The 72,089-nt window shown below is 40.3% G+C and overlaps 1 long non-coding RNA gene across 1 annotated transcript; it reads right to left on the bottom strand.

Moving 5' to 3' along the window:
- Nucleotides 1-30,217: 30,217 nt before the first annotated feature.
- LOC139080859 (uncharacterized) lies at nucleotides 30,218-33,056 on the bottom strand. The gene is made up of 3 exons (XR_011535690.1): nucleotides 32,927-33,056; nucleotides 32,057-32,247; nucleotides 30,218-30,341 (listed from the first exon to the last, which is right to left on the bottom strand). It is a non-coding gene; the product is annotated as an uncharacterized lncRNA (long non-coding RNA).
- Nucleotides 33,057-72,089: the final 39,033 nt, after the last annotated feature.

The raw sequence follows: 72,089 nt of genomic DNA, 5'->3' as shown, positions 1-72,089 counted from the left end.
GTTTTCTCAGTTTCTCTTTAGCATAAAATATATCACGTGATCTCTGAAAGTTGGCAGGATCTTCAGTATGCTCTGGAATCACAAGGGCCCATTTTGCCTACATCGGTTTCTCCGTGTCTGTCCACAATAGTCAAGAATGGGCTACTGGCCACCACTTCAGCCATCACCATCCAATAACGGAGGATGAATGTTAACTGAAAAATACAAGGAAGAAAGATTGATGTGATGGTTAATTTTATGTGTTCCCTTGGAGTGTGCTTTTGGATGAGATCAACATTTAAATCAGTGAACTTTGGGTAAAGCAGATTGCCCTCCACAATGTGGCTGGGGTTCACCTAATCACTTGAAGACCTGAATAGAACAAAAATGCCAGCCTCTCTATCAATCATCTATCTACTTATCATCTATCTATCTATCTATCTATCCATCTTACTATCTATTTATCTTACTATCTATCTATCTATCTGTTTATCTTAGCTATCTATCTATCTATTATCTTACTATCTATCTATCCAATCCATTTACCAACCTGAACGGGAGGGAATTCTGAAGCAGATGTCCTTCAGATTTCATCTGCATCATTGACTTTCCTCGGTCTCCAGCCTGCTGGCCCACCCTACAGATGTTGGACTTTCTAACCTCCATCATCACACAAGCCAGTTGCTTATAATAAATCTCTTTCCATGTCCATCTGCATCCTATTGGTTCTGTTTCTCTGAAGAACCCTGACTAATCCAGTGGTAAACACACACACATGCACAATTCCATGTATTGAATGCATTCGCACATGGCTGCAAGGGCACTAATGCAAGCATTGAGAAGAACCACCTTCTGCTTTTTCATTTGAACATCTACCAAATGCAAATACCAAACAATCAATAAAACATCAATTCAGTAGCAAAATAAATGAAAGCATAGAAAAAGCTAACGAAAAAGCACACCCTTCATTACTGCTTTAAAAATAAAACAGCTTATTGCTCACTTTAATATGGTTTTCATTGACAAACACACTAGTTTCATTTGTAATCAATAATAAAAATTACCAGGGTGGTAGTGTATTATTTATTATTAGAATCAGCTGCTAAGCCTTTCCAAATACAAAGTCAATTTCCCTTCAATGATTGCTATAAATTTCATCTTTTAGAAAAGATTATTAGCCTTTTTGTAGTTGTTTGAACACTTAACATTACACAATTATATCCCAGATATAAAACACAAGTAGTTTGCTTACATTAAAATGGACTAAGGGGGTTGGTTTTGGCTGACTTGTTAAAGTATACCTTTACGGACCTGGAACACCTAAAGTTGATTGAGTTCAGAATGGGTATGTGTGGCACAGCGTCTGTACGTCTTACACAAAGGGAAATCTTCCTTCGACTTCTTAACTGGGAAGTCAGTGGTTAAAGCAGCAGATCTTCTAGGAAGGGGGAGCCCTCTAGAGAGAGAAAGAAGGCAGGAGACCTAGTCTCATCTCATTATGATCATCCTACTGGCAGACCTCATGGTATACAAACCAAGTGGTTTTTGCTGGCAAGACAATTTTTGTCTATAGAATGTTTTAGCATGATGCATCTAGTTGTTTAGGATTGCTTTACAGTAAGGGAACCCAGCATCTATGGATTTATGTCATATAGCTCCCTAGAAAATGTCATCTAAGATGAGAAACTGAGTATAAAAGGAAATATTTCATGACCTAAAATGTTCCTTCCACGGAAGTAAAGTACTATGCACCTTTGTTAGAAACCTCCCCTATTAACCTGGGTCAGAACCACCCAGTGCGAGAGGAGACGACTTGGGGAGTCATGTTGGAGGCCCTGAACCTTCTGCTTCACGTGTGCTGCTTGGTTACTCACATCTATGATATCCTCGGTAAAGCTTGGCACCAGGTAACATCTCTGATTCAAGAGGGTCTGATTTAACAATTCAATAGTTTGCATTAACCCTTTTATTAAATTGGTAGTATATTTAAATCATGTGCTGAGGGTTTTTTTTTTTTTAAGGAAATCAAAATGCCAAGCCCTGTGTAAGAGAGTAGGGGTTTTAGAAAAGGTCTCTAAGAAACTTTCAAGTTGTTTGTTATCAAAGCCCTAGAATGCTGACCGATGAGTGGTGGGGCTGCCACTGCCTGGACAAAATGACAGACACCAGTGGGCAGACTTGAGGACTCAGAAAATGAGGGGATTCAGGCGAAGGAGATTGGCCAAGATTCACTGTGGCCATCACTGTCCAAGCCAGATGTGCACTTTACTGGAAATATGGGAGAGAGAAGGGGATGCACCCAGAGTCTGGGTAAGGGAAAAACGAAAGATAACCAGGCCTGAATCTGAACAAAATAACAACAGGGACTAGGGTCTGGCTTCTAAAATTGACTTTCTTCTTGGGATTCAGGTTTCCCATAGGTAGGTAGGTAAGTATCTAGAAAGGTAAGGAGATAGGTAAGTAGATAGGCAGATGATAGAGAGATAGATAACAGATGATAGATAGATACATACATACATACATAGAGATATAGATAGATAGATAAAGAGAGTAGGTAGTTAGATGAGTAGGTAGGTAGGTAGATAAGTAGATAGGCATGTAGAAGAGTAGTTAGGTGGGTAAGGACTGTGCTATATACTTAATTTACTACCTACCAAATAATAGAGAGAGAGCCTGAGAGAGGCTGTACAATAGATGGGGACCAGTCACAAGTTCTTAATTGAAACTCTGTTCACCTGTCCAAGGCAATAGACAGCATTCAGACATCACCCATACTGTGTTTAGCTCTCTGAAAAGGGATAGACTGTGTCAAACTCTATGGTGACCAATTGTCCAGATTGCCTGGGACTGAGGGAGTTCCCTCGATGTAGGACTTTGAGAGCTAAGACTGAGCAAGTCCCAAGTAAACTGGGAGGAGTTGGTCACCCTAGAAATATCTAAACAAACTTAGACCTTCAAGAAAGCCTAGTTCATATGAGAGAAGCTGAAAACAGAGAGACAACCTGAGACACTCTCAGCCAAGCTTCGTGGGACCAGCCTGGAAAGTGCTTCACAAGAGACATGTTCTGGCTCCTTGTAATCCATCCCCGGTGCAAGAAAAGATGGTGATGGTGCCAGCCCAGAATGCCTCTTTATATCATTAGGGATGAGTTTAATGATGAAATTAAGCCCAGTGTTCCCATCTTAGTGGAAGCACTAAATCATATGCCACTATCTACTCTCTATAAAATTAAACAAGCAGGCTCATTCTTTAGGAAACTAAGATTTTCCTAGAAGTTCTGCCATCGTTCTGTTTCCTCCTTTACGATGACATGTACAATTTCTCCTTTGGGAAGTTGTACATGGTTTTAAAGTGAGTTAGAGAAAACACACAGTCTGTTGACCTCATGATGATTATCAAGGGGTCATTGGATCCTTAAATAGGATCTGAGTAAGGGTTTCCAACAACCACATTTTACATGGGCTCACTTAATACTCACAAGAAACTCTTGAAATCGGGACTGCTGGCACCACTTTGATAGATGTGGAAAGTGAGGGATGGATGAAGAACTTCCCCACAGCCAGGCAGCCATCAAGTGAAGTTTAGAATCTGGGCTTAGAATCTAAGTCTCCTCACCACTGGCTAGGTCTATGAACCACAAGACTTATTCCAATGCTGTTCAATCATATTATCTTCAAACATAAGTGCAATTATGGGAGCTTTGCTTAGACAAGCACAACAGAGTAATCTCTTTGAACACTTTTTGCGCCTGTGACCCTCTCTGAAGACCTACAACCCACATATTCAAGAGCATGAAAGAGCCATTCTAAGACATGTCTAAGGTTTTTTCCATTCATTTATGGTCTGAATTATAACGTCACATCATAGAAGGTGTTTGGGAATGAAGTGTGTCCACCTCAAAAAGTGTATGTTGAAGTCTTAACCCCAGGTACTTGTGAATGTGACCTGAATTGGAAACAGAGTCTTTGCAGATGTAGTCAAGTGAAAATGAGATCATATTGGATCGGAGTGGTCCCTCCAATAACTGGTGTCCTTATAAGAGGAGAGGAAACACCGAGATACAGAGAGACAATAAAGAGGGCTATTTGACAGTGGAGGCAGCAATTAGAGCTATTTGACTGCAAGCCGAGGAATGCCAAGGATCGCCAGCAACCACTAGAAGCTAGGAAGGCAAAACAGAAAAAGAAAAAGGCAAAAATTGGGAGAGACAACTTCTGTTATGCAATCACGCTCTCACATACAATTTATAGAATACAAATCCTTGGCCCAGAAGATGTGATCTGCTTCCAGGGTCTAGCAAGTGCCCTATCCTCAAATTCTCTTTTTTTTAAAGATTGGCACCTGGGCTAACAACTGTTGCCAATCTCTTTTTTTTCCTGCTTTATCTCCCCAAACCCCCGCTGTACACAGTTGTATATCCTAGTTGCAGGTCCTTCTAGTTGTGGGATGTGGGACCCCGCCTCAACGTGGCCTGATGAGCAGTGCCATGTCCGCGCCCAGGATCCGAACCCTGGGCCCCCACAGCAGAGCACGCGAACTTAACCACTCGGCCACGGAGCCAGCCTCCTCAAATTCTTCAAAGGAAAAAAAATCTGTGCTTTAAGTCAGGAAAAAATAAAGAATGAAAATGGTGGAAAATGTAAGTCAAAATAAAAAAAGTTTGTATTCCTTGTAAGTAAATGCCTTCAAAGTTTGCCAAAGTCATAGCTTTTTGGTTTGGAACATCCATAAGTTTGACTAATAAAAGGAACAAACTCTTAAAATATTTTGTCTCTTGGGTGTCTTATTTGCTTATGGGGATTTCCTTCTATTTTTAATATGAGTACTGTCCTATTTAATGATTGTGTTTATTCACTTGTGACTTTGAATTAGGTTTTACTCATCTTTATTTCCCTTTTTACCAGTTCCAGAAATATTAGTGCTGCCCATGTAGAAGAATACAATAAAAATGAGACTGAGGGGAAAAAGCAACCCAGGATTCACATAATCATGAGCATACGTTTCTCAGTAGTTAATAACGCTCTGACCTGCCTTGTCTTAACTCAAGAAGACACATTGTGTGGAAAGCAGTAAAATTTTATATTGTGAGGAAATGAAGGCTTACAACAAAAGTACACTTATTCTCTGCATAATCTATTATTAATATTAGAACGTATTGGATATTATCCTTAGATTATGCCATTCAACTAATTTTCAATGGGTTTTATAATCACTCCTTTCCATGTCCAGAAGTTATATTATCAGAGATAATACAGTTGAGTGATTTCTACAAGAGAGATTCTTCCCCATGGTTTTTGTATGTTTTTAGGTCTTCTTAAACTTCCATTAAAATTGATAAATTTACAAAGTGAGTTCTTTATCAACAAGTTATTTTTGAAATCAGATTTGGATAGACCTGATTTAGAAATATTGAAAGAAAGTTTAGACAGAATTTTATGATTCTTTTGTTAGTCAATCTTACTCAAATTCCAGGAGAACACTAACAACATTATATTTCAAATTTATAGTTGTTTTTCTCTTTCTTTTGCATAGCTAATGTCTAGAAAGCTTCTAAAAAAGTCAGTTATTGAGACTAAACACCAGAAGGCAAACACTTAGACAGGAAGAGTATTATATTCAAATACCTTCAACTGCTCGTTCCTACAGGATGCACAGAATTCACTAGAGATCTCTAGGATGCAGAACCAGCCATTAAAAGGAATTGCAATACTGTTTCAATAGTATTTGAAAGTTTTCCTTCGTCCTGGGTGGGATTCTCATCAAAAGAGCCCAAACACAGAACACATGTTAGAGTGAAAGAAATATTCACTGCTGGGGGAAACCACAGCTCTTGAAAGATGCGTGTACGTTTTCTTTACAAACGCACTATTCTGATTCCAACGGTAGATCGTAAGTCTAAAGTAACATAACTAAAATATTAATATTTTTTCCATCACGCCTGAATAAGGCTTGTCTGAATAGCCTTTTATCTAGAGGAGAGATGGTGCTGTGGCTCTTGGGATTTGATTTGCTCCAGAAGCCACCTTGGCAAAGTTTATACTACCCACACATGTTCCTATTGACTTACGACCATCTAGGAAGGAAAAATAAACCATCTAGGAAGGAAAAACAATCCTCTGCTTCTGAACTTGGATGCTGCACTTCATGATTTGGTAAGAAAAATATCGAAGGGGAAAAATTGCCAAGTGGATAAATTAACTCTTTTGGTCATAAAACTAGCCTCTTATCCATATGAGATTGTATCAAACAAAGTGTGAGAGGAAATATTTTGTTAGTACAGAGGCACATTGGGTAAGTCACAGGGGTGCATTGATGCTCTGAAGATGAATGAGCATACCACAGAATTCCACTTTTAGCTTTTCTGGTTGGCTAGAACCTGGATTATTAATACTAAATGATCATTCTTAAAATTCAAACATGCATTCTAGGTCTTAATCTGTAGAATTATGACATCACCATGATTGACACAGGTCTTATAGGTTCACACAACTGGGTGATAAAATTACTGAGGGATTTAAAATAAATAGTAATTTTAAGCAAGTAACTTAGGATGTTCAATGAACTGAATGTTTGTGGCCCCCTCAAATTTCTTATGTTCAATCTTAACTCCCCATGCAGTGGTATCTGTGGGTGGGGCCTTTGGGAGATGATTAGGTCAGCAGGGTGGAGCCCTCATGAATGGGATTAGTGCCCTTATGAAAGAGACCCCAAAAAGCTCCCTCACTCCTCTACCATGTGAGGACACAGGGAGAAGATGGCTGTCTATGAACCAGGAAGCAGGTTCTCACCAGACTCCAAATCTGCCAGTTCTTGGACTTCCAGCCTCCAGAACTGTGAGAGATAGATTTCTGTTGTTTATAAGCCATCTAGTCCATAGCATTTCATTATAGCAGACCAAAAGGCTAAAACAGAGCAATTGGACAATTTTGTATCTATATTAGTACCTGGTCTTTTGAGCACCCATGCCATATTTCTGAGATATTTGCATCCCATGCCTAACACTGTTGTCAGATCCCCAGAGTTCTTCGTCTTTAGTAGTATGGCATCACCATGATTGACATCTCACATAGATTCAAACAATTGGGTAATGAAGAGAGTGAGTGTTTTTGACTAATTATATTTTGAACAAGTAACTTAGGGTGATGGGACAAGTTCACATCCATATTGGTATCTGGTCTTTTGAGTACCTACGGCATACTTTTGCTTCCAGTGTGATATTTACACCTCCCCCGCCCCCCCATCTCACACTGGGTCAGGACACTGGGGTTCCACAGCAGAGAGATGGAATTTTTACGGTGATGAATCAAGCTTTAAGTTACCACCATCAATCCACTTTATTCAACCCTATATCCAGCCCACACACATCTGACAGCTGTCGTCAAGCAAAGCTCCATAATTCTTGACCTTACCCAAAGGGAAGAATGAGAATTTCTATAGAGAAACTGGTTTAACTGCTTTAAAGCCATCGTTAAGTTTGGAGAATGGGATTCTTTGTGTTGGATGAATGGAGGGTTAAGGGAGGGCATGAACAGATGATGAGGGAGCTCTGCTTACAGCAAAAACACTTCCAAGCAGTGGAGACACCACACGGAGCAAGCCACTCGTCTTTGATCATGTCTTCTTTGAACTCAATTGTTTTGATCACTGACTAGTCGTCGTCGCAGTAGCTGAGACCCTGCAGAGATGCACAGCAGATTAGTGGTTGACAGGGACTGGGGGGAGGAGGGATGGGGAGGACCACGTAATGGGTATGGCATTTTGAGGTGATGAAAATATTCTGAAATTAAACATTGGTGATGGTTCAACTCTGTGAGTATACCAAAAACCGGTAAATTATATACATTAAAAGGGGGAATTTCACGGTGTGTAAATTATACTTTTTTAAAAAAATACAAACTTTAACCATTTAAATCTGTTATTGCCAATGTATTAAATTGCTAAAAATACATGAAGATGAAAATGATTTATTTAAATTCTAGATGGCAAGAATCTTAAGTTTTTTTAATTTAAATTTAATTGATTGGTGAACATTCTCTCCTTTAAAAAATGCTGAGCTCCAAGGAAGTTTTGTGGGGTTATCTTTTAAGATAGTCACATTTGGAAGGAGCCTGGGAAATTCTCCAAAGATCTTTATTTTGGTGTTAAATCTTCCCCTAAAAAGAGAAGCCAAACAGAAATTTGAAGTTGGCAGGTCTTGAGTCAGTTTCTAAGAGCCAGAATATACTCCCATAATAGAACAAATCTATACATGTGTTTTGAAAAACGGCATCAGTTGTCATCAGGCTGACAATATTTCAGAGGCAAGCACTATAAATTTCACTGTGGGATAAACTCCATAAGTCTGAAAGAAATAAAATCCTGCAGGTTCTGTTTTTTAGAACTGCTGTATGTTGAATTACACATAATGCTCATAAAACTTTAAACTTCACTGAAATTTATTGTCTTACTAATTTCAGTATAGGCTGAATGGAAATTAAGGTAGGTCATCCATTAATCTCCCATAATATCTCAGCAAGAGTGCCGTGAGTTGGATTTTTTCAAAAATTGAAGTTTGGGGCATGTTATACCTAGTTTCATCTAATGCCTTATGCCATCCTCTTAGCTAGCTTGTTAAAATTTTGGAGAGATTAGTAGTAGACAAATAATGATAACATGCACACTCTCTCTTTCTTTATGGTATCTTACTTAGCAAACAAGTTAGCATTTTGCAGCCACAACATGCTTATTCTTCTACTGGACAGTAGAGATGATGATGAGAACTACGTAAGTGGTCACTGCTCTTTAAAATCTCATATCGCTCTAAAATGGCAAAGAGGTGTTTCACCTACATAATCTCATCTAAGACTCACTTTACAGATGGGAAAGTCAAGACTGATGGCAGTTAAATGCCTTCATCTAGGCCATTTTCAGCAACTCTTCACTCCTCTGTTCCATGAACCAGCTCTCTATAATGGTGGGTGATAAAGTTGATGAAATTAAATTTCTAAAGAGTAGGTACCACACCTTCCCCTTCCCTTCTTGTTCTCCCTCATAGCCAGAGCAGTGATTTTTTTTTCCGGGATGAGAGCTTGGCAAGTGTTGACTGCCACAGTGTCAGGACCTGGGAGCTAATGGCACAATCCTCATGGTGGGGAGTGATTGACTATTCCACGACAGAAACACAGCTCTGATGCTCTGGGTTGTCTATCAGAAGGCAGCTCTATTGGCGAGAACTACATAAACGCAGTGGAAATAAGGTAACTTCTGTTGAATAGAGGAGGCTCTCGGCTACCATATTTGTAATGCAGCAAGTGCCACTTTTGTTACTGACTAGTTATCCCAAGGAACTCAAGGGTGAGTTTGGACATTTTAACTGTTTTTCCAAATTGTTCTTCTTCCTTTTGTTATTTTAAGGAGATGCAATCACCAACCTCCCTGAACCAGACCAAGCCTCACCACAAGAGCAATGCCTATGACGTTTGCCTTATTTTTAACACCAAGATCTCTCCAAGAGGAGCTTAGGCCTTATTACCATAACCTGCAGTGTATGTGGAAGCTTGTTTTCCAAGTGAGCCTGTGCAAGAGAGTATCTACGTCTCCCTTTTGAATATTCATTCCCCATCCCAAATAAATGTCCCTGCTTCCCTTTGTTCGGGGACGCCTTGACTCTGGAAATGATTCCTATGGGCTCCTATTTGCCGCAAGTGTACTTGACTTTGTGAGACAACTACTTCTGTGGAAGGTCTGATTTAACTCGCCAGGAGGGAACCCACTTTGGTTTTGGTAACACTTTCAGCCAGTACATACTGATGAAGTGGTGCGGAAGAAGATGTGGATGCTGGGAATCCAGCCCTCGGAAGGCAGCCTGAACTTTGACAATGCCCAAACCAATAGAACTTTTCAGCCACATAAGGCCTAACAAGCCCATAACAAAAAGAGAATTATCCTCTTGATGCAGTCATTAAAGAAATGTAAATTGATGCTCCTAATGTCCAGGAGAGTCACCTCCAGTTAGGTAAGAGGTACCTGCCTGCAACCTGTTCCTCGTGCTGTTGTTCTCTCAAACTATGCAAAGAACAGCCCCAAGGCAGGGATCAACCCCAAGGATCAGAAAACAGGTTTTCATTGGTCTGAGAAGGGCAGGATGAAAAGAGTTTTCAGCAGAGAGAAGCATGAAGGAGCATGTCTGCTGGGCAGATAATGGGTTAGCAGAGGGCAGGCATAACAGTTTGGTGCCCATTGTGCTCCAACCAACTCAATTAGTTATCATCTGTCGAGTGCTTCCTGCCCCAGACTTTACCCCTCCTCTCACACAGCTCTCCTCATCAGATCTTCCTCCCCCACATGACTCCCTCAAGTGACGGGTGCTCTCAGTCATCTTGTCTCCCAGGAGGACGACTGTCCTCAGTCTGGGTTTGGAGTTTCTCTCTGGATCTGATTTCCTTCAAGCATATTGTAGTGCAGGAGGGTGCATTGTCTGAAATGTGTTCCAGTGCACTTCACTTTCAGTGAAACGGTCAGATTATGAGTCTGCCTCTCCACAGACCATAACAGTTTGAGCAGAAAGCCAGTTTTATTCTTGCACATTCCCCAGTGGGCAGTCAAATACCTGACCCAGAGCAGGCTCCAGATAACAGCCTGTGTAATGATACTGAACAAGGAGAGAATTCTTGCACAGAGCACAGGCGTGGCTATTTGTTTCCATGGGGAAAGCTCTTGCTCACTCAGACACCCACAGGTCTACAATTATCAGACACGAAAGGTTTAAAGGCTTCCATCTTATACACCAGTTGTTTTTCAGTCTAGGTGGCAAGTCTACATTTAATCTTCTGACTGTTACAACTCAAGTATCCTTTGACCCAACCCAGAGCTCATTTGCTCAGGTTTCTGGGCAAAAAAGAGAAGTTCATTAGCATCCTCCTAAAATAGTTCTAAGACCAATGGGAAAGGAAATATACCCCATGTTTAAAAAGACAAAAGTAACAAGGCAGCTGAAGTGAGACAGAGAGACAGCGTAAAGGAGAGAAAGAGTTACCTGGTCATCGGAGTGGGGTCACCTTCTTGATAGAAGATGCTATGATCAAAGCAATTGATCAAGGTCATGGACACAGTGCAGGGCTGGCAGGCGTAGTGAGGAAACTCTAGTAAGTGTTTGGGACGTTAGTGAACTCCCTGCAAGCATCATTGGAGTGGGAGGGGCTCAAAAGTATGGGGAAACTGGAGATCCTGCTGGATGGATGCTCTCAGCTACAAAAGGTAAGATATTGCTGAAGTCATGTTCATTACTGTAAATCGGTATACCCAGTATATTAAGAGTTCCAAGTCTAGCTTAAACCTAAGGGAGTTATTTTGAAAAGCACTTTTTTCTGTATAAAATGGCCTTTTTAAATGTATGGAAAGAATCACATTTAAAAAAAACCTCCCGTAGCTTGTCCTTTTGTCAATCAAATACTTTTTATGTGATGAGAAGTAAAGTCTCCAATTCAGCTTTTAAAATCACAATTTTCACAGGCTAAAGTTTTGTTAGGCCGCTAATTTTTTTAGAAAAGTCAGTAACAAGGCATTAGGGAGGATGCGGAAAAGTTAGAGCCACCGAACGTTGCTGGTGGACATAAAATGTTTAAGCCATTTTGGAAAATAGTCTGGGAGTTTCTCCACAGTTCAACATAGAGTTACCACATGACCCGGCCATTTCACTCCTGGGTACAGACCCAAGGAAAACGAAGGGCCACACAAAACGTGCACACGAACACGTGGAGCAGCCTTGTTCGAAAGAGGCGAGAGAACACAACGGTTCATCAGCGAGGGGATCAGTAAACAAACGTGGCGTATCCGTACAATGAGACATTATTCAACTATGAAAATGAAGTACTGATACGTGCTACAATATGACTTAACTTTGAAAACACCATGCTAAGTAAAAGAATCCAGACAGAAAAGACCACATAGTCCACAATCCAATTTAATGAAATGTCCACAAGAAGCAAATACATCAAGAAAGTAGATTAGTGGTTGCCATTGGTTGAGAGGAGGAGGAATGGAGAGTGACTGCAAATGGCAGAGTGTTTCTCTGAGGGGTGTTAAAAATATTCTGAATTTAGATAGTGGTGATAGATGCAAAATTCTGAATATACCGAAGGCCAGCGAATTGCACACTTTAAAAGTGCAAGTTTCATGGTAGTGAGTTACATCTCAATAAAGTTGTTATTAAAATAAATTATGAGCCACGGCATAGTTCTCTGAGAAAAAAATTAACTGAACTTAAAATGGCTTCAAATGTGGTAACTAAAATATACTACTTAAGCCATTAATTTCTAATGAAATAATGTAAAACTACACTTTTTTTTCCTAAATCTGAAGCATAATCTCTAAAGTTGCAATTCAGTTTTTCCTCATTGTTGTGGCACACACAGACCTTGGTGGAGGATAAAGCTGCCTGGAATGATCAATTAATCAAACTGACAGGGATTTTGAAGAAAACTTTATATTTATATTTGTATGTCCCTTAGTGGACTGCTAATGTGGTTTGGACATCATCCTATTTACCCTTCAAGGTTCCTTATAATTATAGAAGCCAAAAAAAGGAAAAATGATTGATAAATGAATATCAGTAATTAATGAAAGGAGAAACTACAAGGTCAAAGACAGGTAGCATTGGTCTTCATTACGTGGGTAGCCAATAAGCCTTCATATAATCAGAGGGCCATAAAGAGACCTTGAATAGTCAAATGGTACAATCAAGAAAAATCCTCAGACAGGTTTCAAAAGGTGAGTCCGCGGCCTGTCCCACTTCGTCACATGTTATGCAAAATGCACGAATGTCTGTTCTTTTTGAAACGAGACCCTTTAGAGTTGAACTGTTGCCACGTCTAAAGCAGTGGGTAGAAATTTAAAAGTGGGCAGCCAAAGTAAACAGCAGCACAAGGAAATTACCCAGTTCACCTGGGATATTCTGTAGAAAAACTGACCTGGAGGTTTCATTGGGACTCTGATGAAAAGAAATGGGGGAAATGCGCCCATTATGCAATTTTATGCACATAATGATCAGATGTCATTTTCGGTTCTGTTTTGGATTCTGAGAAACCAACTGTAAAGGGCTTTTGGGGGGCCGCTTGGGGGAATTTGAATATGTTCCAGATAATAGAAGGGGTAAATGGAATTTACTGAAATGGATACATGGGCAATGGGATCCCCTTTTGGTAAAAAGATATTTATACATAATGAAATGATCTGGAAAGATACATATTAAGGTGTTACTAGTGGTAATCACCGGGAGATAGGAATATGTTTTATTTCTATATTTTCACTTTCTGTAGTTTTCAATTTTCCATAATGCACATATATTACTTCTGTAACATTAAAAGATTACTTAATTTAAAAAAAAAAAAACTGACCAGCATTAGATCAGAGAATCCCACACTGACATCAGGTGCCACGGGCTTCTCATAGGCAACAGTTGGGGAGCAGGATATATTTGTGGGTCCGCTTCACATTCTCCAAAAAAATGCACTTTCCCCTAAAAAATGTGCTTTCCTGGTCTAGGAACTCAGATTCTATTTCAACAATTCCCCCTGAATTTAATTCTAGCATCTCTTTTAAAATACTGTATTTCCACTTGCTGTATATTACCACTGTGTTAAGACATTTTAGAATGAGTGAAAAGCAATTCTCTGCAGTTCAGTTATTCAATGGCTAAGTCACAGCTTGATTGAAGGGTCATAAGAAGACCCTTCCTGGGTTAAAAATGTCCTAGATATCAAGGCTAGCCTGGTGGCGCAGCAGTTAAGTTTGCATGTTCCACTTCGGCGGCCCGGGGTTCCCCGGTTCGGATCCCAGGTGTGAACATGGCACCACTTGGCAAGCCATGCTGTGGCAGTTGTCCTACATATAAAGTAGAGGAAGGTGGGCATGGATGATAGCTCAGGGCCAGTCTTCCTCAGCAAAAAGAGGAGGGTTGGTGGCAGATGTTAGCTCAGAGCTAATCTTCCTCAAAAAAAACAAATGTCCTAGATATCATGCTTGGTACTTAGTTCTAGCCATAGAAGCAGAATGATGCTATAAAATTCCAGCCCCATTGGGTCTGTCAGGGGAGGTAGTGAGTCTTTATAATTATTCTTATAATTATTATATAATTTATAATTATTATTATAACACCAGTTATTGTAACCACCAACAAAATGTTTAAGGGCCAATCGTTCTAACAAAAACATTACAACATCTAATCCTAACAACCAGATAATGTAGGTATTATAATTATTTCCATTTCATGCACAAGGAAAAGTAGGTGCAAAGAGTTTAAGTAATTCACTCACAGACTCATATTCAGTAATTTATGGTACTAGTATTCGAACCCAGGGAGTCTGATCTCTATGTGCATATTATCTTTATTTATTTTTATATTTTTGTCATGTGTTTTTGGTTGTTTGTTTGTTTTGAAAATTTGGAAGCCTAAACTTTTCTTTCTGTTTCAACACCACCACCTTATTTCTGATAGTCTCAGCAGGAATATCCGCCTCCTTGAACAACCCACCCACATCCTACCCACAACAAAAACAACTAACGTGGGTGAAGTTGAGCTTTATCTTCAAAACCTGGTACAAGGACAATGCTAAACTCACATCCAGGTGGGTTGCTTGAAAATGGCATTGGCTCTCCAGAGCTGTTGAGAAAGGCAGGAACAGAACATTCAGTGACAGACAGATAGCAGGGGTGCCTGAGCAGGGAAACAGGACATAGAGTGATGGGTAGAAAAGTGTGAAGGATTCCTGAGATCTCAGGGTGCCACTGCAGCAATCTTTGATACTTTCTCCAAACCTTAGCCTTGGTCGTGGAGAGAGCTGTAAGGATACTTCGCTGTCTTCATTGAAATCCACAAAGTCCACATCCGTCTATCAGATCAGAGCCCCACCCAATCCTCCCTCCTTGTGTCCTCCATCTTTTTCTTAACTTTTTCTCTTGCTCCGAAGGCAATGCACAGTCTCCAGCTCCTTCTTCCTTGTAGCCTTGTTCTGCATCCCAGGAGCATCTTCAACAATCATAAAGTGGCAATAGTATAGATGTTCTAGTGGGTCTGTGTGCCATGGTCACTCAACTGCTTAGTTCTTCAACCAGGCATTTCCACCTTTTTTAAACATTAAATTATCTTTCAATAACTCACATATTCAACAACTATTTAGGCCCTAAGCTTAGCTCTTAGAATACAAATGTGGTCAGAATACAAATGATACAAATATCATACAATATTTATGAAATATTAACCTGTCTTTTAGATTCTCATATTATTCCTACTCACCATGTTCTTCCACAACCCATTAATCAGACATTCCATCTTCATTCCTTCAAGGAAAGGATGTATAGTTTAACTCATACATCACCACTACCTGCTAGAGAGTGAGGAGAGCTGATACTGTGGACCCTGCAAACAAGTCAAGGGTATCTACCTGTGCCCTTCTATGGTTCAATCTTGGCCAAGGGTATGGGAGTGGCCGAAACTCCAAATGGATTTATGGCATCAGAAAAAAATCAAATAGAGCCAATGAGGTCAAAATCACTGTTGCTATATGTGAAAAGTTTCAAGAAGTGTGTCCGTAGAACAGCTTGACTCCAGAACAGCCAAATAATCCCTGTGTCCCTGTGTCCCTGTAGATGGCATAAAATCCACTATGAGCAAAACATAAAGAAGTATTATGGTTGAGGATGAAGGTCAAATGAGATGGACCTCTATGGACCAATCCTTGGAACCAGATGGAAATAAGAAAAGCCCAGTGGATGTCAGCACTAAATAGATTATAACAAAAAGACCAGACACTTCTATGCCCTACCACTGCTCCTGATATTCTGATACAAACAGAGACAGCACCTGGGAAAAAGGAGAAGTTCCGATTTGTATGTGCATTCATAAAATTAAGACAGTTTCTGTTTTCCGTGAAATCAGGATCTTCTACACGAGAACAAGACTCACAATCCACTGTAAAAATCTCTATAATTTACTCCTGCCCAATCCACAAGGACATCTGGGAGACTCACTTTGTTTGAATGCATCCAAGAAGACCCCTCAATGGAAGCTGCCGTGATGTACAAAGGACCAGCATGGGCTGCATGACATGAGCTGCTCCCCAGTGAAGAGTAAATGCCTCAGAGCATTGAAAATAGGACAGGGATCCAGGAATGAAGATGGAAAGGAAGGCTGTGGGAACTGGCATCTCCTGCTAAGAGGTATGAATATAACTTTGTACAATGGAGATACATTGAAGTTTTTTGTGAAGATATGATCAAATCTTTATGACAAATCTGAAAATTAAGACCTTGTTTCCCTATTCCATCTCCTCTGCCCTACTAGCCTCTACCATACCAAAAGAACCCTCTTCAGACCCAGTCCTGATAGCACCACACATCTCTTCCCAACCTCTAGTTACCATATGCGCCATCCATCTCTCAATACCTGCCGTTGTATCAATTTGCATTGCATCAATCCCATTGCCATGTCCTCTTCTAAGAATTGCACACACACATCTCAGGGTTGCCACCTCAGATTTACCTTGGTCCACAGGCACTTCAAAAGCACAATAATACACAGATTCTCTCATTTTCGTATAAACTCACGCTTTTGAAGCCAATAGTTGAAGCTTGGATATCTTACAAGCCCCTTTGAATGGATTCCACCATTTTGTCCATTGTCCATTAATTATTGTTACCTTCACCTCTACAGCATGTCTGTGGAGTGGTGAACAACCACTTCCCTAGGAACAAAATAGTTTTCTGTCCTCAGAGAGGTAGCCAGGAAACTATCTCAGACATAGAACACCACCTCTCTTTGAGTTCCAGCTTATGCCATATATTCTCCAACTCTCAAGGGTGTGTTTGTTTGTGAACATATTTAGACATTCATAGTCTATGTGTTTGTAATGCCCACTTGGTTGCCTTTTGCTTTACTTATTAAATTTTTCTTTCTTTTGTGAACTCCACAGTATCCTCCATGAAAATGGGTATTTGTTGACTGAGCATCGTTTATGAGATGTGACCCATGTGCTTAGTTAATTCTACAAGAAAGGCATTATATCCTATGGATTAAAAAATAATAAATCAGGGCTGGCCCATTTGGTTGAGTGGTTAAATTTCCCCACGCTCTGCTTCAGTGGCCCAGGTTTGTGGGTTCGGATCCCAGGCATGGACCTATTCCACTCACCAGCCATGTTGTGGAGGCGTCCCACATACAAAGTAGAGGAGGATTGGCACAGATGTTAGCTCAGAGCTAATCCTCCTCAAGCAAAAAAACAAAAAGAGAGAGGAAGGTTGACAACGGATGTTAGCTCAGGGCAAATCATCTTTCTCACCAAAAACAATAATAAATCAATTTCCATTGGCCTTTATTTTCCTACCTCATTATCACCAATCATTGACTTGATTGCACAGTTACAATAGAGATAAAAATCATTCTTTTTTTATTTTAAATATGACATGGGTGGCACAAACGTGATAGCAAAACATGAGTCTTTGAAGTTTCTATGTATTTTACTGCTTTCCTTAAATATTCTTCCCTTCCCCCAATAAAATGTGAAAGTTAGAACTATTTCATCAACGAGTGTGCCATATAGGAAAATGTTACTATTTTAATAATTACATTGCTTTTCTCGGGCATATCTCTGAGGCAGGAATTCTCAATCAGGGGTAATTTTGCCCCCGAGGAGACATTCATCAGTGTCTAGAGACATTTTTGGTTGCTCTAACTGGGGATGTGCTACTGACATCTAGTGAGTGGAATCCAGAGACACTACTAAACATACTACAATGCACAGGACAGCCCTCACCACAAAGGGTTACCCAGCCCCAAATGACAATCGTGCTGAACTGAGAAACCCTGCTCCAAAGATGAAATCTATTAAATAAGATAGAACTTCATTTGCATAGAGAGTAAAAATAGCATCAAGAACCTCATGTAATGTCCATATGCTACTATTTAATCTAGAATGAATGAGCTCAGACTTTATTAAAACATAGACTTACACATCTGGAAAAGACCCTTGGGGACTGGCCAAAGTATCAAGAAAAGAATCTGTCTTTTCTAAAACTAAGGCAAATAGGTGTCATAATATAATTGATCATTTCTTCCATGATTTGTAGTCATAGAAGGGGAAAAAAACACTCTATAAGAAGGCTAAATTCTCAGAATCTGTGATAATCTAAAAATCTGGAAACAATGAGATTTTAAGACCTATTACTGACGTCAGTAAAGGGAAATTGAGGAAGAACAAGCTGAGGAAAATTACATAGAAATACCCAGAATCAGGCCAATGCCCCTAAAGATAATGCTTGCCTGAGGTTCTTGGTAAGAATAAAAAGTAGGGGTGCCCATCTCCAGAACACTGCTTTGAAATCTCCAAGGCAGGGAACTGGAGCGGTGGATAGCTAGTAAGCACCAGGTGCTTTCCATTTTCAGAGGCAGCTGGTAAACCTTCCCTAATGGAAGGAAGGCAGATTCCCTGATCCAAGTGTGACCCTCCAAACGGGAGTGAATGGGAATCCTTAGCAATGACATCAGGCAACTTGCTAAGCCCATCCTGAAATCCTTAAATATTCACCGTTAATCAGCCCCTGCTGGACATTTTCCACAGCCTGTCATCCTAGGAATCACGCCAGTTTAGAAGTGCTAATTGACAAGGATGCATATAATAGAGAAATGCATCAAATAAGCCTCAACACCTGACAAATGGTACCACATGACAGATTCAGAGATCCTATGTATTCTTTTAAGGGTATATTCATTCATTCTTTAACAAGTACTTCTCAGTATAATCTTGTTAATCCTCCCCAAAACTTGATGTCTCCCTAATTGAATTCTAATGAATCCCCACAATAGAGTATATAAACATATGTTGACCTTTAAAATAAGAAAGAGTAATTAGAGTAATCACCATAATTAAATGACTGCATATGGTTATGGTGTACTTTTTTCTTCTAGACTACCTAATCTCCATCTATTTTTTTAAGTATTCATTATTTTTTTAAGGTCCAAGGATATTTTGTCCCACCTGTACTTGGATATAACAGTGATTTCCCACCTGTATTTTATAATAATATGTGCTTTAGGGAAAATTCATAAATATCAAATGTCAACTAAACCCACAGCCTGTTAATACTTTGAAACATATGTCAAAAAAATAAAATTCAAACTAGATTTGAGGTGACAATGAGGCAGGAAATGCAAGTGAAAAGAACCTCATGTGTTTATGGAATCATATGATACCAAGATGAAAGGGCTTCAGTGGACCTTAATTCCATCTCCCCCTTGTCTGACTGAGCCCCAATACTGTGGAATCAAGGCTTGCAGAGTCCCTTAGCCTCTTGTACAAAACGCATCCCTCTCACGAGAGCAGGCTTAACCATCTGGAATCTGACAAATCACCCTGCTGCTCTATCAACACAACTCCTCTACAGGGTCACACCTCCCAGTCTGAAGTGTTTGTGATCGGACACACAGTCGTCTCCAGCTAATCTGCAAAAATTCCAAGGCATTCAGTGTCTGTGCAGATGCTCCATCTGACAAATGAACTTCATATATTCCTTTTCCTCCTTGACTCCAATACCTGAATCCCACTCTGTCTCAGCACCACCATGATTGCATGAAACAGCATCACCTTCGAGATCTTAAATGTCCCTCTCTTAGGCTCTGGTCAATACTCCAGACTCCTCTCATCTCCTACTATCTCCCTTCCAGTACACTTAGTATAAGAGCGTGATCTTTCTCTTAGAGTTTCTCATTTACTTCATCTAGGGCTGGGCCAGGAACACCTCTTATTGTCCTCAGCCTATCAGCCTTTTGAAGGGTTTTCTTCCAAACCCTTGGCTGAGCATCTGAACAACTCTCTTACCAGCAGACTGAATTCACAATTCTCCTCTCTCTTTCACCTGTGCAAAACCCCAGCCCTGCATCACATTGGATTGAGCATTCTCTGTACCCACATCAGGGTGGCTGAAGAAGAAAATCTGACATCACACAGACTGGGATACAACAAGAAAAGAAAGTCTGCCTACTTTAGCTGCCCTTCAGCATGACTGTCATTCTCTGTCTGGGCTGCCTCCTCTCTCATGCTCTTCAATTACCCTTCCACCCGCTAAATAAGTCCTTCAAACCCCATATAATAGCCCTACTAGCCTCTCCCTAGGATGGTTTTCATTTCAGGGCTTCTCACACTGTAAAGCATATTTGAATCACAATGGGCATTTGTTAAAATGTAGATTACCTGTCACAGTCCAAGGGTAAAGCCAAAGAGTCAACATTTCTAACAAACTCTCCAAAACGATGACAGGATGCTCATCTATTTTCCTTGAATTTCTGCCCTCTGCCTTCTTCAGGAATTTCTCATCCATTTATCTAACTACCTGTGGTGTTTCCTACACTCAGATCAATTGATTTTTTCACTTTGTACTCTCTTCTGGAGTATAATATGATTCACAGTCTTTGTTTCATTATCAGCTATGTGCCAAAAACTGGTTCATCTGTATCTAGAGCTTAGAAATCCTTCCTCTAGTTTCACGCTCATTCCTTCACCTACATGCTTGATATATCTTCCTGGATGGCCACAGACACAAGGTCAGCATGTCTGAAATTAACTCAGCATCTCTCTCTCTAAATTGACATTCTACCTTTATTCCTTCTTTCTATGTATTACACCAAACACTCAAGCTGGAAACCCGAGCATCATCTATACCTTCCATTTTCCTTAACCCTCTCCCCTCACATCAACATCCTCCCCCAATCAATTACCATATTCTGAGGATTATAATTTCTAAAATTTCCTAAAACTCTCACCACTCCTCACTATGTTCACTTCTCTAGTCTAAGTCCTTACCTTCCCTTGACTATCCCATTACACAGTCGTCTATGGGGGTCTCTGCCCACAAGATAGTGACATCAAACCTATGTTCCATTCAGTCGCCATGCCCAAATATGAGTATGATTATTTAACTCCGTTAAGCTCTTCGGTATTTTCCCCTCACTTGGATGATACAATCAAAATAATTAACCCACTAGTTGAAGCTGTGCTGGCCTTATTCCTCCATATTCTGTGCTTCTTACTTTGTGCTCTGGCATCTTTCTACTTCAAGTGTGGTCCATGGAAAAGGAAGACCAGCATCAGCTGGGAGCTTGTTAGAACTGCAGAATCAAAAAGAGCCCACCCAGACCTAGAGAATCAGGATCCGCATTGAAGGGAATCCCCAGGAGATGAAAGCACGGAGATGTTTCAGAAGTTGTGTTCTAATACTGTATTTCCAAACCTAGATTCCATGGCAGCCTCTTCCAGGAGATACTAATTAATTAATTGAGCAGTCAATCCACTTTATTTATTTTTAGGAAAAAAAAATCTGTTTCTACCTTAGCTCTTAAGTTTAGCAGTCAATAATAGTATTTACATCTGCTTCCATTTTGCCTTTCATGAATTTTTGTGTTGACACTTTGTTCTCTGAGAGAGGGAGTTCGCTATTTAACTTTGCTTTGTTTCCCAAAAAAAACAGCCCCTTAATTGATCAGTACTTGTACTTTATCTTTAAAAGTTCTCTCCTCTCTCTCTCTAATTATATTTTCTTTTCTTTTAAAAAAGTTGAGCATAATCTTTAACCTATTTATTTTTATTAATACTGAAGTTATGAAATTCCTTGAGTTTTTTGGTTTATCCCATAGTTTTAAATGCATGATATTTCACATACTTTTTTTGCTGAGTAAGATTTGTCCCAAGCTGACATCTGTTGTCAATATTTCTCCTTTTTCCTTTTTTTTTTTTAGTGTGAGCCACCTCCACAGAATGGCCACTGACACACAAGTGGTGTAGGTCTGCACCTGGGAACCGAACCTGGGCTGTCAAAGCAGAGCACACTGAACATAACCACTAGGGGACTGGAGCAGGCCTTATTTTATATTTTTATCCAGATAGTTTAGAATTAAATTTCCCAGCATAAGCCTCATCTAGAAGTTTGACAATAAATTCATAAGGCCCACATTTCTTCTATATTTATAGATCTCTTATGCTTTGTTAAAGAAATAAGTTCAAATATTTATAACTATCTTTGTTAATGTAGGGACCTGAAATTGGCCACCCCAAGATATGTCTCTTTGGCATCAGGATTATTTGAGGCTGATTGCTTTTGATAAACTGGGAGGGGAAGGAGGCTCTGAGGACTGGAACTTGCCCTTTCTTAGGACACATTTACATTTGTAAGGTAAATCTATCTGTAAAGGTACCTCCCTCTCTGCACCAGGAAGAAGAAAGGGGATGACCTTCTCTCTAGAAACTCTTAATCAATACCAAAGGCAAGGACTTAAATCTGCATTTTACTGTGCTTGTCTGGTAACCTCCTGTGACTGACTTCCCTCCCCCTCCCAACGTTGGCATTTCTTTAAGGATTAAGCATCTTTCCTTAGGCTAGGAACTGATTGCTGCACTCACCTGTGACCGCCCAGCTCCAGACAATCGACTTGCCTCCTGCTACGCCCTCCAAGATAGCAGACCACTACCTGTGTGTCCATCAAGCACTGTGTGACAGGGCAATCTTGTGACTATTGTGGGAGGGACATTTCAATCACATGTGAAACACCCTGTTTGGGGGTATATAACCACTCTATGCACCCCACTTCTTCGGTGCCCTTTCTTCCTTCGGGAAGAAAGGCCCCGGGCCATGGTTCCTCATAAAGCTTTGTTTAATTTTCTCTTGCTATTCTGTCTCATGTGAATTTAATTCGTTCTCCGGCCAGATGAACCCACATTTGGAAAGTGGAAATGTCTTCCTCCCCTACATTAACTAATATATGCCCAAATTTTACAGTGACTTTTGGTATCTGTATTAATGAGAAATATTGTCTAGTATTTTTGGCGAGGTGAGTAATGTTCCACTGAGGTTTGTGTTTTAGGGTTATACTAGCCACATAAAAGAAGTTGGATATGTTCTCTATTCTGTGACAAAAGTTTGTATAAGATTAGTATCTCCATGTTAAGTATTTGGTAGAATTTACCACACAGTAGGATTATGGATTTGTCAATTTGTTCTTGTAATTATGCTTTTTTTTTTTACCTATCTTGAACCTATGTCATTAGGTGCTTATAGATCTGTTACGTGTCACTGACTGTCTATGCTTAATATGCATTTTTGCATGATTTTAACTGTTATTAAAATTCTTATGGCAGTTTTATCTGGTTAGAAAAAAGAAAAGTATGATAAAAAAAAAAACAAACAAAATGGAAACCAAAAAAATAAGAATTACGGAAAATTTAAAAATAATAAAAGATTTGCTCAGAGTCAAAAATAAAATAATGGACTCTTGTTCTGTTAATCTTATTCCACTTCCTCTATTCTGTCCACAACTGTTTTCCTGTTCATTTTCCTGGGACATTGCAGGAGAAATTTCAGCCACGCTCATATAAACTAAGAGTCTGTGAATGTCTTCTGCAACCCGAGACCCCAAACCCAAATTTAGGTGTGTCCACGTTGCACCTTTTGCCTGCCTCCCTGGCCCGCCCCACCTGCTCCTCTCCGGAGCTCTGCTCTCCTCCCTCCCTTCATTTCTCCAATCACTCCTCCCTCCTCTCCTTCCTCCCTTCCATCTCAGAGGGAAACACACACTTCCAGACCTTGTCTCCTCCACCTGCACTTTCTGTCTCATAAATGCTTTTATTACATCTCCTAATTTCATCACTCACACACTCGTTAGTAATTTCACCTTTTTCCTCTGCTTCCTTTTCCCAGTACAATAATATACATAAGTTCTTTCCAACTTGAAAAAGAAAAAGAAAAGCTTTGCCTAGCTCATCTAATTTCAATATTATCCCTTTTCTTAAAAAGACTGTATCAAATATGTATTACACATGGCTTTGAGAGGAGATAAAAGAAGAAAACTGAAACTCTCCAACAAACTGCATAGGTTTCTCAAGGAAATCTCCTAAATTCTATTATTCTTTTATTACTATTAGTCTTTATAAACAATTGCACTTCTATATCTATATTGTCAATGAGAATAATCCATAACCAATCATCTATAAATGAAAATTGGGCTGAGCTTCTTCTGAGCCAAGTGTGAGGACCATATAGCCCAGGGCCTTCCTTCCCCAAGGAAGCAAGGGCACTAAAGGAGTGGGGTGTACAGAGTGGTTATATACCTTCAAAGAGCATGTTTTACATATGATTGAAATGTCCCTTTTACAATAGTCATGAGACTGCTCTGTCGGCACAGTGATTGATGGACACAGCAGGTAGATCTGCTGTCTCAGTGGACACAGCAGGTGGCAGGTCTGTTGTCTCGAGCTATGTGGTCACAGGTGAGCACAGCAATCAGTTCCTAACCTAGAGAGAGATGCTTATCCTTAAGGAAATGCCAGTGTAGGGGAAGTTGCACCTTTATCTTAAGGCCATTTGTTCTTGTCTTTGGGACATAGCAAATGCTTAAAGCAGATATACAGTGCATGCTCAATAGCCACGTCAGGCCCTTTTGGAAAAGCAAGGTCAGGCCGAATTAGGTTTACACCAAATGGCTTCTTCATAGTCCCCAATATATCCTATTGCTTGCCATTTATTTGTCATTATCTATATCATATCTATAACCATAACTATATCTACATCTATCTATTGCTTTCTATTCTGGGAAGTCAAATCATTCTTATTAAATGTAATTCACCTTCAAATACAAAGAAGTAAGTATTAATAACGCCATCTGGCTTCCGTTTTGTCCTGAGCATATTTCTGCATTATATTAAATGTATCCGTTTCCACGTGTGCATCCACAAATATATACTGTAAGCTCCGTGAGGGTGGGCTCCACATCATATCCATCTTTGAATCCCCACTACTCGCAGACAATGTTTTCCCATCAACACTCATAGAGCTGCACTGAAGTACGACTGCAGCCTGGTTTTATTTTCTCTTTAGTATTTAACATCGTGGGAAGGTAATGCAACTATATTGCATCAGAATGTGTACTTGATCACAGTTGGTCCTGATGGTAGACCGGGAACCCAAATAGTACAATTCCACCGTGACTATAACTCTAACGCATGGTTTCTCATCACAGCACTATTGACATTTGGGGCCAGATAATTCTCTGTGGTGGGGACTGTCCTGTGCACTGCAGCATGTTCAGCAGCATCCCCTGTCCCCACGAAGTAATGGTCAGTAGCACTCCCATCCCAGTATGATAACCAAAAATGTCCCCAGATATTGCAGGGTGTCCCCTCGTGGGCAGAATAGTCCCCAGCTCAGAAACACTGATCTAGGTATTACAGTCAGAAAATGTCTTTATTTGTGATATCATATCATGGTGAGAAAATGTGATTTAGACATGGGGAAATGAACCATAAGCTGCATTGTGTGATTATACCAGACTTTCTGGTGAATGAAACCAAAACAAGAATTTAAAGACCCTACTCTGCGGGAGACCTCCAGAGAGCGTGGTCTGGTGCTTTGCAGCTTTATTTGAATGGATATGGTAGCTCTTAAAGAGCAATAAATACCCACCAGATTTCCTTCACTGCCGCGTTTTTTTACTGGGAGAATAGGAATACATAATATACCTTGATTTAAGAGTACATGTCAGCATTTTAGTAGGGCATTAAATCCTTCAAAGCTAGTATTTTTAAAGGCTTGCTGTTTCTCACATTAGCTTGGATGCAAGCCTACCTCCAGCATGAAGTGACTTGAACAATATGGTCCAATTAGAGTGACTTCAAATTTGTGCTTTTCCACCTACAGATAAATTGTGACCAGGAACAAATTTACCACCGACCCACCTAAGACATCGCTTTCTTTTTGACCAGGAAGAAAAAAAAAAGCCAATGAAGTTAAAACAAGTAGAAACACAATGGTTTTAGGTGACCGATCTGAAATATCTTCCATGACCTAAATTCGACCGTGGACAGCTGCTGTATACATAAAGCAGTACACGCACTTCATTAACACCTGCAAGCCAACATTTTTTTTACACCGAAATAAGCTAGTTGTCTCTACTGTCTGTTAGAGCGCCATCAAGGAACACATTTGTTTCCAATTTAATCACGAATCTTTACTTTTGATAAACAGCTGCCCTCCTTTGGGAAGAAAATAACCAAAACTTCCCGATATACAATGTGTGCATGTGTGTGTGTGTTCTTGTCTTCCAATGAGCTGATGATCTGATTCTCTTGGACTCTTCCCCAAATATCATGGGTCTCTTAAGCTGTTCAATGCTCTCTCTGAACTTTCCCTGGTTTCTTCTCTGATGACCTTGTGCTCCATCCTAATGTTGCACTAAGAGCATCACAATTTCCATTACAGTTTCTGCTCTTGTCTTCTCTCCATCTGTCCATTAAGTATCTATGATTTTGTAGTGCTGCCTTTAGATGGACAGTAACCTCCCACCATGTGATACGCGACAGATGCTAAAATAGCAAATACCCTGGCATGTTTTCCACGCCCTTCCAAGTCTTGAGTTTGCCAGCCTTGCTCCACTATTTCCTGATGCTTGTTAGGTGAACTGGTAATAGCATAGACACAGAGGTAGTGGTTGAAACCAGATGGTCTGTATTTAATCACTCTTCTCCCCACAATGATGGAACTAACATCCTCCAAGGCCACATGTCTGACCCCTAGTAATTTTGGTTGGCTCTAAGACCAAGTTAGGTACACTCATGGGGTAAATATGGCCAAGTTGTATCTTCTGCCAGGGATCTCAGATGAGTTGACCTGGCAATGGATTCCTCTGGGACTGAAAGGGAATCTCTCATCCAAAGGTTTCTGGGACCCTAACAGAGAGAGAAAGCCAAATGGAAAGCTACAACCATTGGCAGCCTTGGCAGGGACATGAATTCAAGAAACAGAGTCAGAAAAGTGAGGAAGGAATCCAGCATTGACAAGTCCATGGGGCTAGCTTCGATGAGGGTTGGCCGCTGAAATGCAGGATGCCCAGTTACACTGAAATTTCAGATACACCACAGTTGATTTTTTTTTTTTAGTATTTTTTTAGTTCCATGCAATATTGGAACATGTCTATACTTAAAATAATTTTTTCATTGTTCATCTGAAATTCATATTTTAACTGGGCATCCCATTTTGCTGTTTTGTTTTCTTTTTAAATATTCAGGCAAGATACTGATAATGGAGTTTGTTGCCTGTGCCTGGCTCTGAAGAACCTGGAGGTCAGAGGTTTGTGTCCAGCTGGTGGTCTCAGGGATGAGTAAACAGGTACGTCATCAGGGCTCCCATGAAGGAATAGGAGATGCAGTTATTGACAAAACAGGAAGGCAAGGGAAGTCTCTGAGGACCCGCCACAAATCGTCCACACAAGCGGCTGCCCACATGTGGGGCTGGCTGGTCCTTCATTCTCAAAGACAGAAGCAACATAGAGCCAACTTATGAGCCATTAACTCATATCCGTTTTAGGAGGAACATTTTAGTGATCCCATTAACTGCACTTGGCTTCATAAAGTTACATCACACCTGATAGAAGAATCTGGCAAATTCTGGAAAAGGCTCCGACACAAAAGGATCAGCCACAGCAGCCATATGTGCTGGCCAGAAGTTCTGTGATTAATCTCCCTGTTGAATCAAGGTGTCCCCTTTCCACTGACTTAACCTGAAACCAATACTGTGGTTTCAACGTATTAACCTTGACTCATATTAAGCAAACCTGGAGATCTCTGCCTATGGGGTTCTGCTTCACATACACTTCTCTTCAATACAAACAAAAAATATTTATGATGTAGTCACAGTGCGGCATCAGACACACAGAGTTTTGAATTATATGACATTTGCCAAACGTGATCTATTTTTAAAATAAAGCCCCCATTTAGGTTAAAAAAAAAAGCACTAGATACTCATTGTTCAACAGAATTGCCCGGTTATCTATCAAGACAAGCAAATCTAATTCCCTCTTCTTACGTTAAACTACATATTGCTGGCATGAGAAATATATGCATACCAATTTTAGGAGCAAGACATTTCTCTTTGAGTATCTGTTAACACAATTTACATTCAAGATTAATTTTTAAAATATGCATCTTTACATACTTAAAACAACATATTTTAATTTGGAATGAAAACTACGTAGGGAAAGAGCTTTAGAAATATGTCTTTTTTATGGCTTTCAACATGCGTCATAATTTGGACTAATGTAGGTTAAAAGATTATATTTTACTTTGCAGCTTGTAAACATTCATGGAGAATCTTGGGAATGTCCCTTATAATAAATATTAAAACTGTATTCTCTCTTACTTTACAAAAGCACAGCGTGGCCAACACCATTTGATCTGGATATCCCTTAAGAATGCATTCATAGTAGGAAAAATATCTCTTTTTAGATTTCAGAGAACAAAAATCAGTGGTAAAACTTATCTTCACACTGTAGCCTTTTGTTTTTAGCACATTTTCATATTTTTCCCAATGGTTTTACTCCCAGCATGAACTGCTCGTCTTCCTTGTATCATTATGAAATTCAATACAATGCAAGTGTTCTAGTCTAAAATACTCCTACTTTTATTTCATTCATTAAATTATTTTCATTACCTTCCAATAAAATCCTCTCTACCATTACATCATTCAGGTATCATTGGATTCAAAAATGATAGCGTTCCAAATGGAAGTGGCAGCATCAGAAAAAAGTAAATGTTCTACGTTGCAGAGCACGTGTAGACCATTTGAAGCCACCAGGGATGCAGGCATCTCCAGGAACGTTCCCTGACCTGGTTTTCTCTAACCGTCAGCCCCACCTTCTCAGACTCCATTTTTTCATGTGGTGCAGGATCAGACCACTAGAACCAGCCCTGGTTTACAACCTCTTAACCGGCATCTTAAAACAAACCAGTACACAACACTCACCAAAGCTTTCATGGGAGCATTTTTTCTTTTTTGAGGAAGATCGGCCCTGAGCTAACATCCATGCCCATCCTACTCTACTTTTTATACGTGGGACGCCTGCCACAGCATGACTTGATAAGCAGTGCATAGGTTCGTGCCTGGGATCTGAAACTTCGAACCCTGGGCTGCCAAAGTGGACCACGCCAACCTAACCCCTGTGTCCCCAGGCAGGCCCCACGAGTGCATTTTTTAACGGCCAGCTGTGGGGTCAGCATCAGGGTGGGACACTCCTAAGATTACATCTTAAACTTTTCCACACTTAAAGAGGTAAAGTTTGATGCCTTGGTAGTGTTAGCTGCTCCTTTCTTTATTTTCCTTTTTTTCACATTTATTTAGAACCCTAATTTAATATTTAAAAATATCAATGCTTGACTTTTGGAAGTGTTATTAGAATTTTTGCTTAATTAGAATTTCTTTAAAGACTTGAAAGAATCTTATCTTTTCAATATAATAAAATAAAAGAAACACTAAGATGGGCAAATTTGATCGTGTAGGTTGCTAAAGCAAAATATTGAAATTAATTAAGTTGTTTAATCAATGTGGAGATTTTTTCAGGGGTGTTTCTTCTATTGTCGGTTTTCATTCATCTCTACTGCATTATACGACAAATTTTTTCTGAGGCTGAAAAATTTTTAAAAATTTGTTTAGGTCCATTGATTAAAAGTTACAAATACAAATGCATAGCTCTTCCTTTGATTTTATGGTCAACCATACCAATCACCCATTTGTGCAAGTGACATTAGATGGTTAAAATAATGCATATACTCTTGGAATTCCTAAGAAGCAATGCAAGTTAGTTTGTGACTTGATCACAAACTAGACTCTAATCACAGTGTGTCCTAGGGGGAGGGAGATCCATGTGGGTTGGAGAAATCAGAGGAGGCAGATGCTGAGGGGGCATTTTGAAAGACAGACAGGATTTAAATAAGGGTGAGGAAGGGGCAAAGTCGTTACAGTTGGAGAGAGGAGAGTTGTTTCCAATCAAGAACAGGCCACGTGTAAGAATGGACTAGAGCGAAGGGATGATGCTGAGGCTGGAGGATAATGTGGTAAGTACAGATACATACCGTGGGGCCAGATTACAGAAAACTTATGATGCTTTACTCACAATGGCCACAAGAGTACTCCTCAATTATTTATGTTTAAAACAATTTATATTTATAATATAATGAATATTTTATGAATTATTGTTATGTATTATAATACTTATATATTAATATGAATATTTATAATAATTTATATTCTTAGTGATGCTTGCCTTTTTGTGTATGTCTTATCCCCTTAAGGAAATTTTAGACTTGTGTATAGGAAAGCTTTAGGTCACTCACAAAATTAGTGCAGAATACTTACTAAAAGCTTCTTAAGGTTTTTAATAGATCAGTGGGGACAGAGACGAAATCATCGTCACTATCATCATCGTCATCATCATTACCCTCATCAGCACCTCACCATCACCACTGTCGTCATCATCACCACCATGACCACCATCACCATCTTCACAGATGAGGCTGATCTGCTGTGTAGAAGGGAAACAGGAGAGAATGTGTAGTTGAGGCTAAGAATGAAATGATTCAGTAGGTAAGTTAAATTCAGTAGAATTTAACCTAGTTTCTGGTTAAAGGTAAAAGCATTCTACTTCATCTTCCCTTTAGCAATGAGCATTTATTGAATATTTTCCAAGTACAAAGTCTGGCAGAATGGAAGTTGATTCCAAAAAAAAAAAAGATGACACAGGTCCTTGTCCTTAAAGAGTTTACAGAATCCAGTGCACATGTTTCTGTATATATTTTATGCATTATTCTCTAAGTACAGAATACTCAAACTTTTCATCTGCTTTAAAACTTCCAAGAAATAGTCTGTCAAATGCTGCCTTTTAATTTTGTGGCTGTTCTGGCTGATGTATCAGGAGAAGCTCCCCATTGCCAGCACAGTCTCATGTCGCTGCCAACAAATGACTCTTCACGCTGAGTAATTAGATTAGGACCAACAGGCTGGAAGATCAAGGCCACCAGATTCCTGGGGCAGAAGAGTACATTTTATTTTTACCAACTGAAGATTTTCTGGCAGAAATAACCTGGGAGAAACTGCTACAGACGAGAGCTACATCAAACCCATAAAATACAATTAGAACTTTCCATCCTTTCCCCCAGGGGGCATTCTAAAGGAGCACTGAGAACTTCAAGTAAGCATTCTCTCCAAGTAATGGATTAATTCAGCGAATATCAGTATTTAACACTGTCTGCCTTTTGTAGATGAAATGAGATGGAAAGTATTTAATTAACAATAAATGAGGACAATGTGGACATCACAACCAGATTGTTCTGGATTTTGCAGTTTCCCCTAAAGATATACAGGCAAGACAATGTTGAATAATCTTCTAGTGCAAAATCCCATGTTGCTCCAAACACCTGAGATCTTCCTGGAGATATTTGTAAATTCAGAAGGAATTAAGTGAGAAGAGCAAGAAGTGTTCCTCAAACAAGAGCAATCTTTGTTGCCCAGCTAGGGTTGCCAGATAAGATATCGTATGGGGCATACTTATGCTAAAGAATTATTCATTCTTTATCTGAAATTCAAATTTAACTGGGTGCCCTGTATTTTTATTCGATAAACCTGGCACTCCTGTCTCCATTGGGACACTTAGCCATGTCTGGAGACATTTTTGGTTGTCAAGACTCAAGGTGGGAGGTGCTACTGGCATCAAATGAGAAGAGGTAAAGGATGCTGTTAATGATCTCACAACACACAGGGCAGCCCCTACCCCAGGAGAGAATGATACAGTCCCAAATTGTCAGGAGTGCCTGTGTTGCAACACCATAATCTTTCGCATTCTCCATGCCATAGGAGGGGTTGAAATGAATAATTCAAAGTCCAAACTCCCTTTTCCTATTTTAGGTGCTAAAACTAACCCAGCAGCATATCAAGATGACTTGTTATTTTCCTCCTAAAGCACTCAAAATACTTTCCAGTAGCAAATAAAAAAAATAATAATTTGTAGCCAAAATGTATATAGTGCCCACTTTTTGGAAAATTGGCCTACTCAAATAGAAAGTTCACACACTTGTCTCAAGAAACCAAAGCTTGTCTGGAGAGGATATTTGCATAACACACATTTACATAAGAACACCCACTGCAATCAATACAGGCCAGATAGAAAACATAATTGCTGAGTGGTCAGGGCCAATCAAATGACACACAAATGCCTTACACATCAGAAATATAGCTCACCTTATCAAATATGATCATGGAGTTATCTTGTCTGATCCTAACACTTCCAAGCATCCAGGAGAATGAGCAAAGAATGGAGAGATTCTGCTTCAAGTCTGTTTTCATGATAAGAAATAACAGCTAATATTTTCCAGCCATCTTCCTCAAGTTCAAATACTTTCACATTATTGGCGAACACAGACCTCTTCTTTCTAGGGAAAATAGAGAATGATTTGCATGAAGAAGGAGAATTCTGGTGATCATCTCAAACCTCCATCTGCAATTTCAGAGCTGTATTTCTTTTTTTTTTTTTTTTTGAGGAAGATTAGCCCTGAGCTAACTACTGCCAGTCCTCCTCGTTTTGCCGAGGAAGCCTGGCCCTGAGCTAACATCCGTGCCCATCTTCCTCTACTTCATCCGTGGGACGCCTACCACAGCATGGCGTGCCAAGCAGTGCCATGTCCGTACCCAGGATCAGAACCGGCGTACCCCGGGCCGCCAGAAGCGGAACGTGCGCACTTAACAGCTGCACCACTGGGCCGGCCCAGGGCTATATTTCTAATCTCCTCACTTTTCTTTCACCACCTAGAGGGCATCCTAATTTGGGTGCATCCATCATCTTTAACTCATCATGTCCAAAATGCATCATCTACCCCTCTTTGCCAGCACTCCACTGGGGATAGCTGCTATCCCGGTGTTCCTTGCCTCAACTTGTGTCACCACCATTCGCTTTCCAAGCCAAAAGTATCTAAGAATCATACCTGATTCTGCTCTCTTCCCTCCGCCAAGATCCTATGAGTCAGCATATCTTGTCAATTCTAGTTGGTAAATCCCTCTTGAACTTGTCTGTTTCTAACTGTCCCTCTCTCTTACACCACACCAGTACCCTACCTCCATTAGCATAACAGTAATGTTGTAAAGTTCAGAGGAAACAAGGTGGTTCCAAAAAAGAGCACTCAGTATCTTCTCATTGCCGCCATCTTGCTTCCCTTCCAAACCAGTCGACGCAATGTTTCCAGAGTTATCCTTCTAAAAGAGAAAATTGATCACATCATTTCCAGGTTAAAAATCTCCACATCACTTTATGTATGAATTCTAAACACTTTTCCATGTCTCCTGGGTCCTTTAATGCCTTTCCACCTGCTGCCCTCATGTCATCATTCTCCTGCTCCCTCTCTCCCATCTTCTCCCACGTTAAGCATCAGCTGGGTAGGACCCAATTTTGCTCTTAAAATATGCTGTGCTTTCTCTCATAGAGGAACGTTTCTGATTGTTTAATAATAGGTTGACCTCTCCTTCTCCACTCAACCTATACTCAAGGCTATCCTCAACCTTCCTCAGACTGCTCAGCCATCCCTCGGTTTGGGAAATCTTCTGTGACTCACCAGACTAGCTCAGATGCCCTGTCCCATCAGTGCACTGGGTATAATACAAGGATTGAACCCTCGTTATTTCTCTGGACTGTAGGATATCCAACAACAAAGACTGTCCCTCTCATAGACACTCAGCTCACTTGCCGAAGTTCAACTCTGTCAGAAGGCTAGATGTAGACTTCTCTCAGTAATGAGCATGTGCTTCAAGTCCTCTCAGTAATGACGGAATAAATAAAAGCAAAATTACTTCTACCCGTACGGCTACATGGGGAATATTGAATGATATCATCATAAATGGCAGATCTGTCCCATTCTAAACACAGTCCTGGGATTGTTTCATCTGAAATACTGTCTGTATTGACCCTTGTGACATTCTTCACATTGACAAAAATGATCTAGAATCTACAAGGGTAAAAAAAAATCAGATGAAACTTTCTGTACTATTATTCTCACCCATAATTTGAAGTGAGTAAGGATATGGTAAATGGAGAAAATACCCTAGGATTCATTTGTAGTATGACAAAAACATGAGGGAAAGATTAACTACATCAGACAGATTTCATGTGACTTCATTCTGACAATAAAGGTGCCCACTTACGCCTTCAAAAATCTCACATAAAATGGAAAATGTTTAACTCTTCTGTTCAATTAATCAATCAACAAGCATCAACTCATTTAATACAATTGACTTTGCCATATTGCCTGGTAACTCCTCTGGGTATATACTTTGCTAGGTACTTTGAGAAATATCGAATTATATGACAAAACTTCTTATCAGGGAGCATACAATGTAATCAGGGTTTCTCAGGCTCAGCACGAGTGACATTTTGAACCCTATGATTCTTTGCCGTGGGTACTGTCTTGCGCATTGTAGGATATTTAGCTGTACCCCAGGCCTCTACCAACTAGATGACAGTAGCACCACCTTCCCAGTTGTGAAAACCAAAAATGTCTCCCGACATTGCCAAATGTCCCCAAGGAGACAAAAATTTCTCCCAGGTGTTGAAACAGGGCAATAAAATCTAGTTAAATTCAACTAATTTTTTTTCTGCCATGTTTCAGGCCATTTGCCAAACACTGAAAATTAGAATGAATAAGTTAATGAATAAACAAACAAACAAATAAACAAATAATTTCTACTGGAAACTAAGTCTAAGAGGAAGGTGATCATGTATACACACAATGAGAATGTGATAGGCGTATTCATAGAAATACTTCAAGTACAGAGACAAGAAATATTCGCACAGAAATTGATGAAGAGATGTAAAAAAGAACTTTCCAGAGGTGGTGACACATATTCAAGGTTTTGTTGGATGAATAGGAGTTTATCTGGCAACATGGTAGGGCATAGGTGTTGCTCCAAGCAGTGTAAACAAGTTATCTATGAACAAGTGATCAGACAGACAAAATACACTGAGAGCATAGTGAGAATAAAACATTTGAAAATTTTCAATGACAGCATTTGACATATTATCATTTAATACAAAAGGCATGAGAACCTAACCCATTTAAATTCACATTTAAATTCAAAATCAGAGTCTTCAGTTGCATGCGTATTTTGGATGGTTTCACAAGAATGTGGGAACCACTGACCACTAGTGGTCAGTTTACAGTTAAGAATATTTCTGAGCACCCATTTGATGCAAAATATTGGCTGAGGGGCATAAAAACATTAGCCGAAGTTCTGCTTCTCTGGGGCCAGTCACCTTTAGCAATTCTCAGGCTCTGGACCATGGACCACCTGCTTCACAATCCCTGGGGGCTGTCTGTTGAGCACGCACATCCCTGGGCTGTACTCAAACTGATGGAACCAGTGTACCTGGAAATTAGCCCACGAAATTGCATGTTAAAGGCTTCACTGAGTTAATTCTTACATCGGGCAAAGTCTGTGAACTACTAGTCTGCTCTAATATTCATAGTAACCTGCAATTTAAATACACACAATTGCAACTCAAATAAGTTACTCTACAGTGGAAATAAGTATAAAGACAAAATAAGGGACATATCTCATCATGGGTTTCGAAAGCATGAGGGTAGAGCAGATTTTATATGAGAAGAATGAGAAGACATTATTTAAGTAGAAAAAAAAAACAAGAGAAGGTGAGTAAATTAATAAAAATCTTGAAATCAAGGTTCTATCAATTGTGAAATCTTCTCTTACCTCTCATATATTCTCTTAGTGAATAAATGAGATGAGAATCAAGTGGAGAATGAAGGTTTTAGACATGGAATATGTATATAATTAAAAATGCAAGAAAACACACAGGCAATATATATTTCTGTAACTTTTCTTTCCTTGAGACTGTTGGAAATATCGTGAACGGTTGTTGGAGCTTTCAGGAACATCTTTTCTTCTTGAGAGGAAGCATATTATGAAACGACTAAAACTCTGTGCATTAATTATGAGGCTCGAATGCTGCTGAGAGCCATGAGTCCTTGGTGAATTCAACAGGGTTGCTTTCAGAGACAGAAATTAATTGCTTGTGACAAACTCGAAGTAACAGGCGAAGGTGTAGGAGAGAGACAATGGAATGGCCTCATGGAAAAGAAACTGCAGGAAATAAATGGCATTCTATTAAAGAGTCAAGAGAGTGTGTGCACGTAGAGTTTTCTAGATGGTTTCCATGCTAGCAGATGCTGTTGTTCCCCACACAGATGGTCTTTGCAGGGATGCTGTGTTGGCCGCTGTGGTTCAGACCTGCCCTCTTTTGCACAGAGTCATCCTTTGTTTCCACATCACCTGGAGTGCCTGGCAGTTCATCGTTCCTCACACACCCAGAGGCAACTCCTAGCCAATGCCTAACTGATGCTGGGGTGTCCCAGCTCGGTTCCATTTCCTCTGGGTGACAAATAACCTCCGTGGCAACTTCTACTCCAGAGCACTCGGGATGGGTCTGAGAGGATCCCTGGCTTCCCCACCTCTCCTTTCCTGCTTCCCTTGATCTCTTATGGGTTCCTCCTGAGAGCGCCTCTTCAATCCATCCCTGCACAAGGATACCAAACCCGGATTCTACACCAGAGAACCAAATTTTAGATGTGTGCAATTTGCACACTTTTTCCAAACAATAGATGTGTGCTATTTGCACAATATTTAGGATCAAGATATTTTAAATTTTAGTTGTGTAGAATGTTTAAAGAAATGCCAAGTACTTTAAAACAAAGGTATTTTCTTACAAATTAACAGATCATGAGTAACACATATTGTAGCACTATTATTTGCTAATACGTTGAAACCAAAGTCTTTTCTTGAAGCTTTTTAACATTGCTGTGTTCCACACAGAACTGCTCTACTGACTAAAGAGAAGTTCCCTAATCTGAATGGAAATCCTGAATCAAGCCTGAGTTCAAGGTACAGGTTGACTGTGTCTAAAACCAGAGTAGGGAACTGCCAAGTAGAGGTGATAATAGAATCGTCAGAACAAAATTTCAATGACCTGCCACAGTGGCAGAAATTTTAGGCAGCAATTGATATTTACCAACTTAAGTACTGACATTTGCTGTTACTAGAATGTGTATCCAAGACTCCCTTCCAGTAGGGAGTGTGTCTGAGAAGGAATGGGACCCAGCACAGGTGTGTTTGATGGTTTGGAGGATGGAGAGAAAGCTCTGTACTCACAGTTCTCCATCCCGGCTTCGCTTTGCAATTACATGGGGAGTTGTGAAAGAGAAAGCAATGCCCAGGATTATTGCAGACTGACAGAATCAATCCTTAGGGAAAACTACCCCCAAAGAAGTAGTTTGGGGGTAGATCCTAAGGTACTTCATAGCTAACATTTCCATCGGTTTGCTAGATGATGTTGGTACTTTTATCTGTGAACGGCACATGGATATCAAGTTTCTGGCTGGGAGGAGCAGAAAGTCTGGACTTAAGCAACGTATTGTGAAGGGGTTCTGGACTGTTTCAGAGCCGTAGAAAGGAGCTCACCAGGACAGAAAAGCTGAGTAGCTACTGTGGTGGTCATACACAGGACTCGGAGACTAGAGGGTCATGTGGCCAGAAGTTAGATGTCAGAAGAGCGAGGATTTTAGAAGAGGCTAAAAGAGTAATGATGAGGGAAAAGCAAATTCAAGGAGAATGTAGAGCTGAGTTCCTGAGCCAGGGATTGTGTTTGTGAAAGAATAAATGGAATCTGTCTGAGGAAGAGCAAGAACAATACTTCTTCTGAGATGAAGAAGTTCCAATAGAGAATCACATGGATGGAGATGTTTACAGCATGTTTAAGAGAAAGGAGGATTTTGTTGATTTGCAGGGGTGTTTAATGAAAAGGATGGGTCACATCGGTGAAAGAAGTTTCCCTCTTTAACTCTGCTAACAGTTCTTGGCCTGAAGTCTATTTTGTCTGATGTTAATATAACTTCTCCACTTTCCTACGATTAATATTTGCATCATAGATTCTTTCTTATGGTTTTCTTTGAACCTCTTCAGAGATTATACTTAAGTTGCACTTCTTATAGAAAGAACATTGGCTCTTCATGTTTTGTGTGTCTTATCTGACAATCTCGGTATTTGAATGGAAGCTTAGCTAATTTACAGTAATGCCATCACGAGTGCTTCCACCTTACTATATGCTTTCTATTCATTCTATCTTTTCTCCCACCCCCGGCGCCTGCCTTCTTTTGGATGAATTGAGTATTCTAGTTTTCCATTTTATCTGCCTATTTGCTTACCAGTTATACTTTTTGTTGTATTCATTTCAGTGATTTCTCTAGGCTCCACTCTCATGATCTCATCTAACTCTAACCCCCTCCCAGAGGCTGCGCCTCCCGACACAAACATTCAGTCGATAGCAGTGTAGCATTGGCATAAAGAGAGACATATAGGGACCGGCCCCATGGCCGAGTGGTTAAGTTGTCACGCTCCATTTCGGGAGCCCGGGGTTTCGCTGGTTCGGATCCTGGGCATGGACATGGCACTGCTCATCAGGCCATGCTGAAGCGGCATCCCACATAGCACAACTGAAGGACCCACAACTAAAAAGAATATACAACTATGTACCAGAGGGCTTTGGGGAGAAAAAGGAAAAATAAAATCTTTTTTTAAAAAAGAAGAGAGAGACATATAGATCCTCTGAAAAAAATAGAGTCCAGAAATATACCCACATATACACAGCCAATTAATTTTCTATAGTTACCAAGGTTATCCAATGGAGGAAAAAAATAGACTTTTCAGTAAACCTTATCTAGGTGTGCTAAAACATCTAGATATACACATAAATCTAGACTCTCAACTCATACCACACATTCTAAAGGAAATGTTTCAAAGAATACCTGTGAAAGCTGATGTGGAAAATGTGGTTCAACCAGAGGTAAATCAGCAGGCTGCCGAGCAGCACTGAGTATCCAGGTGGGATTAGAGAGCGTGAAATCACAGGCGAAAAGTTTTACCCACTGTTATCATTAACATTTTGCTTCCATTTTCTCCAAAATGATAAACGGAAAAGTAATGGTGGGGTTTAGTGAAGGCTCAGGGTCAGGCAGGAGTTCCCCGTAGAATGACATGGCTCTAAAGTGCTTGGTGAAGCAGCTGAGGACAGTCTGTAGAAGACCTGCGTCAGAAAAGCCAACACTGCAGAGACATGGGCTGGCATCTCAAGGAGGGCTTGATGGAGATGGGGTGGCTTGATCATGGCTTTGGAAGGTTAATCAGCTAGGTATAGAATGGACGGGGCCTTGGATACCAACCACTGGTGGTGACATGAGCAGCAGGTGTTCAACTTTGCTACTATACATGAGAATATTCATTTTTTTATGGCTGTATAACAAATTGCCACAAAGGTAGAGGTTTGAAACAACACAAATTTATTATCCCACAGTTTCTCTTGGTCGGGAGTCCAGCTACAGCTTATCTGGGTGCTCGGCAAGGCTGCAATCAAGAAGTCAGTCAAGGATGATTTCTCATCTGGCAGCTCAACTAGGGAAGGGGCCACTTCCAAACTTGATAGAATTCATTTCTGTGAGAACGTAGGACACATAGCAGTTCACCTTCAAAGCCAGCGAGGAGAACAAGACTCTAGAGAGTTTGCTGGTAAGATGGAGTCTTAAATAATATAATATAATCATGAGAGTGACATCTCATCACCTTTGCCACATTCCCATGGCAAAGAAATGGCTACAAGAAAGGAATGCATTCTACTCTCATTTAAAGGGAGAGGATTCTACAAAGGCACAAACACCAGGAGGTGGAGAACATAGCGCCACCGTAAAGTCTGTTCACCATAATGATCAGAGAGTTTAACAGTTAATGCTTTAGAAAGCTACCACGTGTCCACCAAAGTTCGCTCCAGTGGAGCAAGTCATTGTGATTCCATAGACTTCTCCTGAGAATCTTCTCCCACCCTTGAGGTGCAGCTTTTGAAAGATTGAAGACTGCCTTGGTTTACAATCCTGAAGGCTGGCCCCGTGGCCGAGTAGTTAAAGTTCCGCACACTCCACTTTGGCGGCCCGGGTTTTGCGGGTTTGGATCCCAGGTGAGGATCTACTCCACTTATCAGCCAAGCTGTGGATGCATCCCACGTACAAAGTAGAGGAAGACTGACACAGATGTTAGCTCAGAGCTAATCATCCTCAAGCAAAAAAAGAGGAAGATTGGCAACTGATGTTAGCTCAGGGCGAATCTTCCTCACAATAAGTAAATAAATAGATAAAATCCTAGTAGGGCTTTTCATCCCAGGCTACAGTTTTAGAAGGCATCTGTGTGGCTAAGACTTGTCCAAATGAGATTTTTGGCAATCTGAGCTTACATAATTATTTTCACATCCTATCGCCCTACTGGGTTCTTTGTGCTCCGAGAATATTCATGAAATCAACAGACTCCAAGACTCTTGTTTTTAGACTCTGAGGCTGCTGAATTCGTTCCCTTTGTACATAGGAAAGCTCCAGAAAGTACGACTTTAACGCTTGGTGAAAAGCTTGCTTTTGGTAGTACTGCTTGCTGTTTAATCACTATTGAGCTATGTGGCTTTGTTTTATCATGTAAATTTCCTCAAGATGTGAATAGAGGAAAGCTGTGCTAAAGTATCATTATTGGATCTATCATTATTGGAGCAGATGGTAATAAATAACAACAAAACACAAATATTTGTTCTTGTGTCTAGTCCAACTGAGCCCAAGGAGACCAGGGCCTGTGAAACAGAAGGAAAACAGTCTCCTAAGTCAGTCCTCTGTTATCCAATTCTGTTTGGTAGAGGAGCTACAAAGGCAGAGATGGTAGGTTCAATTCCACTCGATTCCATTCCATATTGTTCCTGACAGTCTGCTTCCCCTTTTGTTCTGTAAGCAAATGCTCAGCAAACTGCCATCTTACTTGTATACATGTAATTTACTTGCTTTCCTTTCTTAAAGAAAAAAAGAAGAAGAGAATCCTGACTTGTCCTTGAAGGTAAACTCCCTCCTCGTTCCTCCTCTCCAGTGAGCCACCCGTCCGCTGATGTCCTCATTAATGTGTCATCCTGCAGAGGAAGAAAACAACATCTCCATTTTTGAGGCAAGGTAAACCCATCATGTTGTCATCCTAGGTAATCTTCCCATAATTTGATATCCCAATCAGCTCCAATCTTGGTATTTTATGGCCCATATGTGCCCGTTCTGCCGCAGCGACTCTGATTTAATACTGCAGCAACTGCTCCACAACTCAAGAAAAACGACTTCACCCTAAAGAAAAATAGAATGCAGTCAAAACCGATCTGCCATGACCCGTTAAGGGAATGCACAGTGAAAACACTCATTTGTTGAATGTGTAGAGTCAAAGGTTGCTTTTCAGGCCCCTGTTAGGTCTGACTCTAACCCAACTCCAGTCTTCCTTCTCTCTAGCTGTCTTTCAAAAATAGGAAGAATGTAATATTCTGACTTTGAAGCATGCTTCTAAAAACTAATGAGGATGAGAAAAACCAAGTTAGCAACAGCATTTTGGTTTTACCATCTTCTGACATCTTAACCCAATTGACTAACCGAGGCCAAGGAGATAATTAGTTGAGCACGAGGTCAGTCACTTCTGTGGAAGGAAAAAACAGAACCCTGTGGGACCTGAATGCAGATATAATTCCTATAATTTATTCACTCCAATTAACCATTACCCATATGTCTTTTGCATGGTAAATGAGACCTTGAATTCACTATAGGAGAAATAAGGAAAGAGGGAAGGTCAGTAATAGATTATCTTATCACTCACACAGCCACTGGCATTTCCTGGGAACACAGGTAGCATCTTTTCATTTGTTATTAGTGTCTGATTGAAACATAGCCTTAGGAAATAGTCTTCTGTTCATTTGGTAAATGGAACAGAGCATGGATTCTATTAGATATTTTTTTCTTCAAGTTTCTACCCCATGATCCACCAGGAATTATACTTTTATGTCATTACTATTGACCCACAATGAAATGATTGTTGTCCAAAATGTTCACTTGGGCAAGATGGAAGACCCTTAGACATGTAGACCAGCAAGAGCCCTTAGAGAAAATCTAGTAACGTTGTCAAGCTTCAGTGTCATTAAGGTGTGCCCTCAGCTCTGAGTGTGTTTGTAGCTGACACAAAAAAGGAACACGTGGAACTAACCAGTAAAGGGCAGTTGGAAAAAAATTGACTTACCAGCAAAGGGCAGTTGGAAAAAAATTGACTTAATGAGAAAAGTATGGTCAGGTCTAATGTTTCAGCCATTGAAGGTAGCTTTCACTAGGCTGTGATGTCCATGTGTTGTCCATGGGTCTTCCATCCAGGGACTCATGAATGAGTCTCAGGGAACCCAAGGTTGCAGCAGGGCACAGTTAAGAGGACCTCCATGCAAAATACCAAAGGGGTCATCTTCATTAACAATTTATAAATCTCACATGTTTCTACTGAGCCACTACAGTGCTCATACTGGTAAAGCGTAGCTCAGAAGAGATAGTGACTCACATAAGTTCTGCATGGACAACAGTATTGTTTTGGCAAATGAGGCTTTTGAAAAACTCAGTAAAATTTGGTCTCATTCAAAGACGCATGTGCTAAGGTAGTCCCTAGCTGTGACAGGGACCAGAGACAGCCAGCTTGCATGCAATTTCTGAAAGCAATGGCACCCACACACAACTTTGCATGTAGAGTAGTCATGGGCTGCTCACAAAGGACTGGTGCATGAGCAACCTTGAAACATCTCCTTTGATCTTCAGTGGAAGTGTAAGAAATTTTGGACATCTGTAGAATTGCTTCAAACCAACTATGGAACATAACTAAAGAAATGTAGTTTATCCTTGATAGTGGGAATCCATTTTAACATCATATTGGTGGAGCCTGGGAAACCCAAGAGCTATGATTTGGAAGAACTCTTTCCTCCAGCAACACAGTTTCCCTGGTGGTAGACAGGGAACAAGGAATCAGGCCCTTGATTTACAGACACACCTTGTTACCTTGTCTTAGTGCACTAATGAGGGTTTTGGATACGTATTGGGTTATCTTGCATCTGTAGGATTGCAAATGCTCTGCTCTATCTAAGTGATCTGGCTCTGTAATGAGACAGGTTAGAATTCAAGCTTCCACTTGAAGCCCATCACCACTATCAGGCACTAGACACTAACATTTACATAGTTTAGGTAGTGTTCGTAACTCATGCTCCACCCATTGGCATCAAGAAAATCCTCAGGAACAAATTCTGGGAACAACTGACAGTAGGAGAGACTCTGAAACCAAGGACATTGCAACTTTAGTTACAACCTGGCCAACATATGCGATGCTCCTATAATTGCATAAATTGTGTCTGCAGATTCCACTACCTCTATATAACAAAATAATATGGTTTGTCCTCCATTATAATCCAGTTGGGTTTCAGCTACAGAATAAATCTGATAACTTAATTCATCAAGTGAAAGCAAGGCCACAGTTGGTGCAGATTTAAAAGACCTTTTTTATTATTCATAACACAAAATGCACTATTTAGAGGGGAAAAAACCTATATACTGAGTAGAAGATTCATTTGAGGCAAACTAAATAAGGCTGGCATTGCAGAATTGCAGTAAGTTAACATATCGATGCCGATCTCTCGCATTCCGCACTAACTCTTTGGTGCAATAAACAGTGACAATCACACTTGATAAACTCTACATATCCTTTATCAGGCACATCAAAAATAGGATTTGTTCATGGTGCTGGGATGCTGCATAAAATCAAATAAATAAGATCCTAACACACCAGAGATAAGGACCTGCGATTTGATAGATAGTTCACATGAAGAAATGGAATCGCATTTCATTACCTGGGAATACATGCTAAATGAAACAGAAAGGTGTTGCCACTTGGATTTTTTTTTCACTGCAATCGAGGTTTTCCTGAGGGAACTTGTTCCGAGTCCCGTCAAGTGTGGGGAAAGGAATGTGAGAGGTTACTTCAGTTTGCTATTTCCTAGTAATATTTTGTATAGTCTCCCTAACTGGTTGATAGGATCCTGAGAAGAAACTCACATGGAAATCGAGAGGAACACATTACTCATCATCTATGATGTGCTTGTGGTTTTGCATATTTCATATAATTTAGACTTTTTAACGACCCTATTGTGGTTAAGCATCACCATTTGACCAGAAATCCATTGAGAAAAGCCATGCAGAGGACATTTGTGGCAGACACCCCCTATGGTGACCCCCAAGGACTCAAGTCTTTGTACTTTCTTCTCCTCTTTAGTGCAGGTAGAACCTGTGGCTTGCTTCTAGCCAAAGAATATGGCAAAAGTGATAAGATATTACCTATATGATTAAGTTGTGTTATATGGGACTCTGTCTTCAGTCTGAGTGAGAGATTCTCCTACTGGTTTTGAAGAAGTGAGCTACCATATTGTCATGACTTAACTGAGTGAGAGAGTCTTCTACCACATCTGAAGAAGTGATAACTGCATATGGAGAGACCTATATGACCCAGAACTGAAGGGGGCCTCCAGGAGCCAAGAGCAGACCCAAGGAAAGCCAGCAAGAAAATGTGGATCTCAGTCCTACAACCTCAGTAAACTGAATTTTGCCAACAACCACATGAGCTTGGAAGGGAACTCTGAAATCCAGAAAAAACACATAGCCTAGCTGACACCTCTATTGTAGCTTGGTAAAACCCTGAATGGAGTATTCAGTAAGCCCAGATATGTCCACTCATCTCACCTACGTATAATAAATGCATCATCACTGTATGCTATTTTAAGTTGCTACATCTGTGGTAATCTGTTATGCAGCATAGCTAACCAATACAGAACCATTAAGAGGGAGATTACTACCAGGAGATGACTGAAGAGCCCCAAATATCTCCTCTGGATGAATGCAATCATGGTGCAAGATCTAGTCTTTAGTATTAAAGCTCAAAAATTAAGACTGAGTGCAGTGTTCAGCAATAGAGTGACATTAACTAAACTCATACGATCAATGTACAACATAAAATGCTAACTTGTGTTTTGTTTCTTCTCTCTTTTTCTAGTCATTTTTTCTCCCAAAGGGGAATTTAACAATTATGCAGACCTGAAAATGCATATAAGGAAATCTATGTGGGAAATCAAAGAATAATTAGAAGGTCACTTTACGAACACAGAATCAGAACAAGTTAGGATCCCCCCCACCGTAGCCACTGAGATCAGGATGTCTGCATCTCAGGCCGTCACGTCCAGGGGAGTATCATCAGGCTTGGTATCCATCACTCTTGGGATGATTCTCTCTCCTAGGCAATGTGCTGGGTGATGCCGATGAGCTTTGCCCTGGAAAGCTCCATTTCTATGGTTCCGTCATTGACAACCTTAATGGTAGACTGTTTTCCTGTAGTTTTGGTAACGTAATACAGTGTAAGTTGAATTTTTATTTACCCCAAAACTAATCTCTCTCAGGAGAATTTGCACATGGTTTCTCTGACCCAATAGGTCTTGGCATTATATTTTATGTCAGAGACCACTTTCTTCTTTTCTTTTTCTTTATTTTCAAGAGCACCTCTCAACTTTTTACCCATACTGCTGACACAGAACACGTGAGTGGGGAGCCTGGGGCTTCAAGAGGGTGCAGTCTGCTTAGGGTAATAGAGATAGTGAGCAAGAGACCTGAAAAAAGAAAAATTCTTGGATCTGTTTTATTACAAAGCCCATGCCCAGTTGTCCACATCATCTGCTGTCCCAAAACCCTTGACAATCCAAGAACGTTTTTGTGCCCATATAGAGGCTGGATGCCCAGAAACCATCTTCTCCCTCACCCTGGATCTGAGCTCTTCTAGATATGCAACAGCTAGAACAGCAATACTGGTTCTTCCAGAGCCTACATCACTCCATGTAGGGCAAACATGACTCACTCACTAAATAGCAGTGACTCAAGAGCCTGGAGCTCCCAGAGAGGTCCCTTTCAGCTGGAGCAAACCCTTCTTTTCCTCCCTCAGCCAGGTGCCCTTGGGGAGGGACAGTACAGGTTAACAAAAGAGTTCTCAGTAATATACTGGCTTGCCAAAACAATCGTAATCATTTTCTAGCATACAGCTTGTTATAGAGAATATACCCAGTGTGTTTCATACACTATCATATTTACTTTTCATAACAACACTAGGAGGTAGGTACGTTTATGCTTATCTTAAAGATGTGTCAATTGAGGTTCACAAAACTTATAAAACTTCAATAACTCTAAAACCACTTAGCTGGTGTATCAGTCAGGGTTCTCCAGAGGAACATAAGCAATAGGAGATAGATATAGATATAGATATAGATATATACCACGCATCTTTGCCATGCTCCTTGGTATTTATCCAAAAGAGCTGAAAACTTATGTCCACACAAAAACCTGTACATTAATGTTTATAGCAGCTTTATTCATAATTGCCAAACTTGGAAGCAACCAAGATGTCCTTCAGTAGGTGAAGGGATAAATAAACTGTACTACTCTACTAGATCCAGAAAATGGAATATTACTCAGCACTAAAAAGAAATGAGCTATCAAGCCAAGAAAAGACATGGAAAAACCTGAAATGCATATGACTAAGCAAAAGAAACCAATCTGAGAAGGCTATGTACTGTATGATTCCAACTATAGAACATTCTGGAAAAGGCAAACCTATGGAGACAGTAGAAAGATCAGTGGTTGCCAGGGGTTGGGGGGAAGGACAGATGAATAGGTGGAGCACAGAGGACTTTTAGGGCAGTGAAACTACTCTATATATGCCGTAATGATGGATACATGTCATTATACATTTGTCCACACGCATAGAATGTGCACCACCAAGAGTGAACCCTGATGTAAACTATGGACTCTGGGTGAGGATGACATGACAGTGTAGGCTCATTAATTGCAACAAATGTACCATCTGGTGGGGGATGTTGATAATGGGGAGGCTGTGCATGTGGTGGGGCCAGAGATGTATGGGAAATCTCTGTACCTCCCTCTCAGTTTGCTGTGAAACTTAAACTGCTCTAAAAGAATAAAGTCTTAATAAAAAAAAAAAATGAAGGAGATCATAAAACAGTGGGAACTAATCTGAGGTAAGCCATACTCACCCATTTTGCTTTATTCACATTCCCAACCTCCCTCACCCTTGTTCTCATCTATTGCGTGGCCCCTCACTGCCCCCCAGCCTTGGACCACACCAGCATTTAGCATAAAGCCTTCCAAAAAGCATTATTGACTCCACTCCCCAAAAGAGCATCTGGGATTCAGGAGCCCACATCTCAGGTTAATTCTCAGTTATCAGAAGAGCAGCTTCTTGGAATAGCAAGTAGGTCCCTGGCGACGAAGTCGAGTCAGGTGTCAAAAGTTTCAGAATTAAGAAACCCGTGACCTTCACTGATGTGCAATTTGAGAGAAAATTGCATCTGTGAAATACATAATAATGCTAAGAAAGAAGCAAGGGCATGATACTGGAGGTCAGACGACAAAGAGGCAATGGATTAATGATTGAGAGATTGCTGTTTAGAGAAGAGCAGCCTCAGAATCACCCTGGGAGTTTCATTTTCATCTGGATACAGGTCTCAGCCACGCATGTCCCGATTGGAAGAAAACGAAAGCATCCAATCTTAGAGGCACCTCCCGCTTCGTGGGGTTTTGTTTAAGTCTGTAACTGTGCTCTGATGTGCCCAGTCACCCAATAGCATTAGAGCAGTTCTGGATGCAGAAAGATGTAACCCATCCTGCTTTATTTTTTGATTCCAAATTTTTCTGACCATTATAACTGAATAGGCATGAAAGAAGCTTCCAAGGTGGATTTTAAATGAGTTTTGAGGGAATAGTTGCATCCTTCACAATGACATGGAAATTTTTTTATACAAACAGTGCATTATATTATTCATATAGAAACAGCACAATTTCCTTTGTTATCTGAAGGACTTAGATGCAAAGGAGTGTCAACCAACTGCCTATCAAGAATCACTCAAGAAAATAAGAGGTAGCCTGCTTGCAAAGGCATTTTAGCATTTAGCTAGGATTTGCATATTGCAAGTTTTAAGCTCCGTCATGGTTTTCAATCTTCCATTTTTTCTTCAAGAGAAATCACTCCAACTATGTCTCAAAATGCACTTCAGAATCAGAGTCCTTGACAGAGTATATACATATGTTTGAAGTGAAGAATTAACCTGACCTGAAGAGAGGTATGGTCTTTGCTCTTAGCTCCTGGAAGGTGATCTCTTGGCCCCTAGAAAGTCCTGCCAGATAAGAATGCCTTGGTTCACCTGCAGACTTGGGCCACATGGAACAGTCTACAATGTGATTTATGATGGGGGCTTTCAACAGTGCAATATCAGTTCTGACTTCCAGAGGAACTGAGAACTACAGGTATTAACCCCAACTCCAGGAAAGATGGGAAGCTTGTGGTCAACCGTAGGGGCAATATGTGATGGAGCCCCAGTAAAGACCCTGGACACCAAGACTCAAGTGAGCTTCTCTAGTTGGCAATACTCTGTGTGTCCTCAGACATCATATCCAGGAGGAGGTAATGCTGTCCATGACTCCATGGGGAGAGGACAATGGGAACTCTTTGTGGGGATCCCTCCTAGACCCTGTCCCATGCACCACTTTCCTTGGCTAATTATGTTTATTTATTTATTTGGCTTAAAAAAAAATGAAGTTTATCCTCTTATAATTCTGGAGGCTAGAAGTCTGAAATCAAGGTGTGAGCAGTGTTGCTCCTTTCTGGAGATTCTCAGGAAGAATCTGTACCATGTCTCTCTCCTAGGTTCTGATGACAACTGGCAATCTTTGGCGTTCCTTGGCTTATAGATGTATTCTTTTGGCTGATTTTAATCTGTGTCCTTTCTCTGTAATAAACTATAGCCCTCAAGTATAACAGCTTTTAGGAAGTTCTATGAGTCCTTCTAGCAAAGCATCATAACTGAGGGTGGTCTTAAGGAACCCCTTGAAGTTGCAATTGGCATCAGACACGAGGACAATTTTGTGGGGTGTGTGTCCTCTCACTTCACAATTGGCATACCTCTCTTAATTTCTAAATAAATTTCCAAAGAAAACTGTAGAGTGAGATGGGATTATGTTGATCTTCAGTGGAGGTATCCATTCCACAAGGATGCATATTGAATACCAAATATATTCCATAAATAACAATTAACAGTTGTATGAGCTATGTTGGTCTTATAGGAATGCATTATCTATATTCACACATCTAGACCATATAGTTTCAAGTATTATTCTTTCCAACCCATGGAAGAAGATTCTGAAGCTCTGATGACTGTTCTGACTCTTGTAAAATAGCACAGGTCAAATATGAAAGCCAGGTTTTCTAATTCCATTCACTAATTCACCTGTCTGATAGTTTTGCTAATATAAGTAAAAATGTATATGTATGTAAGTAAATGGGGTATGCATGTAGTCCTCTTTCTTCTAAAAATTTAGCATAAATATTCACTTATTCTGTTGTGTACCTTTTTCTTTCTCTGTTCATTTTTTTCACTGATTAATATAATCTGTAGGGAGAGGTGTCAAGATGGCAGCATAGGAGACTCTGAACTCACCTCCTCCCATGAACACAACAAATTTATAACTAGTCTGGGAACAATTTCCCCTGAGAAAGAACTGAAAACTAAATGAAAAGAACCCCAGCAACAAGAAGCAGTCCTGCCTGAGGTGGAAAAGGCAGAAATTCATTTCTGGAGAGAAAAAAAGCCACCCTCACAAGCCACAGCACTTCACAGCTGGGTGGGAGCAATCTTAAGGAATACAACCTTCCCTGGAGGAGTGGGGGACCTGAGCAGGGGAGCGTTACTGCTATAAGCATCCTTTGGACTCACCACAATGGAGACAAGTGTCATAATATCTGGCTTTGCTGGCCACTAACAACAACAGGGAATACCCCCAGAAAACCTTTCAGACATAAGGGGAGAAAAGCTGCCACTTAAAGGGCCTATACACAAATTCACCCATTTTGGAAAGCAACCTAAAATCACCAGAAAGAAAAGTGCACAGTCCTTTGGTGAAAAGAGACTCACCTGATAGGCTCTGGGTGCATCTTGGTGAGAGAAGAGACCTCTCCAGGGACTGACACATTGGCAGCAGCCATTATTGTGACCTACTACAGGTGTGCTGACACAGATACTGGCAGATGCCATTGGAGTTCTTCCCCTGGCCTGTTAGCCCAGGGTGTGCCCTGCCCACTAGAGTACTGATTTAATCCAGCTCAGCCAGGGCAGACAACCTGCCTAGAGACTGGCCCAACTCACCAGCAAGCCATCAGGCAACTTGTGGGCCTGCATAAGCTGGGTGCCTGGATCCTCTGCAGCCTGGCGAGTGGGTCCACCTCTGTGGGGCAGGGCATGTGCGAGGAGTGAGCATAGTGTGTGGGATGTTGGTTGAATGTGTGGGGCCTCTGCAGCATGGCAACTGGGTCTACTTCAGGGGACTGAGGTATGTGCATAGGACAGGACTGTGTTGATGTTATGTGTGGTCTTGTGGGCTGTGGGGCTTGTCAGCTGCAGAAGACTTGTGCTTCTCAAACAGCCACATAGGAAGTCCAAAGCCTGCACAAATTAGGCGCTCCCATGCCTGGGGTCAGCCCCACTCAGCTGCAATACCTGGTGAATTCTACCAAACATTCAAAGAAGACTTAACTCATATCCTTCTCAAACTCTTCCAAAAATTGAAGGGGAGAGAAAGCTTCCTAGTTCATTCTATGAAGCCAACATTACCCTGATACCAAAACCAGACAAGGACAACACAAAAAAGAAAATACAAGCCAATATCACTGATGCAAAAATCCTCAACAAAATACTAGCAAATCAAATACAACAACACATTAAAAAGATCATACATCATCATCAAGTGGGATATATTCCAGGGATGCAGGGACGGTTCAACATCTATAAATCAATCAACATGATACACCACATTAACAAAATGAAGAATAAAAATCACATGATCACCTTAATAGATGCAGAGAAAGCATTTGACAAGATGCAGCATTCATTTATGATAAAAACTCTGAACAAAATGCATATAGAAGGAAAGTACCCCAACATAATAAAGGCCATATATGATAAACCCACAGCTAATATCATTCTCAGTGGAGAAAAACTGAAAGCTATCCCTCTAAGAACAAGGAACCAGACAGGATGGCCACTTTCACCACTCTTATTTAACATAGTATTGGAAGTGTTAACCAGAGTAATCAGGCAAGAAAAAGAAATAAAATGGATCCAAATTAGAAAGGAAGAAATGAAACCATCACTATTTGCAGATGACATGATTTTATATACAGAAAACTCTAAAGAATCCACCAAAAAAACTTTTAGAAATAATAAATGAATACAGTAAAGTCACAGGATATAAAATCAACATACAAAAATCAATTGTGTTTCTATACAATAACAACAAAATAGCAGAAAGAGAAATTAAGAATATAATCCCATTTACAATAGCAACAAGAAGAATAAAATACTTAGGAGTAAACTTAACCAAAGAGGTGAAAGATCTGTACACTGAAAACTTGAAAACTGTAAAACATTGTTGAAAGAAGACACAAAGAAATGGAAAGATATTCTGTGTTCTTGGGTTGGAAGAAGTAACATAGTTAAAATGTTCATACTTCCTTAAGCAATCTACAGATTCAATGCAATCCCTATTGCAAGTTCCAACAACAATTTTCACAGAAATAGAACAAAGAATCCTAAAATTTGTATGGAACAACAAAAGACCCTGAATAGACAAAGGAACCCTGAGAAAAAAGAACAAAGCTTGAGGTATCACACTCCCTGATTTCAAAATATACTACAAAGCCATAGTAATCAAAACAGCATGGTACTGGCACAAAAACAGACACACAGATCAATGGAACAGAATCGAGAGCCCAGAAATAAAAACACATGCCTATGGACAGCTAATTTTTCAACAAGGAAGCCAAGAACATGCAATGAAGAAAAGAAAGTCTTCACTAAATGGTATTGGGAAAATTCGACAGCCACATGCAAAAGAATGAAAGTAGACCATTATCTTACACCATACACAAAAATTAACTCAAAATGGATTAAAGATTTGAATGTAAGACCTGAAACCATGAAACTTCTGGAAGAAAACATATGCAGTACGCTCTTTGACATCGGTCTTAGCAGCATATTTTCAAGTACTATGTCTGACCAGGCAAGGGAAACAATAGAAAAAATAAGCAAATGGGACTAGATCAAACTAAAAAGCTTCTGCACAGCTAAGGAAACCATCAACAAAATGAAAAGACAACCTAACAATTGGGAGAAGATATTTGCAAACCATATATCTGATAAGGGGTTAATATCCAAAATGTACAAAGAACTCATACATCTCAACATCAAAAAAAAATAACAATCCAATCAAAAAATGGGCAAAAGATGTGAACAGGCATTTCTCCAAAGAAAACATACAGATGACCAACAGGCACATGAAAGGATGTTCAACATCATTAATTATCAGGGAAATGCAAATCAAAACTACAATGAGATATCATCTAACTCCTGCCAGAATGGCTGTAATTAGCAAGACAGGAAACAACAAGTGTTGGAGAAGATGTGGAGAGAAGAAACTCATACACTGCTGATGGGAGTGCAAACTGGTGCAGCCATTATGGAAAACAGTATGGAGATTCCTCAAACAATTAAGAATAGAACTACCGTACAATCCAGCTAGTCCACTACTGGCTATTTTTCCAAAGAAAATGAAAACACCAATGTGTAAAGATACATGCACCCCTATGTTCATTGCAGCATTATTCACAATAGCCAAGACTTGAAGGCAACCTAGGTGCCTATGAAGGGACGAATGGAAAAAGAAGATGTGGCATATATACACGATGGAATACTACTCAGCCATAGGAAATGATGAAATCTGTCCATTTGTGACAACATGGATGGACCCTGAGGGTATTAAGCTAAGTGAAATAAGTCAGAGGGAGAAAGTCAAGTACCATATGATCTCACTCATAAGTAGAAGATAAAAACAATGAGAAACAAACACATAGAAACAGAGATTGGATAGGCAGTTACCAGAGGGGAAGCGAGGTGGTGGGATGGTGAAAGGGGTGATTAGGCCCATGTGTGTAGTAACGGATTGTAATTAGTCTTTGTATGGTAAACATGATGTAATCTACACAGAAATCAAAATAATGATGTACACCTGAAATTTATATAATGTTATAAACCAACGATACTGCAATTATATATATATATATATATATACCTGTAGCTTACCCCATACCAATGTCCTATTTCCTATTTTGGCTCCATAGTATTTCATCTGTCCATGTACCATAGTCTGTTAAACCAGTCTCCTATTTAGGGACATTTGGAATGCTTCTAATCTTTGAGATTACTTATAATGCCACAATGAGTGATGCTTTCCAAATTTATGTGCTATTTTTACCTATTTTTCTTTGGGCTGGATTTCTAGATGTAGGATTGCTGGGTCAAGGGTTAACTGGATACCAATATTGCCAAAGTTCCCCTCTGTACATGTGGTCCCATTTTGCATTTCCACCAGCAACATATGGAACCTATTTTTCCACAGTGTGGCCAGCCAGGTTTGTTGCCAAACCTTTGCAATTTTCCAATCAGATTGGTGAGAGGTGGTATCTATGTACAGCATCAATTTGTAACTCTCTTATTGAAAGTGAGGTATATTTTCATATATTTAGAACCTTTTCCATTTCTTCTTTTGAGGGCCATCTGTTCTTCTCCCCTGCACATTTCTGAATTGGGTTTTGAGTTTTTTATCTTAATTGTAAACGAGATAATCCTTTGCGATATACAGGGCAGATATATATTTGTGACTTGCCATTTATCTTCAAACTCTGCTTATGGTAGGTTGAATGAGGCAAGAGTTTTATGCTTTTATGCAGTGAATTCATCAGTGTTTAACTTTATTGATTCAGGAATTTGAGCAATGGGAGTTTTCTTTACTTTCAGCACATAACTGGTTGGGTGTTTTTATATATATATCTGAAGTATTTTTATTTACTGTGGTGAATGGTTTGTTATACATCAGATTTTATCGTTTCTTTTAGTTCTCAGATATCCACCCAGTTGTCCCATCAACATCCAGTAAAATGTCCCTTTGTCTCTGCTGACGGGGATGCCACACTTTTGGTAGTGCCATGGAGTGGATTCCGACTCCTGGCAACCCTGAGTCCAGCAGAGCAGAACCCCGCCCGGTCTTTCTGTGCCATCCTCTCCCCTTCTGGCTCTATCAGACGAGGCTCTGCTGCTATTCTTAGGATTTTCGTGGTCAACTTTTTGGAAGTGGGTGGCCAGGTCCTTCTTCCTCGTCTGTCTTAGTCTGGGAGCTCCACTGTAACCTGTCCACCGTGGGTGACCCTTGTTGTATTTGAAATCCTGGTGGCAGAGTTTTCAGCATCACAGCAACACGCAGCCACCACAGTATGACAACTGACACACAGGCGGTATGTTACCCCGACAGGGCAGGAACCTGGACTTCGGTGGTGAGAGAGGTCACATTTAGCAAATTGTCATATGCATTTGGGTCTTATTTTGGAATTTCTATTGTGTTCTATTGGTGTTTCATGAACCAATACCACAATTTTAATTATAGATGCAATGCATTGTTCTGATATTTAATAAGTCTAACTTCCCTTTGACATCAGTCATTTTAATTGTAATGTCCTAAACTTACCCATACATTTTTCAATATTAACTTCAAAATCATTTTGTCTAGTCCCTGGAAACTCTGTGTTGGTATTTTTACTGAGATGGCATTGAATTCCTATGTGAACTTGCTCCTTCTGGTTGTTGGCAGAATTCAGTTCCTCATGGTTGTACTGATAACCGCTTTCCTTGCTGGCTGTCAGTAGGGGAAAGCCCTGAGTTCTTAGAGACCTCCCTCTGGTGCAGGAGGCCTCTGCATCCTGGAGCCAGCAAGGGCAGGATGGATCCTTCCCACACTCAGAAGCCCTCTGACTTCTCTTTCTGTCACATCTCTCTCGCACCAGCCGGAGAAAGTTCTTTGTTATTAAAGGCTCATGGAATTAGATGGCATCCACCTAGTTAACTGGGATAATTTCCCTCTTTTAAAGTCCATGACATCGGCAAAGTCCATTGTGCCATGTGATAGACCGTATTCACAAGTCCTGAGGTTTAGGGTGTGGACGTCTTTGGTGGACATTATTCTACCTCCTACACAAAGCATCTTTGCTTTATTAACACTTCTCTGAACATATCTTTAAATATGTGTACATACTGAAGCACCTTTCTCTTCAGATCTCTCCGCAGGCTCCATTTGAGGTCTATCAGCATTTAAATACTGACACAGCCTCATGCCAGTTCCAAGTATTCTGCATGGGGCAAGGAGCAGAGAAAAATAGCAAAAATTTTGTTAATGATTTACTTTTCACTGATTAACCTATAAATGTTTGCACCAAATGCGGCCAGTGATTATGTTATGCTGAGAAACTTTCACAATAAGAAAAGCACTTAAAGAGGGCCAGCCCCATGGCTGAGTGGTTGAGTTCACATGCTCCGATTCAGCAGCCCAGGGTGTCACCAGTTCGGGTCCTGGGCACGGACATGGCACTGCTTATCAAGCCATGCTGAGGCGGTGTCCCACATGGTACAACTAGAAGGACCCACAACTAAAATATGCAACTATGTACTGGGGGGTTTTGAGGAGAAGAAGGAAAAATAAAAAATAAAAACAAAAGTACTTAAAGTATTTGTTACGCTACACTTTGAAAACATTTTCCTGAAAATAAATAAATATAAACAGAAACAATTCTCTCGACCCTTAGAAGCAAAAATATCCATCTCTTATGAGCAATCTTAGACACTGATACTTCAACATTGCACGGACAAATTCTAAAGTCAATTGAGATTCCTTATTTCCAATTTTGGTCATGGATTTTCTTGGGAATCAGCGGCAGCCTTAAGAAACTTCTTTAAAATGTGCAAAAGCTCATTATACACACAATTTTCCATGCAATTTCTCCTGGACTCTCTGAATTTCCTCCTCGACCCTCCATTGGACTCCAGCTGGACACTTAGGGGGCAAGATATTCAGAGAGAACAGAAGTCTACAGAAGACAAAACAGGTGGAATGGAGATGCAGCCGCCTGTGCTGTCCCTGAAGTTTGCAGAGCATGGGTGCCCGCAGCCCATGAAATCCAGAGGGTCTGCATCCATCGCTGCCCAGGCACATCACCTGACAGAGAAGAGCAGAGCATCTCCTGTCCAGCACGTAGCCAGGAGATATACTGTTTATCTGACAATTTATGTCACTCTGGATAGGACATGGTTTCCAAGAGGAACTTTCTGTCAGCACACGGAGGCAATTTCTCTAAAGCTATTTGTTGGTGTCAAGTTGTAATTTTCAAGGTCTCCAGGACAGGACTGAGATTTCTGAATGCGAGAGCTGAAATGAGCAGAAGGTGCCATCTTCCCATAAGAATATGCAAAACTGGAAATTGGTGTGATGTATCCCAACTTCAGATCAATTTGTGTGTTTAAGATTAAAATCAATATGAACATGTTAAATAGGATCTAAATTAAATGAATTAACTATGTATACTGATGATCACTGAAAATCTTTTACAAACGTGTGGAATATTCACAAAGAGGAATTAAGAATGCCTCCTTTCTCCTGTACAAAGAAAACAGCATTTCCTTGAAAAACACTTGGAACTGTAGGGGAAGAAGAAATATTCCTCTACCCTTCTAGGTCCTTCTGGCTGGTCTAAGAACTAAATTGACATGAGACAGAATAACAGGAGAAAATCAATCAAGTTTAATAACATGTATATAGGGGAGAAACCCAGGAAATTTGAGTAACTCGCCAACATGGTGAAGCCACCACCTTAAATATCATCTTCAGCTAAAGACCAAGGAGGATGTTGGGGGTTGTGGTTTGGAACGTCAAAGGGGGCGCAGGGAATTCACATGGAGACAGAAAGGCAAATGTTTGGTGAACAAGTGTTTGCTATGTCTTGCAAAATGGAGAGGACTTTGATCAAATGGCCCTTGCTAGATTCCTCCCTGCCTACCACACTTAGTTCATACTATACTGTAGTTATCTATGGTGATAGCTCCTTCTTGGAACAGGCCTTCTATTTTAAATTATCTTAGGCAGTTAGGGAGAAGGTCAAAGTTTCTTCCTGAGTCTTTTACTCTTAAAAATAATCAAGCCAAAGAGATACATTTTGGCGTAGCAAATTCTGCTCCGCTAGAGAATCAAATGATTACTAGAATATTGTAAAACCATCAATAAAATGCAAACCGAATTGCTGATCTGACCATCTTTTGTCTCTAATGTGTGATAATATGAGGCTTAGAGTCTGAATAGGATTCAAAGTAAAAATATCATGGTAATGTATCTAGATAGCAGAGAAAAAAATATTAATGCCACCAAAAGAAAAAAGAATCAAGTCTGAAATAATCAGTGATATTCATGGGTGAAGTAGTCATCAGCAGCATCTTCTTTCATTTACAGAGAGCAGAATTAAGTAGTATTGATTTGCCCACTACCTATCTATGTGAGCACTTCGATTCATAAGGATAAAGAGTATAAATGATTGCAAGTTAGAATATCTTTCCATCGTCACCTGTACACTGTGAATAAAATGAAGCAAATGACACACATGCAACCAAGATGTATATTATTATCTCTTTGTTTTTCTGTTCTGCTGCATTTCGCAACAAATCAGATCCTTTGAAACAATATCAAGCTGCATCTTGAGCTATACCTGGATATTTAACATCTTTATTTGAAAGCATGTTACTAGACCAATTATAGTAACAACTACCACCGTGAGGGCTGCAAATCTTGACTATAATCTCTTGTAACAAAAAAGAAAATAAATCCAATGCAAAGCTTAGTGAGAACAACATTTCACTGTCTTTAAAACTCCCTGTCTAGCTGTCTAGTTAGAGACATTGGTGATTCATTTTTACAAAATAGGTATCTATGTTTTTTTTCTGCAGCCTATTGAGATATAATTGACACATAACATTGTGTAAGTTTGAGGCATACAGTATAATACTTCAATACAGTATATATAGCAAAATGATTACAATAAGGTTAGTTAACACATCCCTCACCTCACACAACTATTTTTGTGCCTGTGTGAGAACATTTAAGAGCTACTTTCTTGGCAACTTTCAAGAATAGAATGCACTATTGTTAACTATAGTCACACTCTGTACACTAGATCCCTAGAACTTACTCATCTTCTAGCTGAAAGTTTGAATTGGTCTTGGTGACTCTACGGTGTCCCGAATTGCACTCTTGATCCCTCTCCTGTCTCCAGAACACCGTGCCTAGGTCAGCTCCCACAGCCCATCAGGACTTCTCATTCCAACTCGGAGCTGGGCAGCACCTGCCAGCCTGTTCATCAGCCTGATTCCCTTCCAGGGGAACACCAAGTTTCCCTTCTCTGTGGGCCCGACAGCCTACAGAATGCCCCATGGTCAATTAGTTCAAGTTAAGAAGTGAATAGATTGTGATACCTTGTTTCAGCCAGAAAACGCTAGTGAACCCTCAACATGCAATGCAAATGAAGAGCAGGGAGCAAGGAAGAGAGGAGAAGAGAGAGAAGGGCAAGAGACAGAAGAGAGGAGAAGGGAAGGATTTCTTGTCATAGCAAACCAGTAAAAATAACAATTTGGGGGAAGAGGCATTTTCTTGAACCCTTTGCATCTTACCAAAAAAAGTTTGATTTTTCCATAGACAGCATAAAGTTTTACTTACCCATCATTTTTAAATATATATAGTTGTTTTATTTAATTTTCTTTTGCCTTCTCTACATGATTTCATTTTTTTTATTAATTAGAGAGGGCAATTTTCCTTTATATGTAGCATGTATTTGTCCCCTACCTGCTTGGTTGTTTTTTCCGGATTTTTTTAAGGTACTCTGCCATCTATAATTAGACACAATTATTAGTCAGTTCTTGTTGATTAACATATGCAATTGTGTCATAGGACAAGGCAATCTCTTAATAAATTGTTGCCTCTCAGATGACAGAACAAGAAGAGCCTGGCATTTTTCCGAGATCTATAAATATCGCATTTCCTATTTCCAAGGGCTGTACCAATTTTCAACATTTTCTCTCTAATTAAGAAAGCATGTATAAACTTATTTTAACAAAAATGCATTGCTCTATTAAATGCTCATCAAGCTTAATTAATTTTTCATTAAAAATCTTTAAAAAATTTAAAGATAGAAGAAACATTAGAAATTTAAAAATTGTTTAATAATTATCCATATTTTTCATTCAATATTTGCATTTGAGGAATACCAACCATGAACTTAACCAGAAATACCCATTGGTTACAAGTCAGAGGCTTTTGCACAGCTCCTGTCCAGGTATGGCGTTGCACACAGCAGGCAGGAACACACAGGGATGGAGACCGTGGGCCCAGGTTTGATTCCCAGGTCCATCTCTTCCCAGCTTTAGGACCCAGATGAGTTCCTCACCACTATCAAGTCCGTAGAGGCTATATTAAAGAAAATTCCCCTGGTGTGAATTTAAAGGAGAGGAATAATTTTTAAGACAAGATCCCAACTATGTGACCAATGTGCCCTAGGTAACTGGTACACACGGCCTCTGGCAAAATTTGAAAACTTGGAACTATTTGTGGTCACTATTTACGACTTCTTAGATGTAAATAGGATCTTTATAGTCACTCTTATGACTATTTGTGACTTATTGGGGGTAAATAAGATTGTTTTTTGTTTACTAAAAAGCTCTTATAGAATAGACCTTTACATTTTAAATGTGAAGCTGCCAGTTCTTGTGGAGAAATTGAAAGCCTTGTGCATTGCTGTTGGGGTGTAAAATGGTGCAGCTGCTATGGAAAACAGAATGGCAGCTCTTCAAAAAATTAAAAATAGAATTATCATATGATCCAGGAACCCTATTTCTGGATATATACCTAAAGAGAATCAAAAGTGGAGTATCAAAGTAATATTTGCACGCCCATGTTCATAGCAGCATTATTCACAATAGCCAAAAAGGGGAAACAAAGTAAATGCCCATTGATGGATGAATGGATAAACAAAACATAATCTATACTATATAATGGAATATTATTTGGCTTTGAAAAGGAGGATATTCTAACACATGGTGTCACATGGATAAACACTGAAGATGAGCTAAGTGAAATCAGCCAGTCACAAAAGGACAAATACTATGATTCCACTTGTATGAGGTACCTAGAGGAGTGAAATTCATGGAGACAGAAAGTAGAATGGTGGCTGCCAGGGGTGGGGGAGGAGAGAATGGGGATTTATTTAATGGAGACAGAGTTTCAGTTTGGACAGATAAAAAAGTTCTGGTGAGAGGCCGGCCCCATGGCTTAGCGGTTAAATTCAGCGTGCTCCACTTCAGTGACCTGGGTTCAGTTCCCAGATACAGACCTACAACACTCATTGGTGGCCATATTGTGGCAGCAATCCACATACGAAATAGAGGAAGATTGGCACAGATGTTAGCTCAGGGTGAATCTTCCTCAGCAAAAAAAAAAAAACACTTCTGGTGAGAGGTTGCACAATAACTTGAATATACTTAACGCCACTGAACTAGACACTTAAAAATGGTTGTGATGGTAAATTTTGTGAGTTTTTTTAAACCACAATTAAAAATAAAAAGATTAAAAATCCCAAAAGTAATAAACAAATAATAAAATGTAAATATAATATAGAAAAATGAATAACTAAATAAAAATGTGTAATACAATATTTAAAGAAATTGAAGCAAATTTTAAAAAAGATAAAATAAAGAAATCCATAATGAAAACAGTACCAAAATGCTGAATAAAGACAGCACCCGTATTATGGATTTTGGCAGCCATGTTAGGCTCCAATATGACTTAGTACGACCTTCAATCACAGCTCCTCTGGCCTCCAAGAGCCGGTTGCCTTAATTCTAGCTCAGTAGTTCCCAAGAGGGGGCAATTTTGTCCCCCAGGAGATACTTGGCAATGTCTGGGGACATGTTTGGTTGAGGGAGGGGTGCTCCTGGCATCTGGTGGGTGGAGATCAGGGATGCTGCTCAGCATCCTGCAGGGCACAGAGTCATTGATGCCAAATGTCCACAGTGCTGGAGGTAAGAATCCCGTCAGGCTGAGCATGTTTTAGTCAAGATTTCATTGCCACGTCAGCCTCCCTGACCAGACTGGAATTTGTGACATGATAAATCTCTGTCTCATTTTTTGTAGACCCCATGTTTCCATCTGCATTGCCCAGAGGACAGGAGGTGGTTGTGGGGTCCTGAATGCTCACTGCCAAATTTAAGGCAATCCCCATAAAACAGAGCGTGCCAGCCACCACTGAGCAAAACCTCCAGCCCACACTGTCTCTACAAAGACAAGCCCAACCTACAAAGTTGATATTTACGTTTGTTATTCCTATTTTCAAAATATATATCTTGCCATCTAATGCCTATTCGTGATCAACATTCACTAGACTCCAGGCGGGGAAGGAAACCTGCTCCATCCTCTTCCAACGTTCCATGCAGTGACTTAGAGAAGTGAAACTTTAGAGGATTGGGTGATCTTGATGTAAACATCCCTGGACCGTGGACCGTACAAACTTCATCGTGCCTTCCTGCTTCCGTTGCCATTTTTCAGTAGTTTCTAAAAAAGCGTAGCTTAAATGTGAACACTATTTACGGTAAAGTTCAGTTTACATATTGTAAAAATATTTCACCTTAAATCTGACTTCCCCTCATGGGGAGAAACACGCACACAGAGCAGAGTGTACACGTGAATTCTCTGCCTTAGAAAGCACCACACGGTGAAAGTAGAGAAAAGCATTCATCCTGAGATCCCAAGTTTATCTCACTCCCAGGTCAGTGATGGCCGATGCTGTTACATCAATGTCTGTTCCACAGGCCAAAAAAGGGAAAGACTGAGCTTCCAAAATAACGTGCACGCATCAGTACCCACGGTAAGCCTGCTGTCATTCACAGAGTGGCAAAACACTATGTTTATGAGTTATCAACATAACCCATAAAGTTATTATCCCAAATTAAATTCTTGCTTCTTCTACCTGAGTAATTTGCAGTAAAAATCTATTACAGTGAACAATAAAAAATCGTTATATCTAATATAAGAAAATTACATTGCAAAATGTTGATTGGAAATTTTAATTGTGTTTATATTTGGCTATAATTTTAAACCAAGATGATCTAGACAGGCAATACTTACTGCCTTTAGGAGTCCTTAATAGTGGACATAAGGAAGCTTATTTAGTATGGCTAATTTCTCAGAGGCAACAAATGGCGAGATAGATAAGAGCCTCAAAGGATGCCATAAGCAACTTGTCTTAAATCATGTATAAAATCGTTGCCTGCCTTGACATAATCATCAATTCCAGGCTCCCAAGCAAAACTTGGCAATTGCATCTGGAGCTCCCTAACGTGAGCTTGGAGTGGAGCCGCCGTTTGACTCAGGCTCATCCGAAGTCAGGGACCAGCCTTGATTCCAGAAGCTCAGCATTGAAAACCTGACTGACACAACGTCTTGCTGAGCATTGGGCATCGACTACACAACAACTAATGGTGTCATAGTCTACAGACAGAGGATAAAGGTAAAGAAAGATGACAACAGCATGCTGACCCACTCAAGAAACTCTTTTGGGGGTCTGGCCCCATGGCCGAGTGGTTAAGTTCGCGCGCTCCGCTGCAGGCGGCCCAGTGTTTCGTTGGTTCAAATCCTGGGCGCGGACATGGCACTGCTCATCAAACCACGCTGAGGCAGCATCCCACATGCCACAACTAGAAGGACCCACAATGAAGAATATACAACTATGTACTGGGGGGCTTTGGGGAGAAAAAGGAAACAAAATTAAATCTTTAAAAAAAAAAAGAAAAGAAAGAAAGAAACTTTCGGTTTAAATATAATAAGTATTAGGGTTCTCCAGAGAAACAAAACCAAGAGCTATATATTTGTAGAGACAGACTTATTATAGGAATTGGCTCACGTAGTTATGGAGGCTGAGAAGTCGCACCATCTGCTGTCTGCAAAGCGGAGACCTAGGAAAGCTAGTGATGTCACTTCTAGCCTGAGTTCAAAGGGCTGAGATCCAAGAGAGCTGATGGTCTAAGCTCCAGCCTGAGGGCAGAAGATTGATGTCCCAGCTCATGCAGGCAGCCAGAGAACACATTCCCCCTTCCTCCACCTTTTTATTCCACTCAGGCCCTCAAAGGTTGGATGATGCCCACTCGCATTGCGGAGGACCATCTGCTTTACCCATCTACTGAGTCAAGTGCTAATTTCATCCAGAAACGCCCTCACAGACACACACGGAAATAATATTTAACCAAATAGCTGGGTACCCTATGACCCACACACTTAGAATTAACCATCACAGCAATTTATCAAAACAGCCACAGTCAACTGGTATGGACTGAAATAGATACCCAGCTCTGTGAAATACACGTGCATCGATCAGAGGTTCTCAGCCTCAGCACTATTGACACTTGGAGCCAGTAACTCTTTTCTGGTGGAGACTGTCCGGTGCCCTGTAGGGTATTGAGCAGCATTCCTGGGGTCCACAACTAGATGCCAGAAGTACCCCGTCCTTCCAAATGAGGCATTCAAAACTGTCTCCAGACATTTCAAAGTGCTCGCTGAGGAGGAAAATCACTCCCAGTTGAGAACTCCTGGCATATCGAAGAATAGAAGAACATTAACAAAGGACATTGAACAAAGTTATTTCTGTATGCTAGGCTTTGGGATGGTTTTTATTTTATTGTATATTTCTTTGAGAAACTCACAAACCAGTACTTTTAAAATGAATGAATAAATGCACCTTTAATCTTAAAATCACCTGAAAACAATTAAATTATATAATCATATAATCACTTAGTTTGTGAACCATTTCTGAATGAGTATAAAACAATTGCTTACTTGTTTTACAACGAATCTGAGTACAAAACATTGATTCTTTTCACTTCTTACAGAATGCTCTCAGGTTCAGGAAATTGGGGCTTTGGATGACTTTGATTCCAAAAACTCTTTTGCCATATTTTATCAACTCAAACATGTTCACATGCCTGCTCACAATTAATCAATAGCGTGATAATAATGGTAATAACCATAATCATTTTCCCATGGACGGCACTTTGCAATCTCTATATCATTTTCACTTTCTTTATCCACATTCGAGCTTCACAGGAAATGCTGAAGAAAGATGTTTGCACACCTGATTTGGCAATGGGGAAACTAAGACAGAGAGAAAGACCTTGACATAGCACACTCACATAGCAATTCAGGGGAAATACAGAATGGAAACACAAACCTTTCTAATCTAAATTTAGTACCCATATCCATTTTTGCCTTACCATTCTCTCTATCTTCCAGAATATTCCTTTCATTGCAATAAACAGAAAAAGAAACAAGTTCAATTACACAGTCTGCATGTACACCAATTACATTTTTCTTTCTAAACAGCATCAGTTTTCCCCATGGCTTCATTAACTCACCCAGGCCTCCTTCCCTCACTTGTAATCAATATTTTGACTGGGTCAGTGTGAAATGAAATTCACTTTGAATCATTTCTGGAGCAGCCACTTGAAGCATGGTACTGCCTGTTAAAAGGCTTCAAAGTTTAAAAAAAGAAGAAGAAGAAAAAAAAAAAGAATGATGTCATCTTGTAATGAAGTTCTCTGTTCTTATTCTGGTGTCCATTGGTTCTCCCAAAGCAATTAATATTTGGAAGTCAGGAGACCCATGGATTCCTCAAAATACTCTGCAATGCTTTGTGCTAGATATGTATAAGTGCATTTTACTTGGAAGAGGGTCTATGTCTTTCATCAGATTCTCAAAGGTATCAGATACTCTAAAATGTTAAGCTTCATTCATTCATCCATTCATTCATTTGTTAAGAAATCACTGTGCACTTATCCTGTGCTAGGCATAAAACCGAACATATCAAATTCTGGAAGTCCAGGTGACCTGAAATGTTTTAGGAAATTATAGTTAACCACGGCTAGTGCCTCCACTTCTGGGTGGGGGTACCAGAAGATAAGGAAGGGAGAAAGCTAAGGCCAGTGCATGAAGACCCTTGAGTATCTCATTAAAGTATCTTGAACGTTGCTTGAATGGTATTAAACACATTAAGAGTTGTGATGAATGAAGCAGACAGTGTCTTCACAAAGGTGGTCAGTCAAGGGCAGACAACTCCACAGGCAACTCAACTGTTGCAATCTTTCTGTCACCAGGTGCAAGTGTTGATTACTGCCTTATTTTCCTTAGGTTTTCCTTCATTTTATAAAAATAGCCAGACATATCCTGCAACACGAGGATTCATATACAGCTAATTCTATCATTCACTCTTTATAAGAGATTCCACTACTCCGCTACGACAATGTCGACTGTATATCTATTTCCCCTTCATCATTTAGGAAAGGATGAGGGTAGGCATGAACCTCGTGCATGGAGAGGTTGAAGATTCACTGGACATATTAGAGGGGCGTAATTGATGGAACCAGTGGATTGAAGATGAAGGTCATTGAAATGAAGTGTGTCAAGGAACTGTGAGGCCAATCTTGGTAGGCATGGGTCATTCACATCCACATACACTGAGTGAGATCTCAGGATGAGGGTCAAGAAAAGGAGAGCCGAGGATCTAATGTTTCCATTACAACATGGACACACTCATGAGACTAATGTGACCAAAATGCTCTAAAGAACTGAGACACAAAGATGTAGACAGGATTCATCACCCCTATCCTCTTACTCACTGGTATGGAAGATGGGAGGGGGAGACCAGCAGTGCTCAGAATGGCTTCTGGCAAAAGCTGCACTTGCGTTTTAGGAATGCTTTTAAGGAGCTCTGAACTTCAAAACTTGAAAGTCAGCATTTTCATACTGACCTTTGGACAAGGTGTGAAAATGTATATGTTTCACAGTCATTAAAATGTCTTGTGTGGGGCCGGCCCGGTGGCGCAGCAGTTAAGTTCGCACATTCTGCTTCAGCAGCCCGGGTTTCGCCAGTTCGGATCCTGGGTGTGGACCTATGCACTGCTTGGCAAGCCATGCTGTGGCAGGCATCCCACATATAAAGTAGAGGAAGATGGGCATAGATGTTAGCTCGGGGCCAGTCTTCCTCAGCAAAAAGAGGAGGATTGGCCACAGACGTCAGCTCAGGGCTAATCTTCCTCAAAAAAAAAACAGAGGTCTTGTGTGAGAAATGCAAACTCTACAGTCATCACCTTTTTCTACGGATGTGATAGTTAAGCTTTTTAAATGCTTTTAGGTAAGACTCCGGATTTAAAGGGGTCATTGTTCCAGTGAGACAGCTCTTCTTTATTCACTTGGAAAATGTTTCAAAAGTTTACATTTGTGCTTAATGACAATTCTCCTCAGGGCTATTTCTTTCCAAATAGTAACATTTACTCCTTAAGGCAACAATTCTTTTAATTTTCTAAAGAATAATAGCTAAACTATCCTCTGTTCTTATTAAGGTATATTTCACTAAACATAAAACTGACCATTTTAAGCTGTTCGAGTCACAGTGCTGTGCAACCGCCATCTCTACAGAATCCCAAAACATTTTCATCGGTTGATTCTTTTTTGATACCATAATTCCCTCTATGAATTTGTCACATCGTAAAATTGCATTCCATAAAAACTGAGACAGGAAAGCACACTTTAAATGTCTTCCATGAATACACAGAAGAGAAGCGTTAATATTTTCTCCTCTCTTTCTCCCCTTTTCTTTCTGCAGCAGGCTCTTTTGTGGAAACCCGAAGCCTTGCTATACAAATGTCATTCAGACCGCAGGGAGCAACGGGCCTTTCCAGGCTGAAGAACACTCTATTATTTAATACCGCTCCAAGATAATCTTTTCAACTGTCATTTTCTAGTGAGGGTCCTCAAAGCTGACTCTGAAAAGAACAGATGCCAGCCTTTATTCGCCAAGGAACATCACCAGTTAAGTGACTTTTACCTTTGCCCAATGGGACCCTGACCAGGAGCCTCTGATAGCACAATAACACCAGTGTCATCTTGCTGAGAGTTTTCAACAGTCTCTCTCCTCGTCCATACAACACTCTTGAATCCATCCAGGAAAAAAAAAAGTAGCCTGACATCAAAATCACTTATGGAATGAGGCCTTTGTGTTGGGCTACCAATATCAAAAAATGATTTGAGGGAAATAAAACTATTGTGAATGCAATCATGTTTGTTTATGATTTCATTTCAACTTGTTCTGAAAGATGTCCCATGAATTCAAGGAAATGGGGTGCTCCAATCCTATTCACAATGGGCTTCCATTCTCAAGATGCTCACACTGTTTGGAGAAGGTACAGTGCTTCAGGACAAACAGGAAATTGATCATAAAAGAAGCCATCATGGCAGAAAAGAGGGTCACCTGCAAATTGTGATGAGGGTACTCAGAAAGAACACCTCATAGCAACTTGAAGGATCAGAGAAAGCTCCTCAAAGGAAATGGTGCTTACACTAAAACTAAAGGAATGTCAGAAGAGAGCCAGATGAAAGCTCTGAGAGAACGTTCTAGAAGAAGGGATATTTTTCTCCAGGCAGACATAGCCACATGGCCATGGACCTAGAAGTAAGAAGCATGCATATTCTGGGAATTTGGTGTGATTGGAGCAGGAAGGAATAGCAAGAAGTACAATGAGACAGATAGATAATCAAGGTCCACCTCACAAAAGCTATCAATGGACCCTATAAAGAGTATGGGTTATTCTGGTGGGCATATAGAGCTGCCATACACGGGCTTGGAGCAGGGAGACCACAATCAGACTTGTGCGTTTTAGGAAGATGACCCTGGTGACAGTTGGGAGAAATAATGAGTTGGGGTTTAGAAGGGGGACAGAACATTTAGGTGACCTGTGCATACATCTTTTCTCCACATCGCTTACTTTTTGGAAAAAGCCACATCCAAGAATGCAATGATGATGTTAAATGATATATCAAGTGGTACCCTATCAGGGAAAACAGCATGTCTACAACAGGTGGTGCAATAGTCATATTTTTCATGAAATATGTATCTTTCACAGTCAGTAAGTATCCCCCATTACAATATTTTGATATAGAAAAATCCCCACAACTTTACAATTCCGCATATCCCATGATCTCTTCCAAAATCTACCCTTTCTGAATCTGGATAATTTACTAAATATTAGTACCACAGGTTGAACTGTGTCCCCCCAAAAGACATATCCAAATCTTAATCTCCAGAATCTCTGAATGTGATCTTTCTTGAAAATAGGATCTTTGCAGAGGTAATTAAAGTAAGGATCAAGATGAGGTCATCCTGGATTAGGGTGGCCTTAAATCTAGTGATGAGTGTCCTTATAAGAGACAGAAGAAGAAAGACACAGACACAGAGGAGAAGCCATGTGAAGATAGAGGTAAAGATGGGAGGGATGTGGCCACAAGCCAAGGGAAACCTGGAGCCCCCAGAAGCTGGAAGAGTCAGGAAGAATCCTCCCCTGGAGCTTCAGGGGCGAGCACGGTCCTGTGACACCTTCATCTCAGACTTCTGGTCTGCAGAACTGGGACAGGATAAATGTCTGTTTTTAAGTCACTCAGTTTGTAGTAATTTGTTATGGCAGCCTTAGCAAACCAATGCAATAGGTGCATGCTTGGTCCAACATGAAGCTTTGAAAACTATTCTGAATTTGAATTTAAAACAGTTCAAAATAGCTGATTTGATTGGAATGTGACAAATACATTACTTTTTTTAAAAAACAGAAGTAAAATCACACTCAAGATGACATAAAATAATAGTAAAATATAAAAATAATCAAAGATGCAATAAACTATAACTTTTCTTCTTGTAATGATTTTTCAGAAACAAATATCAATAATATCTCCCTATGGCAATTTCACTATATCAAAATAAGTTAAGCTAGGAAATGCACAAGAAACACATTTTATTGGAGCAATTAAGTTTATGGTGTGAGAGCATTGAACTAAGGTCACTCATCCTAAATTTACTTCGTTTATATTTAGGGAATCCAAAAAATGTAGAAGTCATCACCCTATGCGACAGAAGTAATCACTATGGAAATAGAAATATCTCCAAAATTAAGGAAGAACTACACCAGGCTTTTATTTGTCTGCCTCTAGGAGCGTGGACCATGCCTGACTGAACTTTGGCCATTGGTGGTAGTTGAGGCACAGACAAGAAGAATCAAGTGGGTGGGGACAAGATCTGCGAGGACCTTAGGTGAATATCATCCCTGGACTTCACACATGGGATGGAAAGATGGGTGAAGAGGTTGAGAAAGGCGTTCCTGAGGTGGAAGAGGCTCTGGAAAATCACAAAAACAAAGAAAAGAAAGTGAAGCACATGGACTGAAGAAAAAAGCAAAGACGGAGTCAAGAATGATGCTCACACAGCGATAAAAGAAGGAACACTACAACGGTGAACAGCCCAAATAAATACACAGGAGCCACACACATCTGAGAAAGCAAGCATTTCCTGTTTCCCTGCAAGGAGAGCTCCTACTGAACAATTAGCCTAAAACATATTTTTTTAAAAATCACCTCATTAGAGAAAGAGTTTTAAATGCTTTGTTTTAGTCATCTAGTCCTGCTAAAAATATAACTTGACTAAAATTCTAGCTGTTTTATTAAAAATTAATTATTTGTGTTAGATCTACAACAGTGATTCTCAAGGTGTGGTTGCCGAGTGACCACATCAGCCAGGAGATGGTGACACAGGCTGTTTAAGGAGGCTTGATACCGATCTACAGGGTCAGAACCTCAAGGGGAGGCCCAGAAACTTGTAGTATCCACGGCCCTCCAGGTGATTCCAATACACGCTAAAGTTTGAAAAGAGCCCCTTCCTAAAGCGGCTCTATTTCATTTTCATGAGCACATAGCTACCTCTTCATTACACTTATGATTGGCAGGTTACATGGTGTAGGAGTTTCCTGTGGCTGCCATAACCAATTGTCCCAATCTGGATGACTTAAAATCACAGAAATTCATTCTTTCCCATTCCTGGGGACCAGAAGTCTGAGATGAAGGGGTCGCAGGGCCGCGCTCCCTCTGGAGGCTCCAGGGGAGGGTCCTTCCTGCCTCTTCCAGCATCTGGGGCTCCAGGCATCCTTTGGCCTGTTGCCGCACCCCTCCCATCTCTGTCTCCATCTTCATGCGGCTTCTCCTCTGTGTCCGTATCTCTCCTCTTCTGTTTCTTATAAATACACTTGTCATTGCATTTAGGGCCACCCTTGCAAGATGACCTCATCTCAATCTTTACATGAATTGCATTTGCAAAGACCCTATTTCCAAATAAGTTCACTTTCAGAGGTTCCGAGTGGATGTGAATTTGGGGGTAAGCTGTCCAATCCATTACAGATAAGATTTATTCAACACTTTGATTTATACTTAATAGTGAGGAACAGCCAAGAGAAAATGGGAACAAAGAACAGAGCTAGCTGCCTTTTCAGGCTATGATGGCACTGGCAATTGATTCCAGATATGCTTGCTCATCAGAAGCCCCTGGAAATTATATGTAAAACACAGATGCCTGGACTTTTCTCCAGGGAGAGCTCAACAGAAAAACAGAAAGGAATAGCAATGGAGCCTAAAGAATCAAAGTTTTAATGAGTGACCGTTAGACTGCCAGCAAAGCTCTGAACAAAGGAGAGATGAGAACTGGAGAGAGAAATGCACCTGAACCTGGAAAAGCCATTGCCCTGGAAAGGGGACCGTCTGTGCCAGACCTCCACCTGCATAATAGGTTCTACCAGGAGACCCCCATAGACTCCTCCTCTCAGGTGACCATTCCTCTCTGCTTCGTCAACACAGACAGCATCTGCCCATGGAATATCATGTTGAGTGATGCTAACAGCTACTGGAAGTCTTTAAAGTAAGTACAATCAGGAAACGATGGGGGAATCCAATATGAGTGAGCTCAAAAGTTCTCATTTCTAAATGTCAGGTTTTAGAGAAATTGATAAAAAAGAAGACAATTTCTATATCCTTCCAACCTTCCACCCAGTTTATAGAAAATATGAAAAGATATGTTGATATTTACTCTATTTCCTAAAGGCTTAAATATCTCTCAACAGATCACAGCACAGCAGGTTGGGAGATGGAAGTTTCCATCCTGCTCTTGCAAACCCTATGTTAGGAAAGCTATTTCACCTCCCTGGTCCTCTGCCAAAGTGTGGAGCTGGTTTATGGAAAAGGATTTCGTCTCTGAGGGTTGTTCACCAGGTATGTTTGAGTGTTTATCTAGGTGTAGAGCTGGCAGCAGTGGACAGATGCTTAACATAGGTAATCAAGGTGCCTGCCTTGGGCTGACTGTATCAGGCAAGGCTTGATCTTCTCTTCTCTGTCATAGGGGTGCCACACTGGCTTTCACTTAGAAAGAAATTGATTGACATATAGTCAAAAGAATCGAAAGCAGGTCTTCAAATACACATACACACATGTTCATAGCCACGTCGTTCACAAACGCCAAAGAGTGGAAGCAACTGTAATATCCACCAATGGATGAATCGATGAACAAAAGGTGGTGTGTCTGTACAGTGCAAGAGTGTTCACTGATAAAGAGGAATGAAGCACTGACACATGCTACACCATGGATGTACCTCGAAAACATAATTCTCAGTGAAAGAAGCTAGAAACAAAAGACCACATATTGCATTATTCTACTTACATGAAATGTCCAGAATAGGCAAACCCATAGAGACAGAAAGTAGATTAGTGTTCGCTAGGGTCTGAGGGGAGGGTGAAATGAGTGATGACATGAGTACAGAGTCTAGTTTGGGAGTGATGAAAATTTTCTGGAACTGGATAGAAGTGGTGGTTGCACAACATTGTGAATGTACGAATTGCCACTGAGTTGCATATTTAAATGGTTAATTATATGTTGTGTAAAATTCACCTCAAAAAAAGCAAAAAGAATAAAAATAAAAAAGACTTGATTCTGCTAAAAATTTTGAAAGCTACGGCACGAATCTCTAAAATTCCTTTCAACTCCAAATGCCTGCGATGACGTAAAGTTACACCGTGCCTATCGCCTAGTTATTTATAGTTAGAGCCTAGAAAGTTAGTCGCTTTCTTCTCCAACCTCAAAGAAGATCGGAGTGAGAGTAATAAGCTGAAATTGTTGTCCAAGTGACGGACAAAAACAAGATGCCCAAGGAGCACACTATTGCAAAGACTTAGGGCACAAAGTGAGGTCTGTGGCCCGTTGCATCAGCATCCCCTAGGAGCAGCCTAGAATCGCAGACCTCGGGCTCCACCCAGACCAACCTGCTGACTCAGAATCTGCGTTTTAACAAGATCCCCAGATACTAGTGGCTGTGCTCAAGTTGGACAGG

Source organism: Equus przewalskii, chromosome X (assembly GCF_037783145.1).
Source record: "Equus przewalskii isolate Varuska chromosome X, EquPr2, whole genome shotgun sequence".
NCBI lineage: Eukaryota > Metazoa > Chordata > Mammalia > Perissodactyla > Equidae > Equus > Equus przewalskii.
The sequence above is the reverse complement of the archived record's forward strand: the minus strand, read 5'-3'. Positions and strand labels throughout refer to the sequence as shown.